Source organism: Adiantum capillus-veneris, chromosome 11 (assembly GCF_014529385.1).
Source record: "Adiantum capillus-veneris isolate H3 chromosome 11, ASM1452938v2, whole genome shotgun sequence".
Classification (NCBI taxonomy): domain Eukaryota; kingdom Viridiplantae; phylum Streptophyta; class Polypodiopsida; order Polypodiales; family Pteridaceae; genus Adiantum; species Adiantum capillus-veneris.
Window position 1 is genome coordinate 99,756,860 of NC_140941.1, and position 72,089 is coordinate 99,828,948.

General features: G+C 41.3%; 1 protein-coding gene across 1 annotated transcript; it reads right to left on the reverse strand.

Moving 5' to 3' along the window:
* Positions 1 to 33,897: 33,897 nt before the first annotated feature.
* On the reverse strand, positions 33,898 to 44,453 carry BIO2 (Radical SAM superfamily protein). The gene is made up of 6 exons (XM_086523444.1): positions 43,987 to 44,453; positions 43,567 to 43,746; positions 43,337 to 43,443; positions 34,675 to 34,880; positions 34,434 to 34,573; positions 33,898 to 34,328 (listed from the first exon to the last, which is right to left on the reverse strand). The coding sequence occupies exons 1-6, from the start codon at positions 44,383 to 44,385 to the stop codon at positions 34,020 to 34,022; spliced, it is 1,341 nt and encodes a 446-aa protein (XP_086379570.1). The 5' UTR covers positions 44,386 to 44,453; the 3' UTR covers positions 33,898 to 34,019.
* Between the last annotated feature and the right edge of the window lie 27,636 nt (positions 44,454 to 72,089).

Sequence of the window (72,089 nt, forward strand, 5' to 3'; positions counted from 1 at the left end):
ATCACGGAGCGGGTTGTAGCCCATGCACTAGATCTTTCCAATCAGGGAGACAGTGTGACAAAAAGAAGGGATGAAGTCAAGGTGTACAAAGAGAAAAAGGCCAATTACACCTTTGAAGACATCGCCAACCCAAAGGTGGCGATCATGAGCCAATTGTACAACCAGTACTTCCACATGTGCACGAAGAGGCCACAGAAGTACAGGATTCCGCCAGGTGCAATTGCCACAACGTTTACTTGGGCAATGACAAAAGGTACACCAAAGATAATCAACTATGCGGCATACATACATGACAGCTTGGTAAAATTGGGCAACAAAAAGACAACCTACATAGTGCCAGGAGAAATGATAACCAAGGTAATTTATGCAGCACTACACGCCAAGGCAAGGTGGCCTGACCCCCCATCTCATAATGACTGGCTAAGGATAAGGGAAGACAAAGAAGACGAGCCACAACGAGGACCAAGGGTGGCTACAAGGTTGAAGAGACAGCTAGAGCCAGTTGCAGAGGAGCAACCTAAGCAGAAGAAAGGAAAAAAGGAATCTTCTCAAGTGCCGGCCAAAGAGACAAGATCACAAAAAGCGGCTAGACTCGAGAGGCTGATGGAGAGTTTCTGAGCAGAAAGAGCCCTAAAGGGTGATTTAAACGAACTATGGAAGCCATCTCTTGAGTCTATGTCCGGATCATCCAGAAGAGTGCAGAGGGACCGCTTTAAAGACTATATTAAGAATTTTGAGATTCTTGATGCTGCAGCGGAAAACATTCCCCATGTCCCTTTCACTGAGGAAGAAGTGGAGCAGATAAGGCAGACATTGCTAGATGAACAAGAAAGCCAAGAAAGGGAAAGAAAAACGAAAGCAAACAGAGACTTAAAGGGAAAACCTGCAGCTTTACTAGATAGCCCTAAACCCAGCCCACGGCCATCACCGCCACCATCACCACCTCCTAGCAGCCCTTCACCAGAAGATAAGGAGGCTGGGGACAATCAAGAAGAACACCAGGCTGAGGAGCAAGAGCAAAGGCCAGAACCTGAGCCCAAAGAAGAGTCCAAGCCTGCGTCTGAGCAAAAAGAACTAGAGGAGGCATATTATGCATTTTTGGACCTGCTAGCTGCAGGCCATACAAGGGAAGAAGCCGCCACAGTCGCATTCGACTTGGCGAGGACAGGGCATAAAGAACAGATGCCAGGCATCCGGCTAGTTGAGCTAAAGGAAATTTCTACCGACACGGTAGACCTGCACCCGCCCTCGAATGATTGGGATGTGGTGATGACAATGCTAGATGGAATAAGAGCACAATCTGTGGCATCAGACGAAGAATTGATAACTCTAAAGGCCACTGAAGAAAAGACCAATGTGCAAAGGGATATTCTGCAGGCACAAAGCCAAGGGCTAAAAGAGAGAGAAGCTGGCCTCCAGGCCAGCTTGGCAATGGCTCTACAAAACTGCCAAGCAAAGGAAGAAGCAAATGAGGCAGCAGCAAAGAGATTACAAGCAGCTGAAGAAGAGTGTCTACAACTCAGCAAGTCATTGCGAGATGCCAAAAAAGAACAGGATAATCTGACACTCCAGCTAGCAAAAGAAACTAAAGAAGTAGGGGCCATGAGGAATGCAAAGGAAAAGGCAGAGATAGAACAAGAAGCAAGCCTGGATGAAGTCCTTGAGCTCAAGGACCAATTAAAAGTCAAAGATCAAACCATCTAGAGGCTGCAAGCATCACCTGCTAGAGTTAGAGCTACGAGCTCAACTCAAATCATTTCTGAGAGTCAAATATATGAAGAGCAGCTGCAAGAGCTGACTCTCGAGAAAAGGCAGAGGTTGATGATGGCTGAAGGTTCTATCGCAATGCAAACCAGAATGGAGGACAACCAAAAAGCCCTACAAGAAGAATTGGAGAGCATAAAGATAAAGCTCGAGGAGGTTGAAAAAGTAAACGCTGAACTCAATGACCTCCTCGTGACTATGGGCGGAGAAGCCGAAGCGGAAAAGCAGACACTCCTCAAGCAAATTGAGGAGTTGAAAGGCCAGCAACAAGCAGAAGCAGAAAGCTCAGGGCCAGCTGCCAATGAGGGCATCGACCTCGACAATGTGGCAGAACCTGTGGACACACCCATGCCAGAGGAAAGCATAGCAGGATCCTCTCAAGAGCCACAGGATCTAACACAAGAAGAGGAGGAAAAATTACGTAAAGCAATAGAGGCAGAGCTCAGAGAAAGCACAAAGGAAGCCTTGGAATGGGAACAGAGGGTTTTCAAATCTATGACAATTCAGAAAATCGATGCCAGCAATCTCAGGCATGAATGGCTTCAACCCTCTCTCCCATATCCATTGTTGAAATATGAGGCGGCAACAATAAACAGGCGAATCAGAGAAGAGCCAACGGTCCCTCTCTACAATGCAGACACCTCGAGGCCAGAAGGAGTAAAGCTCATAGAGGATTCTCAGCCAACGTGGAGGAAGGCTTGGCTTACCAAGTACCCGCAATACCTAATACACTTGGTAGAGGCACCTAAACACATAAGAGACAACCTCAGCTTTTGTCCTCTACCAAGGGTTAGGACGTGGAAAGCACAAGAAATCTTACAAAGAAGCCAACCCACTTGGCTGAACTACCCAAAGCTACCGAGTGTGAAGGCAGGTGAGAGAATAAGTGCACAATACATGGTGAAAACCCTAACGGGCTCCATAAAGTTTTTCACTGGCTCACCTGACCTTACATGCATTATGATGAGAAAGATCTGCAGAACCATCCTAGCAGTGTTCGAGACCTTCAAGCCAAGCCAGGTGACTGACAGCATATTCTTCTTCCAGGATACATACAAATGTGCTTATGATATGTCAGGTCAGCCTTCCAAGGAGGTGATACATGCGTTGTATCAAAGAATTATGTTACTCCCATCCTATCACCTCCAGGCGTTTGAAGAAGCATTCTACACTGGGTTCTTCACCATGCATACAGATATCTTTGGCCCAACAATGCTAAATCTACATGCAATATACGAATCACTGCTAAAGATGCGGGAGACCATAAGATGAAGCAAAGGATCAAGGCCATGTCAGGGACGACATGAACAAGGAGGGGGGGGGGGATGTTAAAAGCTGGACACACCCCACGGCATCTAACTACTCGGCGAACTATTATTTTTGTAATTATTCATTCATTAAGGAAAACCCGATTTTTCACATTGTACATATTGGGACTTACAGAAGTTTCCAGATTGTATCCCAGTTTTGATAGTTAGATTGAGTAGATGGTTGATTTTGGAACTTTAGGGTTTGAGAAGTTGTAAGGTATATATACCACTTTTTGACCTTAATGAAAAATCTTTTGTCATTTTAAACAAGTTTTAAGTTTGTGAGTGAGCATACTGTGTACGTGAGAGAGAGTGTGAGCTTCGTCTTGACGCTACGTGTGCTACGGTGGTCGGAATCGAGTACGGAGAAGTGCAGCGTGTTGCCCCCGCCTAGAGCTACGAGCCGATACCAACATTGCGCGCGTACGGTCCGGCTTTGTGAGCTCCTTCTACGAGCTTCATCGGTTGTTTGGGTGAGCATACGTTATCTGATTTCGCATTACAGCATATCCACGCATTCACATTGAGTAGAGCTACACATTAGGCACTTCAGATTTCGGAAACAAAGACCTGCATATTTCGGCCAGACATCCTACGTGTTTCTGCACCGGGTGTTTTGGGTCGTGATTTTGGTTCATAGACCTTGGAGAGAGCGGCCTATAGGTATTAGTAGGGTCTTCTTCAATTTCTATGGTGTTTCGAAAGTGTTTGATGGGTATTCGGCTCTAGCAAGCGTTGTAGGAAGTATCCTCTTTTGCACTCTTAAAGACTGTGACTGAGACAATTGGTAGGGACCTCTGTAGGAATTAGTTAGGAGTCGGTCGAGTGTAGGTTAACACCTTATGCTTGCTTCCACGCGCCTGTGGGTCGAGCTTCGTCCTTAGCTGACATTACTTGTTAGGTGAGTTCTCGCTGTGCTGACGTCCTTCGCGGTGTACCCGTCCAACAAATCCAAAAAATGAAATCCATGGATATGCGTTCCCATGGGGAATCTGGTATAGAAAATGGCTGAAGCAAGCTACTTCCCGCTCTCATACTTTGTCTTTTGATATGCAATGCAGTGCAATATGGTGAGATATGTCTGCCTTTATTGTTCACCAATAGAAGTAAATCTCTACTCCTTTGAGTGTAGCTTGAATCCCTCTATATCTCGCATAAGATGAACGTTAGATTTGTACATAACCTTTTCAAGTAGATTATCTATAACGCAAAGCCTATTGCCATAGAGAAGATAACCATCTTGTACATTGTATGGTTCCTCTTCCTTCCCTAGTGCAATAGATAGCATTACATCTTTGAAGTCTAGATCCATAGCGTACTCATCTACCATAGAGGATATATCATTGTGAGTAGCTATTGATACAGCATTGACTCTTGGCCTTCGTGAAAGTGCATCGGTCACTTAGTTGTGCTTACCAGCTATGTGAGCAATATGAAAATTAAATTGTGAGAGAGTGTTTGCCCACCTCATTTTCTTATCACTTAGTTTACTTTGTGTCAAAAAGTTTTTAAGACTTTGATGGTATATGCACAAAATAAACAGATTGCCTATGAGATAATACTTTCAGGCAACTAGGGCATGTAAGACATTTGAAAGCTCTTTTTCATTTATGCCTAGATTCTTTTCTTAGTCATCCACCCACTCTCCTACTTTTGTATGTTATGGCATGCCCTTCTTGAAGCAAAACAGCTCAAGGCATTGTCCACAAGCATCACACTATACTTCAAAAGGATTTGAAAGATCTAGTAATATTAGAACGGGTTGAGAAATAATTTGTCTTTAAATTTTCAAAAGCTTCATTCTCTTTTGTAGAACATACAAATTTAACATTCTTCTTAGTCAAATCATAGAGTGGGCTTGCTATAAATGAAAATTTTTCTATGAAGCATCTATAGTATGCACACATTCCTATAAAGCTTCTCAATTCATGTGGATTCATTGGTATATGCCATTGTTTTATTACCTTCAATTTTGCAAGGTTCATTTGGATCCCTGCCAAGATAATATGACCTAAATACTAAATCTCTTTTAAGAAAAACCCACTTTTCTTTTTAATAAATGTAAACCTTATTGTCATAAAAACCAAATATCTACTTTCCCAAATGATTTTCTCATATTAAACTGATCATTTAATATGGGGAGATACAAAGGGGAGAAAAGGCTAGATATTGGAAAGGCTGTCAGACCTATCTCACTAGGGGATCCAAAGGAGGGGAAATAGGGATCCAGTTGGGGATGGTCTGCTAAAGAGCAAAGTGCACCAATGGAGTTTAAAAGACCCTTAGGTTTTAACTCCATTGAAGACTTCCAAAGCCTAAAGTTCCAAATGTTTACTCTAAAAGTCCTATGCCATGGGAACTGCTCTTAATGACTAAAGTGTTGAATGCTAAAGTCAACAAAGTGGATACAGGGAAAGGACAGAAGACTGAGAAAGCTAGGAAAGAGATAGCACACTCTCTCTCACACACACAGACATCAGTTTACCTTTCCACAAAGCAAATAGGACACATATCAGGCATGCAGGAAAACCCCCACTTGTATGAATCCTATTGAATGGACATACAGGTGGACCAATGAGGGCTCAGCTAGTGTAAACTAAATTTCCTATTTTATAATTGCTTCAAAAAACAACCAATAAGAATTATTCTCCCTAAAATACTATTGGACAGTCAAAAGGTCCAATGACAATTAAGCAATCCATAAATTTGCTTAATTCATATTGGCCAAAAGACTAAAAGGTCCAATAGGAATTCAGATATTTAAATTGATTATCTGAGCTTTTACAAAAAGGGGAAAAGGATGGACACTTTTCACAAGGCTCTTGACTGGGCCTCTCAAATGCTATTGGCTAAGCTTTTCACATGCCAATAGGAAGCCAGCAAGAGTAAAAAGCTTGCTCAAATGCTATTGGCTAAGCTTTTCAAGGGCCAATAGGAAGCCAGCATGAGTAAATTGCAATAGGAGTCGACCAAGATGAGAGAGGGGGCTGATTTGTGAAGGCATTATTCCACACACACTCACACAAGCTCATGTGTAAAGTAAAAAAATTATATCTCCTTCTCAATCTTTAATGGAAAGCTCTTCATCTACTCCAAGCTTGTGAGAAGGGAGGCCTACACCAACAAACTCTCGCTTGTGATGCAAATCCAACCAAGAGACAAGCTCCAATGCATGCTCATATCCTCTATCATGCTAATTAATAAGCTATGCTAAGCTATTATGAGTGATTATGTGAGGAGAAATACTTCTTTCTTGTAAGAATACTCCTTCTTCCTCTAGATCTACTCTCATACCCCGCTAGCTTTCACCATCTTTGAAGGTGTGTGAGGTCTTGGGTCTGAGACCGTGAGGGAATTGATGTTATGTGCTATCATGTGTAAGCTTGGTGCATGAAGCTTCCATCTTCATTGCACCAATGAGTTTTTACCAAGGAACACAAAGAATTGTATTGTACAAAGTCTCTCTTAATGGGAAAAGCTATAATACAAATGTCTAATGGAGGGGGGACCGGTGTAAATTCGGTCCTCAATAGTTGTCAATTGTTCTATTTTTCTCCCTCTTTCAAGTATTTTTATGCCAAACTAATTAGGTGTTATGATAATGTTGTTATCTCCAACCAAGCACTCTTCTATGCTCATTAGGAACTTGCTCTTAATGAAATGCTCACTATGTTGAATTATTTTCTGCTATTTACAAGCTATTTAGACCGTTAAATATTACATTGGTATCAGAGCTATTGGTTTCTCTTTTCTTACTCAAGAAGAGAGGTCCTCAAGCTTGCTACAAATGGTTGGTATTATTAATTGCATGAGGGTAGGTAGAATAGGGATTTATTATCCTCATTAACCTCTTGTCCTTGTAGTTGTTGTCTAATTTTCTGAGTAAGTGGGTCTTTGGAAATTTTTGTCTTCACCTTAGAAAGAAAAGTAGAATCTTCAGGAGCTTGGCTCATGGTGGCGTTTAGCTTAAGCTACTCAGGTTTCAAAATCACTGACTCTTGTTGATCACATGCTACGCCGCCTTCTCTAGGTGCAAGGTAGGATCTTCTTGATAAGGCATCTGGATTAGCTTGTTGACGGCCAGGTCTATAAGAGATAAGGAAATCAAACCTTGATAGGATACCACTCCACCTAGCTTGGTCACAATTCAAGACGCGGGATGTCACGAAGTATTTCAAATTCTTGTGATCTATATAGACAGTGATCTTATGAGGAGCTCCTTCAAGTAGGTGACGCCAAGTGTCGAAGGAGTTGATGATTGCTAAGAGCTCTTTGTCATGGATTTCATAATTGATTTCTGCAGCTGAGAACTTGCGGGAATGAAAAGCCACTGGATGTACTCGACCGTCCTCTCCTACTTGGGATAGAATAGCGCCAAGGGCAAAATCTGAAGCGTCTGTTTCTAGGATGAAAGGCTTTGTAGGATCCACGTGAATTAGAATGGGTGCGGTCGTGAAAGCTTGCTTGAGAGTCTAAAAAGCTTTTGCGGCCTCTGAGTCCCCGAAAAACTTATTATGGCCTATCAACCTTGTGAGTGATGTAACCACCTTGGAGTATCCCTGTATAAAGATACGATAAAAAATTGCAAATCCGAGGAAACATTGAACATCTCTTACCGAGGTGGGTGTCTCCTAATCAAGGATGGTTTGAACCTTCTTTGGATCCATGGAGATTCCCTTTTCAGAAATTACATAACCAAGAAATCCCACCTTAGATTGATGAAATGAGCACTTCTCCAACTTTGCATATAACCTTGATGAACGAAGCTTTTCAAGCACTAATCGTACATGGTGCTCATGCTCTTCTTGATCCTTGGAAAATATCAAGATATCATCCAAATATATTACCACAAAATAATCCAAATACTCCCGAAAGATATCGTTCATTAAATGTTGAAAAACAGCTGGGGCATTTGTGAGACCAAATGGCATGACGGTATATTCAAAGTGGCCATACCTTGTCCGAAAGGTTGTTTTCCATTCATCACCTTATTTGATTCTGACGAGGTTGTAAGCACCACGAAGATCTATTTTTGTAAATATTCTTGCATTGTCAAGGCGCTCAAGAAGCTCTGGGATCAAGGGAAGGGGAAAGCGACTGTTGACGGTGATCTTGTTTAGGCCCCTATAATCCACGCACATCCGGAGAGTTCCGTCCTTCTTCTTTACAAAGAGTATTGGAGCTCCTACTGGGGACTTTGAATGCCGTATGAACCCCTTAGCAACATTATCATCAATATTTTTCCATAATTCTACCAATTCATCTTGAGATAGCTTGTATATTGGGCCAAAAGGGGGTTGGGTTCCCTCCTGAAGCTCTAAAGCACAATCATAGGGTCGATGCTCCGGTAAGAGGTCTGCATTCTTCTTCTCAAAAACATCTTTGTAATCTTGATATTGACGTGGAAATGCCTCCATGATTTTTGTTGTCGACGTGTCGGTTGGTGTTGCAAATATCAATAAAGTTGGATACTTTTTGGTTGCACGCGTTGTGAGCGGGATGAAAACACACACATCGCCTCTATAACGACCCGACACACACTCTTGGGAAGATACACACACACACTATGGGGCACCACTCGGCTTAGACAACACACCTGGCCGAGACAGGGAACACACCTCTAGAGTGAGAGGAGAGAGACTATCCACTTGCCCACTCCACATAGACACACACACACACACACACACACCCAAATAACTCAGCTCAAAAGAGGATAATTTCTGATGTTTAGATACAATTGAGCTTGGGCCAACACCAATGGGGCAAATAGCTCACACAATATGGGTAAAATAAGCCAGATACAATCACAAACTAGAGCAGAAACTTCGCTCATAGGAGAAACTTACACAGAAAAAAAGCAGGAAAAGAGTGAGGAATTTGGCAAAATGGACAGTGCCATCGCGTCCAGAATGGCCCAAAACCCCAGTCTGCAATGTCAAAGTGCTCAAATCCGACCTCGGATGAGCAGTTTACGGCCAAAACAGGCTCCAAAAACCCAAAAAACACACCTGCAGCTGTTCCTCCTCTCTTCTCCACGTTTTTTCTGGTCTTCTCTCATTTTTTTCAGTTCCCACACTTAGCTTTATTAGTTGGGCACCCTTGGCCTTTTAGATGACCTCAAACGGACCCCGAACAGGCCAAAAACTGACCTCGCAGTGCATAGTTGTCACCCTGCTGCATCCATCCGCACACCTGGCACTCAGCTTTTTTCAATAATGCATCCCGCCACCACGTGAAGTGGCCCCAAAATATGGTTCTCATGATGACCTTTCTGCATAATTATCAGAAGAAAACATCCACGTTGTGTCCATACTTCTCCACGTGCAAGTATTGACCCCATTCAGCCTCCTGACGCCACTAGATGCCATCCGACGCACCTGCTTACCTCATGTCGTCGGCGCGCGGATAGCTTCCTCGAGAAGTTTTACGTGCTACCAACTCCTCATTATTATAGCAAAACACACTGGTACCGGTAACAATGAAAATCGATGCACTATGTACATGCTGTCCTACCTGTACACATGTGGGCCCCACGTAACCACCTGGCTATGGAAAATGGGCAATCCTTTATTCGATGCACCATGCATGGATATGTACATATGCGCAATCCCTTGCTCCAAAAAACTTCTGACAGCGTGAAGACCTTGGCTCCAAGATATATAGGCCTATTATGCCTTCCCTTCTTCTTTTGGACTTTTTGTGGTTCAATTCTCCAAACCCTCCAATCGATGTCAGGATTATGTAATTCAAGCCACGGTAGCCCAATAACAATTGGACCGCTTGGGCTTTGTATAATATTGAACGCTATTCTTGAAACATGCTCCTGCAATGTTACTTCTATGGGGCGAGTTTCATACTTGACATCCCCTGAAGCGAGGGGACGACCATCAATGACTTCTACAGTTGCTGGATTAGACTTCTCCACAAGTAGTATGCCTTGTTCTTTTGTAAATTCTTTGTCCATGAAGCACGCCATTGCGCCTGAATCTAGTAATGCTTCACAATCCATGTGCCTACCCGGCATATGGATCTTGACTGGTAGCATAAAACTTGAAGTGGAATCAGTGGGAAGAAAGAGACCTTTTTTTGCTTGTCTTTTGTCCAACCGGTCGGTCTCTATTGGGGTTGGACGTCCATGTTTTCCGAACACGTTGAGGCCATTGCACCATGAACCTTCATCCTTCTCTTCCTTGGACACTGTTGAGCCATGTGCCCCTGCTCTCCACAATACATGCATAAGCCATTAATGCATCACCTTTGCTTCTCTTGGGCTGAGAGAGGTTGAAATCGTGTTGAATCAGTTTGCATGGGCTCAATGCTTGGTTCATGGCCCTGTTGAGATGTGTAGCCATTATGTGTCACTTCTGTTTGGGGTCGCAATGGTGCCCCAAGACGCCTCTCTTGTCTCCTCTCAAATAGTCGATTATCACATTCTATTTCTTGAGAGATGAACTCGCTTAGTGTGTGAACCTTTGGCATAGTCAATAATAGATCTTTTATGTCATCCTTTAATCCCCACCGAAATTGGTTAATGAAATATTCCTCATGCCAAGTCAAATCACAAGTGAGCTGTTGAAATTTGGATGCATAGACGGATGCAGGTCTTGATCCTTGACGGATATTTCTAAGTTTGGTTTCAGCAACCCTTGCTCTATCAGTATCCCCAAAGGTTGCAGATAACTCCCGCACAAAAGCTTCAAAGTCATGAAGAATAGGAGATTCTTTTTCAAGTAAGGGAGCAAACCAAGAGAGAGCCGTACCCGAGAGGAGGGTCCCAATAAGGCCTACTTGAGAGGCATCATCTGGATAACGCTCTCATTGCATTCGAATGAAGAGACGCACTTGTTGGAGAAAACCTCTAAACTTTGATCTAGTCCCATCAAATTTTTCAGGCATGCTGACTTTCGGCTCCTTCTTATGTTGTTGAGAATAGCTAGATCTTGCAGCTTGTGCTTGATGTGTGCTTGTCTCTTGAAGCTCTTGAATTTGACGTTGAAGATTTTGCAACGCCAGTCCCAAGATTAGGGGTTTCCCTGCTTGAAGTTGAGTGTTACTCTCGCGAAGTTCTTGTAATCGATCTTGGATGCTTTGCAATGCGTTGATGACACCTTCGATCGTCGGCTCCATGATGGCTTGAGAAGATTAAGAGATGGTAGACTTGCCAAACTGTTATGAGCGCATATAGAGCGAGAAGAGAGCAAGAGGAGGCGCTCAGAATGTACAAGAACTTGGACTTGATGATAAGCTTAATATTGATTATAAGACTCAATACTTTATTAAGAGAGCTTGATACAAGACTTGGATTACATGACTTGAGTACAAGACAAGGCTTGATTGCAAGGACAAGACTTGAACATAAGAACTAGAAGAGGGATTTCCTCATAGGAGGCTCACAACTGGTGTTGGCAAGACTGAGGGGCTTGTGGCCCAAGACCCCTATTTATACTAGTGCTTGAGTAGGTTACTTGAGGAGGTTAGGACTTTCTAGGTTCTTCTTGAGGAGGTTAGAATCTTCTAGAACCTTCTAGATTCTTCTAGAGCCTTCTAGCGATGATGTAGGCCATGACATAGGCAATGATGCAGGCAGCAACTGACTCTCAAGCATCCATGACATGCACTAGGAAAGAAAGAGGAACCATTTACCCTACAAGATGGTTATCTTCTCTATGGTAATATGCTATGTGTTACTAACTCACTATGTGAGAAATTAATGTATGAATCTCATGCCCCTCCATATGCGGGGCATAGAGGGATTCAAGCTACCCTAAGAGGGATAGAAATGTACTTCTATTGGCCTACCATGAAATCAAACATACAAGAGTATGTTTCAAAATGTGTGGTTTTCCAAAAGACGAAGTTTGATAGAGGGAAGCAACCTGGTTTGCTTCAACCTTTGCCAATCCCTAATTCACCCTGGGAGAGCATATTCATGGATTTTATCTTTGGATTGCCTAAGTCTATCCATGGGAATACGAGAATATGGACAATAGTAGACAGGTTTAGCAAACAAGCACATTTCATACCTGTCAAAAAGGCTATTAAGGCCCATCAAATGGTAACCCTCTTTATATCACAAATCTTTAAGTACCACGGCTTGCCAATGTCAATAGTGTCGGATAGAGATCCTAGAATGACTAGCAATTTCTACAAGGGTCTCTTTGAGAATTTAGGTACAAGGCTAAATTTCTCTTCGGCCTATCATCCGCAAACGGATGACCAAAGTGAGATAGCTAACCTAACAATTATTGATCTACTAAAAGCTTATGTCACTGAAGTAGATCAAAGGTCCCAATGGGAGAAGTACTTACCTTTAGTGGAGTATGCTTACAATAACACAGTACATAGATCCACAAGAAAATCACATTCTGAGGTAATTGAGGGAAGATCAAAAAGTCCCCTGCTACTTAAGGTACATGGGAAGATCTTCGCTGCAAATGAATATAGCCGCAACCTACAAGAATATTTCCAAATGACTAAAGATGCTATATCCATCTCACAGCAAAGGCAAAAGGCTGCTGCTAACAAGCACAGAATAACCCTGACCTTTAAAGAAATTTTTTGGGTCTTGCTTAAATTTCCCAAGGCTCGGTTAAGGCACACGACGGGCAAGAATCCTACTGGACACCAAAAGTACTATGCTAAACTAGCAAAAAGGTATCATGGCCCCTTTCAGATCCTTAAGCCAATCAATGAGACGGATTATTAGCTCAATTTTCCCAACCACTGGCTCATACACAATGTTTTCCATGTGAGCCTGTTAAAGCCTTACCAAGGAGAGCCACCCCAAGAAGCAACCATAGAAGACCCACTCGAGATTGAAGACCAAGAAGAGGTCCTGCAGCCTGAGTCCATTCTTTGACACGAAGACAAGGTATTGAGAGGCGGTAAGATTATCCAATGGTATCTTATTAAGTTTAAGAATTATCCTTTTGAAGATGCTAGATGGATGCAAGGCATACAATTAAAGGATAACCTAAACCTTGTCAATGCTTACAATGATTCCCCAGAGTAAGCAAATGTAAATATGTTTTAAATGATCAATGTTTTTGTCTTATAAGACTCTCTTTTTCTTTATTGTGCACAAATTAAGAAGTATGCATGCTTAGGATCATGTTTGTGGCGTCTCCCAAACACCAAGTAGAGCTTGTTACTCTACTATGGAAGATTGATACGGACTAATGAGCAGACATGCTTGCGGCAGCTAAGTCTCTCAAGCACCAAATGGATTAGTCATCCATTCTAGAACGATGTCGTAGGGTAAAATAGGGATCCTCTACCCGCTAGCAAACGGACTAATGATTAGGCTTTATCTTCTCTACCTCATAGTCAAGGACGACTATGATATCAAGAGAGAGGTAGTGTCATAAAAACCTAATATCTACTTTCCCAAATGATTTTCTCATATTAAAATGATCATTTAATATGGGGAGATACCAAGGGGAGCAAAGGCTAGATATTGGAAAGGTTGTCAGACCTGTCTCACAGGGGATCCAAAGGAAGGAAAATAGGGATACAAATGGGGATGGTCTGCTCAAGAGCAAAGTGTACCAGTGGAGTTTAAAAGACCCTTAGGTTTAACTCCATTAAAGACTTCCAAAGCCTAAAGTTCCAAATTTTTACTCTAAAAGTCATAAGCCATGGGAACTGCTCGTAGTGACTAAATTGTTGAATGCTAAAGTCAACAAAGTGGCTACATGGAAAGGATAGAAGAGTGAGCAAGCTGGGAAAGAGACATCACACTCACACACACACACATACACACCCACACATCAGTTTACCTTTCCACAAAGCAAATAGGACACATGTCAGGCATGCAGGAAAACCCCCAATTCTTGCATGAATCCTATTGGATGGACATAGAGGTGGACCAATGAGGGCTCAGTTAGTGTAAATTAAATTTCCTATTTTATAAATTCTTAAAAAAACAACCATTAAGAATTAGTCTCCCTAAAATACTATTGGACAGTCAAAAGGTCCAATGACAATTAAGCAGTCCATAAATTTGCTTAATTCATATTGGCCAAAAGACTAAAAGGTCCAATAGGAATTCAGATATTTAAATTGATTATCTGAGCTTTTACAAAAAGGGGAAAAGGATGGACACTTTTCACAAGGCTCTTGACCGGGCCTCTCAAATGCTATTGGCTAAGCTTTTCACAGGCCAATAGGAAGCCAGCAAGAGTAAAAAGCTTGCTCAAATGCTATTGGCTAAGCTTTTCAAGGGCCAATAGGAAGCCAGCATGAGTAAATTGCAATAGGGGTTGACCAAGATGAGAGAGGGGGCTGATTTGTGAAGGCATTATTCCATACACACTCACACAAGCTCATGTGTAAAGTAAAAAAATTATATCTCCTTCTCAAGCTTTAATGGAAATCTCTTCATCTACTCCAAGCTTGTGAGAAGGGAGGCCTACACCAACAAACTCTCGCTTGTGATGCAAATCCAACCAAGAGACAAGCTCCAATGCATGCTCATCTCCTCTATCACGCTAATTACTAAGCTATGCTAAGCTATTATGAGTGATTATGTGAGGAGAAATACTTCTTTCTTGTAAGAATACTCCTTCTTCCTCTAGATCTACTCTCATACCCTGCTAGCTCTCACCATCTTTGAAGGTGTGTGAGGTCTTGGGTCTGAGACCATGAGGGAATTGATGTTAGGTGTTATCAGTGTAAGTTTGGTGCATGAAGCTTCCATCTTCATTGCACCAACGAGTTTTTACCAAGGAACACAAAGAATCGTATTGTACAAAGTCTCTCTTAATGGGAGAAGCTATAATACAAATGCCTAATTGAGGGGGGAACGGTCCATGTAGATCCGGTCCTCAATAGTTCTCAATTGTTCTATTTCTCTCCCTCTTTCAAGTATTGTTATGCCAAACTAATTAGGTGTTATGATAATGTTGCTATTTCCAGGCAAGCACTCTTCTATGCTCATTAGGAACTTGCCCTAGTTGAAATTCTCACTATGTTAAGTTATTTTCCGCTATTTACAAGCTATTTAGACCATAAATGTTACACTTATTGTCTCTCAAAACTTGAAATATTACCTGAAGATGCTTCTTATGTTGCTCAATCATCTTCGAGTAGATGATAATGTCATTGAAGAACACTCTTGTGAAGCTTCGATGAGGTCTAAAAAGCCTTTCCATCATTCAATTAAAGGTAGCCAGTACATTGGTAATTCCAAAAGGGAGTACCAAGAATTCATATAGTCCAAAAGGTGTTCGAAGGGCTGTCTTATGAATTTCTTCAGGCACTATCCTTACCTAGTGATAGCCACTTTTGAGATATATTCTACTAAATTAGGTAGACCTTGTAGCTTATCAAATAGATCTTCTATCGTAGAAATAAGAAATCTATTCTTTATGGTTATCCAACTATGCGATCGATAGTCCACACACATTCTATAAGTACCATCTTTCTTTTGTACTAGTAGAATGGGTGAGCAAAATGGAGATGAAATAGGCCTGGACCATCCCTTTTTCCACAATCTTGTTTACCTGCCTCATAATCTCCTCTTGCTGAGCCAATGAGACTCGATAAGGAGGTGTATTAGGAAGTGAGCTACAAGATAGAAGTTATATGGAATGATTATCTTGTCCCCTTTTGGGAGGTAGCTCCCTTGGAATTTCATCCATAAACACATCTTGAAACTCATTTAGGAAACTAGAAAGGTCTAGTTCTTCTTTAGTTTCATTTTTAACTTCATAAGGAACACATGCATATTTCTTAGACTCCTTGATAAAAACCATGTAGCAAGAAAGAGCTCTTTTCATTACTTTATCTAAAGTTTGATTCTATACAAGAGGTATAGTGTTGCCTACACTATTAACATCAAGCACAACATCCTAATAACAACTTCATGCTTGAGTGGAGAGATGAAGAATCCTTTTTTATCAACATAACTTTGCACATGGAGCCTTATCTTCCTAATCAAGGGAGTGACTAAGACCTCTTTCCCTTTGAAAGCTCCATCTGCTTGTACCACATCTTCCATCTCAAAGTCCTGAATTCCTAGCTTGGTAGATAGCTCAACAGAAATAAATTTGTGGGTAGAGCCAAGGTCAAACAATATGAAAGCATTATGCTCTCTTACTTTTCAACAAGAATAATAGAGTGGTGCTCCTTTGCAATGGCCTTCCTCTTTTAGAGCTTCCACCATGGTAGCTCTAAGAGGGTCATTACGTTCATTTCTCTTAAGACATGCCTAGGAAACATAACCTTGCTCTCCACACTTGAAACACTTGTTATCTTTATGATAACATTCAATCTCTTTGGGAGAAAGTTTATTTTTACCTTTGTAGCCCTTGTCCTTTGTTTTTGTTGTTGTTGTTGTTGCTAGCCTTGGGAGAATTTTGCATCGCATTGTTCTTGCCCTTTGGCATAGTTGATTCCTTTGCTTCCATTGGCCCTTCTTAGTCCCTTGTTGGAAATCAATCCTCAAAGCGGCTATAGTATGATGTATGACCTTCATAATAGTTTTAGGTCTTTGTGAGTTGACATAATTACTCATCTCCTCAGATAGACCAGCACAAAATTGTGCTTTTGTTTTGTAAAGTCTATCTTTTTGTGGACGGTGTCTTTGAGATATAACTCCCAAAACTTATCCACATATTACAGACTTGTATGGGGCCATCTTCAAGCTTTGCCATTCCGTGAGGACTTTGTCTTTGGCATCACTTGAAAGGAATTTCTTTGTAATAGCAATCCTCAAATCTTTTCAAGTCTTTGGATCTTTACATTGAGTGCATAGGCTTGCTCACCATTGATAGGCTATTGACATTTAGAAATGCATAGAAACATTTTGGAGCTTTGAAGATTCCAAGAAATCTTCATCTCCAAAAGTCACGTCAAATTGTTGGATAAAGGCCAATACTTTATCAGCTGCTATGAAGGTTTCATCATAGGTAAGAAAGTTGGTGTTCTTTCCTCCCTCTTTGAATTTCTTCAGCTTATGTGACCTCTTCCATGCTGCATAACTCCTCTGTTTACCCCTTCTCTTATCTCTCCTGGATGGCAAGTCGCTTCCTTCATGTTAGAGGATGGTGATGATGATGAAGAGGAAGAAACGGAAGAAGATGAATATGGTGATCTCTTTCTTCACTTTCTCTTGCTTGGATTTCTTTCTCCCTTCTTTAAATTAGAATTGAAGGGAGTGCTTGATGACTTCCTCTTCTTTTTGGACAGAATAGGTGACCACCATGTCCATCTTCTTGGGGGAGCATCACTTTAAGAGGTAGATGGAATATCACTTTCATACCTCTTCCTTGAAAGTTTAGGGCATACTTCTTCTTCTTGAACAGTTTGCTTTGGAGGTCCTTCTGGTATCTCCTCTTCATTACCCAAAGAGATTCCTCTTTTGGATCTCTCACTTAGAGGTCTCGCATGAGTTCTCTCTTCTTGGGCACTTGGGGGAACTTGAACTTGAAAGGCTTGAATTTGTCTTTGAACCTCCGCTTGCAAAATAGGGTTTCCCATTGCTTCTTGCAACTTTTAAACAAGGTGGTTGATAACTCTACAACCATCATCAAATGTTACACCATGAGCCAAATCTAAGTTGCCAATATTAATTACAATATCTTGATTATGTTGGGAATGATTAAATTTTCTTATATGTGTATGCTAACTCGTTCCTTGGCACTTCCAAAGCTTTGGTTTCCACTCTCTTATCCCTTGAAAAATAGCACTCAAGTAACACACCCGTGTTTTAGAATATTGTTAATTGCAAAGAGTAGTGGAGTGGGTTCAAAAGATTAGCATCAGCTCCTATCATGCGACTAATAGCTCAATAATGGCTAATCCATAGGCAAGTCTCAAAAGATTCCATTATTAAGACCATAGATTCAGATGGTGTCCCCCATACCCTGTAAATATGCATACCAACCAAGTTAATAAATCTCAGTCCCACTTACCCTATTGCAATGAACAACTCAAACTTTTCATAGATTACTCAAGAACCTCTCTTCTTAGGCAAGAAAAGAGAAACATACCAATGTCAGAGAATCTAGAACTTACTTTTAGATTTAGCGGAATTTGGCTATGAAAGAAGAGAGTTTTCCTTAAGAGAAGATAGCAAGGACAATATACATTATCTCGGGCTGATTTCTTTACAAAAATACAGATTAAAAATACTATAATCATGCACATAATTCAAAGAGGATTGACAAATCGATGAGGATCTTATTTGCTTGGAGCCGGTTCCCCCTCCAAAAGAACTTGTATTATAATTCTCTCAAATGAGAGCTTTGTTACAATTCAATTTTGTGCTCTTGTGGATCCTTTCTTGAATAACGAATATGGTTTTCTCCATGATTCCATTGTATAACCCTCCTTCCCAAACCCTAAATACCCCAACGGGGAGAAAGGAATTGCGGGAAAAGAGGAAGATGAGGCTCAAAAGAAGTATTTTTCAAGCAAGAGAATGGATTATTCGTATGCTCTTTCTCATGGGCAATCTCTTAGCATAGCTTAGTAATAAATTAATAGAGATGGAGAAGAAGAAATTTTCATTGGCTTGGAATTGCATCCATAGCCAAGAGCCTAGAGTCCGTTTCTAGAGCTCCCATATGAGAGAGAGAGAGAGAGAGAGAGAGAGAGAGAGAGAGAGAGAGCTTTCTTTGCCAACTTGGGCACTTGAGAGAGTGTGTGAGACGAGCAAGAAGAGCCAAAAATCCTCACGAGCCTCTCCTTATATGGAGTTTATATGCTTGCGTACAACTATGCAGCTAAAATGCTTGACCAATGAGATGGGAACACCTCATAATGCAACTCAAGCATGCCACACACTTGTCCACTCTTGCCTTGCATGTTAGAAACCCCCCCCCCCCCTCCCCCCCTCCTTTTCTTCTTGAGACTCATCTTGGCAATTGGAGACACCACACACACTCACATACACTTGTTAAATTCACTCAAAGCAAGTGTGTGCTACTTTGGATATGTGACCTACTCAAGCTTAGTAAACAAAGACTAGATTTCACTTACTAAATGAGGGAGTGATCTAACCATAGTCTTTAGATGTTTTCTTTCATTCAATAAAAATCATAAACTTATTGATTTCTCAATTAGCACGGGTGCAAGACCTTTGCACAAATGTTGGAGGTTTATCAAGCTGACACGGAGCTATAGACTACCTGCTAATTTAGGACTTGCTAAATTAGGATAAACTTTGCTAAAAATAAAATTTATACTTTGGGCTCTAAAACTTTCACATCCTGTGTAAACCCTTAGTATAGTGCTTTGGAGGTGCCGCCAAGATGCTCCCAAAACCTACTAAATTTAAATCTGCTAATTTAAACAATTTGTGGCAAGTTCAAGTTTCACTTCGAGGCTTTTATGAATTCATACTTGATATCTAAAAAGTTATCCAAATGGCTTGAGTTTAGCACAGTCACTTTCTATTTTTAGACTCCTATAATTACCCTCAGTCATTTCCTTTGTCATGTACCTTTAATTAAGGCTGCTCGGGATACATTTATCCTTCTTTCACGTGTACCTATGACTGAGATTATCAATTAGCAATTACCCTTGCTCTTGTATGGAGTCTTTCCATTTTAGTCCCAAGCCTTGATCGGTCAGGTCCATTAGCACTTAATCAATTTCACTTGTTCTTTTTTTTTTTGGATACAAGTGGCCAATCTAAATTGGAAAATATTTTTAGAACGCTAAAAATTAATATTCATGATAATATAGAAATATATTATAAGACTTTTTATTTACAAGCTTTTACAAACTTTATCTTTTATTTTCACATGAGGGTCCTTATTTACAATAGGCTGACACCAACGCATATATACATCACAAGACTTTTTATTTACAAGCTTTTGCAAGTCAAGAGAACATACCAAGGACTGTTCTATGCATCTTGCTCACCTCGTATATTAATTTTTTTACCTTCATTTTCAAATTGTAGTAATTTTTACTAGTAATCGTGTTTTAAAGAAGGTCCTATTCCCCATAACCATTCCCTTTCCAAAACCAAGACCGCATGATCCATGTTCATAATTTGGAAGTTAAGAATTTCTTTATATCCTTGTATCTCAACTTCCAAATTGGATACCATTATAGATCCCATATCTTCTTATCTTCACCATGCATCATGGAGATGGCATATTGCTGAGCACATGGTTGTTGAGAAAGTTTTAGTTTCTTTACAAGATTTTATTTCACAAAATTATGTATGGTGGAGTCATCTATCATGACTCTAAGGTCCCTTTTTCCATTTACAAAACCATGCATTTTCACAAGTTCATGTGGACCAAACCTTGTTTTTTACATGTTGGTTGACAAACAACAATGATACTCTTTATCCTTTGTTGGAGTTAGGGTTGCAGAGAAACTCACACATCTTGGAGAAGACGAAGGAAGCTCAAGGCACACAATAGAGAGCGTGTTACTTAGTGTGAAATGGAAAGATAGATAGCCCTAGAGTGATGGGCATATATGCAAAGCTCGGGGGGAAAAACCTCCTAAAGAGGGAAAAAATGCCCCGGCGGTCATAGTGTGTTCACACACATCACTACCAGATGCATATGGTAACAAATCCCCCCTAGAGTGATGCGGTGAATGAGAGCCGGCACATGAGTAAAGGGAAGTGCCATGCCTTGAGGACATGATCAATCCACAAAGGGGAGTAAGCCCAAATCTTTGCGAAAAGCTTCAAGCTTCTCACGAGACAATGCCTTTGTGAAAAGATGCAGTTGTCCTGTGTTGGCACATAAGCCAAATTGATCTCTCCTGCTGAGAGCCTCTCCCTGACATAGTGGTAATGCACCTCAATGTGCTTCGTGCGACCATGAAAAATTGCATTCCTCGCAACTGCCAATGCGCTCTGACTGTCAGTGTAGATAGTGTTGGAAGTGTCCTGTCCAACACCCAAATCAGCCATAAGGCGTCTGAGCCATACACACTCAACCATAGTTGTGAAGACTGCCTTGTACTCAACCTTACAACTCAAAGTGGCTACAGTAGTTTGCTTCTTGCTCAACCATGATATACATGAAGTGCCAAGCATGAAACAAAAACCACTTGTGGACAGTTGCGTGTCAAAACAACTAGCCCAATCTGAGTCCGAAAAAGCATGTAAGTCTAGCGGCAATGATCCCCCCTTGGGATAAAACAAGCCAAGATGTAAAGTGCCACTACGGAAGTGGAAAATCATCTTGACAGCCTGCCAATGCTTAGACCCTGGGCTATGCATAAATCTGCTGACCTGTGAGACTGCAAACCAAATATCCGGCCTCGTGTTGCATACATAAATGAGGCAGCCAACAGCAATTTGATAAAGAGTGACATTAGCAGGATCGCCAGCATCATGTAGACTCAACTTCAAACCTATTTCCATGGGAGTGGCAATAGGTTTGCAATCCTCAAGTCCAAACTTACATAGCAATGTCTCTATGTAACTTTACCGTGCAATACCGCCATCACACTGCTTAAAATGTATACCCAAGTAATGATGCAACATCCCCAAATATTTCATCTTGAAAGTAGCATTCAAATCACCCTTAAATTCAGCAATATGTCTCTCATTTGGTCCAGTGATCAGCAAATCATCGACATAAAGAACCACAATGAGAAGTACATCACCCTCACGCTTTACATACAATGTCCTTTCTGTTGGACTGTTACGAAAGCCTCGTTTGACCAAATGAGTGTCAGTTTTCTCATACCAAGCACGAGGAGATTGTTTCAACCCATAAAAATCCTTCTTACATCTGCACACTTTGTCCTCTTGTCCTTTTATGACAAAACCGCGAGGCTGCGTTACATAAACTTCCTCAAATATGTGACCATTCAAGAAAGCAGTAACAATGTCTGATTGATGTACATCCCAACCAAGATGAGCTGCCAATGCACATAAAAAACGCACAGTAGTCATACAACAAGTGGGAGCAAAAGTCTCTTCATAATCTATGCCTTTTTGTTGTGCATAACCCTTTGCAACAAGTCGAGCCTTATGGCGATCGATCTCATCATCCGGCTTGCGTTTCAACTTGTAAACCCACTTCGTACCAATGGCCTTTTTGCCAGGGGGCAAATCATATAAAGTCCATGTGTCATTTTGTATAAGTGCATCATATTCTGATTGCATGGCAGCCATCCAATTCTTTGAATTCTGTGCTTCATCAAAAGACAGAAGCTCCTCAACATCATGTAAGCTAGACACAGCCAAAGCATAACAATCTGATGCATAAGATGCATGGCGAGAGCTTGAACGAGTACGACTAGACAAAGGTGCATCCAATTTACTGTCGTGCAAAGTGTGCACCAGCCATTTTGGCATACCTCTAGCCTGCTCATTTTCAGCCCTTTCCTCATCAAGTACATCATGTACATTTGCATCAGTAATAGGCTGATCTGTAACATTTTCAGAAACCCCCATAGGCTGTACATTTGCCTCATTGGAACTTACATTCATATTTTCACCACTAAAAAGAGACAACAAAGTGTCATAAATGTCCTGTGAGCTTACATTACTGTCTCTAGTACATGACAGCAAGGGCTGAACAGAATCTTCCACAAACACTACATCTCGTGAAACCAGAATATGTTTTGTTTGCTTTCAACACTATAACCAACAAAAATACATTCGACAGTCTTATCATCCAATTTTCTGCGCTGTGTTTGTGGCACCAAAGCATATGCCAAACAGCCAAAAACACCCATGTGCTCAATAGAAGGCTTTCTATCATGCCATGCTTCATATGGAGTAAAAGACTACAAAGCTTTCGTAGGACACCTGTTTAGTACATAAGTGGCACACATGATGGCCTCAAGCCAAAAAGAATACGGCAAAGCTTGACTTTTGACCATACATCATGCCATTTCTGTAAGTGACCTGTTTTTCCTCTCAGTAACACCATTTTGTTGAGGTGTATAAGGTACATTGGTGTTTTATCCCATGACTAGCCAGAAATGCATTGAATTCATGAGACATATACTCCCCCCCTCGATCGGAATGGAGGGTGCCCATAGTACATTTCTAGACATTTTTAGCCATAGCCAAAAAGAATTTGAAGCACATAAAACTTCGGACTACGCTTTAAGCGGAAATACCCATGCATGCTTGGAGTAATCATCAATGAAAGTCACAAAGTAAAGGTAATTGCCCAAGGACGGAGTTTGCATGGGCCCACAAATATCACTATGCACAAGCTACAACCTGCATGTGGCCCAAATTGAACCATCCTTTGGAAACTTAGAACACTGCATCTTACCCAAAATACAGCCTTCACAAACATGTTTGGCAGGTGCTTCAAGAGGCGGCAAAGAAGCAACCATATCAGATTTCTGCAAACGCAGCAAACTGGCAAAATTCAGATGACCAAAACGTCCATACCAAAGTTTTGCATTTGAAATAGCCCTTGAATCTGCAACAGCATTTGCAAAATTTTGTCCACACTTGTCATACAAAGTGAGCTTATACAGCCCACGGTACAAAAGACCAGATGCAAGAATTTCATCACCAAAACTGAGATCATGAATTGTACATCTGTCATCCACAAATTTGACTACAAGTCCAAGTCTAGCAAGTGCGGATACAGACAAGAGATTCTTCTTGATCCCAGGTACATAAAGTGCATCAACAAGTGTGAAGGAACTGTTGTTTGCAGTAGTAAGCACAATCTTTCCAACTCCCTGAACCGGATAAGAGGCATTGTTGGCACAAGTGACTGAATTCCCATGAGGGACAGACTCGAGAGAGGTGAACAATTCATGATGTGAGGTAATGTGCTTTGTAGCACCACTGTCGAAATACCGCACATGTGAGTCTGCAGCAACTGAGAAGCATGCATCATGGACAGCAGGATTGTAAGTGCACTCTGCAATAAAAGCCCATTCTGCATCAACACATTCTCCTTTCACAGAAGACTCAACAATGGCTGCATTTGTAGTGGAACCAGCATTTGCAGTGGAACCACCCTCTTTCTTCTTAGCATCTTTGGTCTTCAACTTAGGACACGACTTGATCAAATGACCATTAGCTTTACAATAATGGCAACGCATTTTCTTTTTGCCCTTATCACCAGAATTTCCAGAGGAATTGCTGTCAGCAAAAGCATTAGGAACAGAATTTTTTCCAGTCGCAGCAGAACCATAAGAAGTGGATGTATTGCTTTACTACCCTTTCTCTAAGAAGCAATAAAATCATGTTCAACTGCACGCTGCCTAGTCCTGTTTTTTCTAGAAAGTGACTCTTGCAACAGCAATGTGGATAATGCATCAAACTTGACAACTTCAGGATTTCCTTGGGTCATAAGTCTCCAAGTACTAGCAAAAGTCTGGTAAGAATCTGGTAAGACATCAAGGATAATCTGCACAAGGGAACTGTCTAAAATGACTTCAGCTGCAAAAATAAGTTGCTCATTGATATCCTTGACACTAGCAAGGAAAGTGTCCATATCATCTTTCTCATGCATAACCTTCGACTCTAGCTCATTACGCAGCAAAGCAATTTTAGCCTCGTTGCGACTTGCATAAAGACCAGCCAAAATATCCCATGCCTGTTTTGAAAATTTTGCTGAACGGATGTGAGGAACAATGGTGTGCTTCAGAGATAACGCAATCAATGCATGAGCCTGTGCATCCTTTACATCCCAATGAGCTTGTTCTGCCGTAGGCAAAACAACTCTAATAGCAGTAATCCTTGCAGGAAGACCTGCAACATCCTCAACATCGCCTACATCCTCAGAACCAGGATGTACATCAATGCCCTGCACAATATTCCAGACGCCCTTAACACAAGAACGTGCTGCATGATATAAGCCCACATAGGGTAATTGTCCCCATCCAACTTGTCCTCAGCAACAAACATCTTGAAGACATCTATGTTGTTGTCAGCCATGGTAAATGCTGCACCTAATGTGAAAACTGCCCAAAAATAAGAGAAACAGAGCAGGAACAACACGTGCTATATAGCACAAACCGTAGAAGATTGTAAGGCACCTGTTATGCAAAAATTGGCACTGACAAAAATTTTGCACAAAATGACGAAATTGCCTGTGCAGACCTGCCTACAGTGGAAACGAGGCCGAAATGAGCCCGGGAGGACGTAACCTACAAACGCTCGCCAAACCTCACGCTAATCGGGGAAAGTGAGCAGGCGTGTGCTGGAGCAGCTGGCGACTAAGCCCGGGAGGACGTAACCTGCTTTGATACCAATTGTTGGAATTAGGGTTGTAGAGAAATGCACACAGCTTGGAGAAGACAAAGGAAGCTCAAGGCACACAATAGAGAGTGTGTTACTTAGTGTGCAATTGAAAGATAGATAGCCCTAGAGTGATGGACGTATATGCAATGCTCGGGGGGAAAACCTCCTAAAGAGGGAAAAAATGCCCAAGCGGTCCTAGTGTGTTCACACACATCACTACCACATGTATATGGTAACATCCTTGTGCAACACTTTTATGAATTTATACTTTTCATTATATTTATTACAAGTATATGGACGACATGTATTTACCTATCTTTATGATTCTTGTCAGGACCTTTACCTTGTTCATCAACCTCTTTTCTTTTGTTCTTTGGACAATTCTATTGAGAATGGTCAAGTGACAAACAAATGAAACATAAGTTTTCTTTTTTATCCTTAAACGCAAAGTCCTCTTGACTGTATTACAACCCTCTTTTTAAACACTGGCTTACCCTCCTTATTATATGGAAATTTCCTTTACCTTGCTATCAAAATAGGCAAGCTTATAGCACTTCCCCACCTTCTGTAATAAAACAGCTCCAATGGCAATGCCATAATACCCTTGTATCCATGGACTTGGCCTCAGTCTGAGTGGGATTGGAATCCATCAAGCGAGTGTTATCTTAATAAATTTATGCAAATTTAATTTCTTTTTTCAAAGTTTTAGGTGCACTCTTTTCACCTCTCCCTCGAAGTGTCTATCCAACCCCGTATAAACCCTCTTGTTTTGTGAAATAAATCTATTCCTTGAAGCTTGAGGATTACTTCTCTATACTTTGCAATGTAAGTAAACAAAGGACTACCCCATTGTAAAGCTTTATCCCAATCCCCTCGGTCTCTTTGTGGTTCATTTTCAGGGAGAAATTCTTTCACAAAAGTGTTATCAAATCGAGCCCAATCTCCTAGAATTTTTCCTAATTGCTTGAGACTCATTCACTGTTTATAGGCTTTTGGCCCCAATGATAGATTATCCTCGAGTGGTTGATATTCAAGTGGGGTACTTTTGAACCTAAGGTCTTGCCATTTTTGCATAAAGTATAGATTGCATCTTTGTCTCTATCCCTTTCTTCACCATTAAATTGAGAAGGTTTTATATCTTTGACAACAAAGTTTTCTTTAGGTCTGGATTGGGTTTCAAGAGAAGGTATAGCAGTCTCTCTATACACGTTTCTACCATCCCTAGAGGTGGAAGACATGTCTAAATCATGTGGCACAAAAGACTGTGCCACATCCTATTTTCCCTTCTGCACGTACTCGGTCAATTTAGTAAATTGATCTTTGAGACCATCTAGAGTATTAAGGAAGATCACTAGTTGTATTCAATGTTTTATATCCTATGTACTAATAGTTCATGTTGCTCACAACAAGGTACATCACCCATGTCCTCCATCCCATATATGGTTTGGTCTTGCTTAGGGTGGTTGGTCTCAGGTTGCTTTTGACTTTGGTCTTTTTCCATTTACATTTATATTTTGTAAAGTTTGAAAGAAAAAATCACTTAAAATCTTTTAAAAATATGGAAAAAGTATGCTAAGAAATCTATGCACAAATATACAACGATAACTAGCATAAACTAGTGTTAAACAGCATATGCATCATGCTGGTGAGCATACTACGTATGTTAACTAGCATAAATGGTGTTAGTTAGCATGCAAATTGTGTTAACTAGCATACTTTGTATGCTAGGTAGATTACTAGACATGCTAACTAGCATAAAGGGTGTTAATTAGCATATATATTGTGTTAAACATCACACTCATCATATTAGGTATGCTAACTATCATAAAGGGTGTTAATTGGCATACATATTGTGTTAACTAGCATACTTTGTAAGATTACTAGGGTAGCTATGTTACTAGGGTCTTAATTAGTATATATATTGTGTAAGCTAGCATACTCTGTATGCTAGAACGTTACTAGGCATGCTAACTAGCATACTCATTATGTTAAACAGCATACCCAGATAACTGGGAATGCTAACTAGCATAAACCTTGTGTTAAATAGCATACTCAGAATGCTAGTGAGCATACTAAGTATGTTAACTAACATAAAGGGTATTGATTAGCATACATATTGTGTTAACCAGCATACTCTATAAGATTACTAGGCATGCTAGCTAGCATACTCATTATGCTAAATGGCACAGCATACTAGGAATGCTAACTAGCATAGACCTTGTATTAAACAGCATACTCAGAATGTCAAGCCTAGGGTAAGATCGGGCAGGCCAAGGGCTAGGACGATGGAGTCATGTGGTCAAGGGGGCCCTATTATTAGCAAGGCAGGGCCTATATAGGGCATGGTTGAGTGGAAAGTTGCAGGCTCTAGTCCTCTCAGTCTTACACTGGTAACAAAGCAAGGTAGAAGGGAGAGCTATGGAGAAGGGGGGGGAAACCTTGCAAGAGAATTTTCATGGAGCATGCATGCTCTCTCTCTCTCTCTCTCTCTCTCTCTCTCTCTCTCTCTCTCTCTCTCTCTCTCTCTCTCTCTCTCTCTCTCTCTCTCTCTCTCTCTCTCTCTCTCTCTTCTCGGGTTGTCAAGCCGTCATGGCGTGTGCATGGCCCCTTGGATCGAGCAAGAAGGGCTCAGCATCAGAGAAAATAGTAGAGGAGCATGCGGGCACAGTCACTTGAAGACAGGACGAAGAGTAGATTGACCTACACCAAATCGTGCATGGTCGGGCTCATTGGGAGCACACAAGAAAGAAGAGCATTGTTAGTTTCTTCATGCTTGGCTCTCACGCCCTCCAATGAGCACCGCGAGCTTGTCCTTTCTCAAGCACTCTTGCCATCACTCATGAAGCAGTTTCACATTTTATTTGCTTTTGAATACAATTTGGGTGCCCAAGGGAGCCCTAAGGTCACCCTAAGGGGCCAACCCCATGTGCAACGTTGCAAGGCCTCAAGCAAAGCCGCATGCACTCACATGTAAGGCCTGCTGCCAGTCGGGTATCACTTCAGAGTTTGCAGGCAGAAAGGGACTTGGAATTTAGGTCTCATAGGTGAGGTAAATTGTTCTGAAGGTAGAGCTTTCAAGGAAACCAAGGTACAGCTCTTACAAACTCGACAAATGCCATCAATCTATCCTCCAAATCTTGAGGTTTTTCAACTACAGTGCTTCTAGTTCATGGATTCAAATATCCATTAAGTACGGCTATGAGTCTTGACCATTTTACGCCATTCAAGCCACTTAGACGAACACGGTTATTTACTACGATCAATCTATCCCAGCAAGGGTTATATGAAAAGCAAGGCTTAACAATTACGAGTGACCAAAGTAATCAATGACTGATGCTTCGTTTGAAACTTGAAGCTAAGAGTCTCAAGCATTAAAAAGAAAGTATACAACAAAGCGGACAGGACTCCAACTAGTATGGCAGATAACATCACCAAACAAGAATTAATCATGAACAATCTCAACATCAACGCTGTGATCCAAGGATTTACACAAAATGGCCTCAAGAAGAGTTGAACATATGACAAGGGCCATTCCAATGACCTCATCAGCGATTGAAAGCAATCGTCAAGAAGTAGAAGCTCCAAATCCTAATGACAATGAGGTATGCGTATTTTTTGCATTTTCCTTGTCTGGTTAGCTCGAATTAGGCAATTGTCATTTGTTATGCTAGAGCACAATTTACTTGGTCACCAAGATGATGTTTTGATCATTGAACAAGGCTCACTAATTGAGTATAAATAGCTACATTTAGTACAACACTCAGGAATTGACCCTTGAGACTTTTCATCATGCATGGCATGTGCGTATCTATAAGGGCAATGTCAAAGCAAGGCTTCCTTTGTCATGTTTATGGTATAATAACTACCCAAAGCTTAGAGTATGTTAGGAGCATATCGATTTGGGAAAGCTTTACCATTGTATGGCATGACCATTCAATGGGTGCTGCTATTATATCTAACATAAAATCTAGGCAAATGTACTTAGCATGGCCGACCACTTTTTACAACCTGAGAAGTCGACAGGGTTTCTCTATTTTGTGTGTTGTAGATTTGAATTTTTGCTAAGATATGATTCCTAGGCAAAAAAAATCAGAGTTTTTGTCGATCAAGACAGACCTATATGGTCAATGACATCAGTAATCAAGCCAGGCACGTACGAGGTACCTTCCTAGTAGTTTTTTGCTTTTCAATATATTGTACAATTTGACAAGGTCGGTTATCTGTTGTGAATGCTCGCAAGGTCCACTTTTGATATGACGTCTGGCTGTGAGCAAAAGTATTCATATCTATGAGCAATGGTAGAATCCAAAGTGGGGACCACTACAATGTATCATGCAAAGACAAGACGTTCCACATTTGGAATATGCTATGAGCCTACGAATTTCGGGGGGGGGAGGGGGGGGGGGGGGGGCTTGGCAAGTGTCTACAGGTTATTTCATTATGTGCCAAGACAGCGTATATGGTGCATACGACAGATTCAATCAAGTTTCTATTTCGAAAACTCAAGACAACTGGCCAGAGCAGAGCAACCAGGTTAGACAATCTTATTTTTCTACATTTTGACATTTAAGGATTGCCTATTTAACAAAGCAAAGTGCTTTGACATCATTCATGAGAAGCAAGGCTTCTAACCCATGCCAAAATCCTACCATTGATTTGATTCAATGACATTGGAACACACTTGAGGCAATTTGGCAATGTGAGGATATAAACGCACAAATTACGTATGAAAACGGAAAATTGTGATGTATCCAGGTCTGCTAATGCAAGGCACTTCTGGTATCGGCTCAATCTGTAAAGGGCCGTCATTGTCGCGAAGGGTTTACATCTCTATGTGCACGGAATGCTAGTGAGGTTAACATAATTCCATCTCATTACTCTTTATGATTTTGCTATAACACTAGCTACTATGTCAAGGACCAAGAAAGTTATTGGTGTCTTAAAACATTTTTTTTATTCATGTTTTCTCACAAGCAAAGTGTCATATTTTAGTCACCGTGGTACAGTCACGTACAAGGTAGGTGGGTCAAGATGTGATTTATGTAACATTTCTCTACGAGAACGATGTACAAGTATCCTCTTGTACGTTTATAAGATAAGGTACGACACAACCATTGTCTACACAGAGACATACGCAAGGGACATACAACACAGTAGAATAAAAGATTTTCTTCAACCCAACATTCTCTCTCTCTCTCTCTCTCTCTCTCTCTCTCTCTCTCTCCCCCTAATTCTCTGAAAAAAAATGAAATTATGTATGATTTTGTAAAATTTGAAAGAAAAACTCACTTAAAATGTTTGAAAAAGATGGAAAAAGTATGCTAAGAAAGCTATGTACAAATATACAATACACTTCCTGAAGTGTGCCAAGATAGCTCTGATGGAGAGTGGTGATGGCGTGTATGCAATCCGTGCCCACTCTTGATGCGCCACTGAGTGCATAGTGAACACAGCTGTTGTACATAGTGCTTTGGCCATGGCGAGTGCTGCCCTACTACTTCATGAGACAAGAAGCGTAGGCAGGTTATTGGTTGCAGCTTCAATTGCCCGCCTCAAATCTTCGGCAACACATTGGGAAGGCCAGCCCTCCTTGCGAGAGTCACACGAGTACAATGTTATTATGGCTTGAGCAGACATTACAGGGGATGTTCAATTATTTCGAGCTGTATTACATGTTGTCCAATTGCACGAGCTGCAAGCTATGGTCCCCTCCCCCAAAAAAAAGGGACTCTTTGTCATCATGAGCTTCTGCTCGAGAGGCACCGCATACCTAGCTAGGTATGGAGTGCCTCCCTCGCAGAAGCTCATGATGTTGAGGTAAGTCACAATGTGGGAATTATTGTGAGAATTTGTCCAAAACTTCTTGTGTACCATCACCAAGAAATTGCAGGAGGATGGCACAAGGCCGGTAGCAAAATGTTGCACCGGAACTATCTAGAAGCTTTCGGCCACAATAGAAAATATCCACTTGCTAAAGGTGGCTCTTGAAGACCATAGCTGGAGAGGGAACATTTGGAAGATAGTCCACGAGGCATTGGAACTAGCATCCAAGTGAAAGCCGGTTGAAGAATCCTGGTAGAGCGAGGCGAGAGAAAAGCACCTTGCCAACCACGTCACAAAAAGTTTTGGACAAATTCTCACAATAATTCCCACATTGTGACTTACCTCAACATCATGAGCTTCTGCGAGGGAGGCGTTTACATACCTAGCTAGGTACGATTGGGAGCAAAGGACCGCCAGCCCGAGGTATGCGGTGCCTCTCGATCAGAAGCTCATGATGTTATGCATTGTATGGAAAACACTGACAAAGACTTCGTTTTCCTACATGAGAATTTCTAAATCTTCTTGTGCACTAAACCAACCAGCAACCAACAAGCCACGAGAGCAACCCAACCCAAGCCAAAACAATAAAACTCAAAAGACGTCAGTGAAAAGAAAAGGAAAGTGAATGAAAGCAACAGAAGCGAAGAAGAAAAACAGAAACGAGACAAACTCGAAGGACTAGCTTTCACGCAGACTTGCATCCACATTAAACTTATAAGGGCAGTGAAACTTGTTAGAGCCAAATCCTCCTATGACTAATTGTTCTATTGGTATTAAGCAATAAAAAGAGCATTCATATGGTCTCACATAAACCGTGGAAAGAGAAGTCCTTTTTTTCCCCCCTTTGAAAGAACTTCTCTAATATATTCAAAAAGTGAGCATACACGATGAACTAAAAGAAGGGAAAGAATTGTCATTGCCTAGTACTTTGTGATGGCTCTTAATACATAAGGATTTCATTCTTTAATTAGAAGTTGTTCTCCTCGTGTCACTCATTTCATTTCATAGCCACGACACCAAATATCGATCAATAGCATATCAACCCGCCAATGATCACACAAAAAGGTTACTACCTAGAATCCCCTCAATACACTAATGGCGCCGTAGAAGTGTTTTAAGGCGTATTCCTAGTGATCACTAACATCCAATGTCGTTCTCAATCCTACCTTTATTGCCCATAACATTACCAATGTCTTTATCCTCTCAAATTTTGGGGTCTCAAATCAACCCTTTTAAGGAAATCCATGTCATCACCTCCCTTCAAAAGTAGATGTCCATACATTTTTTGCAAATGGCTTCCAAACTTTGCAAAAATTGTTATTCTGGCCTTTTGAGGAAATCTATGGCATCACCTCCCCTCAAAAGTAGACGTCCATACATTTTTTTGCAAATGACCTCCAAACTTTGCAAAAGTTGAACAATAACAGTACTAAGCTTGATGAACGAAGACTTTTAATTGGGATACTTTTGTCCAAGAAATGAAATACTGCATCTCCATTCGACATAGCACATTTGAGCTCCTGTTATATACCTTGACTGTGGTCTTTTTAGAAATCTTTAGTCTTTAGAAGTAACGAGCCACTATAACCAGCTGAGATATTAGTGTGGAAAGGAAAGGGGAAGGGCTTTACAAGCAAAAGAAAATGGAAGACATGACCTCCCTTCCTGTTTTCATCTCTCCTCTCTCTCACTCTCTCATTCGGCCTGCAGCCACAGAGGTTGTTCACCTCTCTCTCTCTCTCTCTCTCTCTCTCTCTCTCTCTCTCTCTCTGCTTGCTGTCGCGAAGGCTTCTCGGCCCTCTCATGCGCGACTTCTGCAAGAGGGAATTCTCTCTCAAGTGTGGTAGATTGGTTATGCCATTTCCCTCTTGGATAACAGGTGTTGAGTTCAACTCTCCACGTTCTTTAAGGTCTCTTGGGATAGTTTCCTACGACGTTAAAATTCTCTCTCTCTCTCTCTCTCTCTCTCTCTCTCTCTCTCTCTCTCTCTCTCCCCGTCCGCCCATGTCTCTCTCTATCTAGCAACTCTGTCCTGATAGAGTTATGGATCAAATGCAGGTTCGGAGTTAACGCAGGCCAAGGGAGACAAGCTGCTGTAGGGTGGGGTCGTGTCCAAATCTTTCCCATCGACAATGTCAACAAGGCCAGGGCTCTAGATCTCTCTCTCCCCACACGATTCAGTTCGACACTCTCTCTCTCTCAATGTATCTCAGGTTGGGTATGACAAGGTCTCTCTCTGTGCGATCTGTGTCACTCCTGCAGAGGGGTAAGGGTAGACAGGATGGCGATGGGGAGAGCGAGCGGAGCACACAATAGCGAGCTACATGGAGTTGAAGGTTTCGCCAGGAGAGGGGGGATCTCGTTCTTGTTAGGCCTATTGAGAAGAATTCCAAAAAAAGTGAAATTAGTAAAGGCAAACGAAATTGTAGCTGCTGATGATGAGCAGTGTGCCGGATCGCAAGTGGTGAGTGAGTAGAGAGAGGAAGGTGGTGCGATGGTAGCGCGTGTAGGAGCTAGGCTTCTGAAATTTGTTAAATTCACAGTATTTAAATGTGCATCTATAAGAACAAACAAACACATTAAGAGTCCCTCAAGCCCCCCATTAAGGCACCATTTGAACAGAAGTGCACTTCAACAAGCCAGATTTCCCAGCAGCTATTCATCAAGAGGACCACACACTACAACGTGAGATTCACCAAGAAGAGAAAGAGAGAAATTTTAACGTCGAAGAATAATCCCCAGAGACCTCACAGACCTATTAAGATCATAGACAGTACCAAACTCAACTACACAAACCAAACCCATGCCATGAGTAAAGAGCAGAAATGCCTCTTGAAAATCCACATGTAGCCTATCGAAAAACCCAGACTCCATTAAATGACACATTCGTGTTGCTTGCATAAGAACATTTTTCAACAGGTATGAGCAGTCCTAGTAGTCAACTGCAGCAGGTTGCCTTCAGATCCTAGTCATTGTGCTGCCGCAACAGCAGGCTCTGCTTGCTCCACATCACATGACACTTGACGCCCTTGAGCAAAATTAGGCGCCTTAGGCACCAGGCCAAGAATTCTAAACATCTCTTGATCAGCATCAAAGTCATTGTTTGGAGTGGTCAGGAGTTTCTCCCCGGTGAAAATTGAATTGGCACCAGCCATGAAGCACAACGCCTGTTCCGGCACCGAGAATCTTACTCTGCCTGCTGATAGTCTAACCATAGCTTTGGGCATCACAATGCGTGCCGTTGCAATCATCCTTATCATCTCCCAAATCTCGACCGGCTGTCAAAAGTCCATACAAGGCTCAAAACAGGAGATCTTCACTCTGCCTGGGCACGCAGAACAGTCATGGCATACAAATTTTTGCAGTAAAAGAACATGGCTTACCTTCTGATCTTCCAGAGGAGTTCCTTCTACAGCAATTAATGCATTGATAGGCACACTTTCAGGGTGCTCTGGAAGCGTTGCCAGAGTATGAAGTAACCCAACGCGGTCTTCTGCAGCTTCACCAAGCCCTATGATGCCCCCTGTTTTGAACAATATAACAAGCTTTCATGAAATGACACAAGATATGATATTATGCATTGTCAATTGGCCAACGGGGTACAAAGCAAGGAATTGACCCTACCTGAACAGACACTAATCCCTGCTTCCCGCACAAACTGAAGTGTCTGAAGCCGTTCATCATATGTTCGAGTTGTAATAATTTTTGGATAAAACTCCCGGGAGGTGTCAAGATTGTGATTGTATGCAGTCAAACCAGCCTGCTTTAAAGCCTCTGCCTGCTGCTTTTCTAGCATACCTAATGTGCAGCACACCTCCATACCCATGCCCCTGGCATAAAAGCAAACAACCAAGTTAAATTAGTCAATATAGGCAACTCAAACACCAAACTTCTGTACTTGGACTTCACAAGTAACATACCGTGACAACTGGATTGTATAATTTGCAACATGAACCCCTAACCGTGAACTTTACATAAAGGACTAGCATACAACAAAATTGTGAGTGCACCACAACATCTAGTCAGATATTTGCACAATGGGGTAAAACCTGGTGACGAGCATGAGACCATCAAGGATACTTGGGATTTTCACAAAATCAAAAGAACACTTTTTTCACCAATTGTAGAGCTAAAACTGGTAGGCGGTACTAGGACAGGCAGCCTTTGTAAGAGAGGAGGCAGGGACAGGTTGGGGCCTAAGGTGGCCGTCCAGTATTTCTTCTTGCAAGATACGTACAAATGCTCTCTCAAGATAGTTACAACTGCTCTCTGCTCGGAGAGAGCACACATTGTGCCTGTGTTCCAACTGGCACACAGGCCACATTTTTATAGCTCCTATTTGCTAAATGCAACTAGGAAACTTAAAAGAAGCGAAGTTTTCAGATTTAACCAATCTCTTAAACCTGTTTTTAAAATCACCAATGACTTTCAAGACCCAACTTCCAAGTGCCTATCAAGTTGAGGGCAATGTGCCATTGTAAATGAGTACAAATTGTATTCGATCGCACAAACAAGCCCTTTTTCTTGTCCTTCCAAGAGGAACCATCACTTGAGATGGATGCTAACCCTAACCCAAATCTGACTTCGGCAGAGGCAACCAATTGGAGCATCACAAAACCCTCATGCTTCAGAGGCTTCCGCAACAACTCCATTTGATCATGAATATTTGGTGGATCTTGTTCAAGAATTGCAAACGACAATGACTTGGAAGCAATATGCACCTTTTTTGGAAGGTGAAGATATTCAAAATCTTTAAGAAATGCTTGACCCATAACTTCTAATCAACCCCAAGAGCCAAATGTCATAAAGTGATGGCGTGGCATGACCTAAAAGGTAGAGCCTTGACAGAAGGGCCTAGAGATTCTCGGAAAGAAACTCAAGACTTTTACTAAATTATAAAATTTATCTCAGTGGCCCAAATAAAGGGAAACTAACCTAATAAGTTGTATCAACTTATGGTACCCCGGCCAAGGGGCCTAAACCCTATAAATAAAAGCAAGGACCATTAAGCGTAAACTCATGATGATGTGGCAAGCTGTACGGACCACCGCAAATCGCGCAATGATTTGCGCTGACACATGCCGAAGTGGCGCACCGTATAGACAGCCCATGGGGCGCTAGCTTTTAGACTACTCGCTTTTCATGTACTGCTTTTGCCGAAGGGCTTTTATAAGTATTGCCAAGGCCTCTCTTCTTGCAGATGTGCTCGGGAGCACTGGGAAGAGAGTGGACCCCGGACATTGTATACCGAGAAGGGGCGCCAATCTTCGGGGTCAATACCTCTAGGCGCAGACTCCGTTGTGCCATGCCGTGTCATCTCCCTCTCTCAATTTTGTTCAATTCTTTCAGTTTTCTCTCGAGTGTGTTGTACAAGATCTTTGGATTGGAGTGTCCAAGTCTATTACACCAAACTTCTACCACGGCATTGTCTAGTACACTTCACAGTGAGGAAGCGTACTGAGAGAGAGAGAGAGAGAGAGAGAGAGAGAGAGAGAGAGAGGAGGTGAAGTTGAAAACTTTGGACCCTCTGCAATCCAAGTCCATGAAGAATCACATTGAGAAGATACAAGAGATACACACGTGATTCTTCTGAAAGGGAAACTAATCTCTTCGAACGATATGGTTATAATGTTCATGACACATTTAACTCCTAGTACAGTGCTTTCTTTTCAGCCTTGGTTACTTCTCAGAGGACAAGCGATTTGAAAAGGAATGCCACGTGACACATCCCAACCCTATGTGTCCGTGGACAAGCTACACCATAGCAGGGTTCCCGTCAGTCAGTCAGTTTAGATTAGCAGTGATCTGGCACTTTGTGAGTCTATTCGTAGACCGTGCATGCCCAGTCACTTAGCATAGATGCATATCCTCCGGTTGCACACAGCATGATCATCCGAATTCCCATCAGAATCCATTAGCATCAGTTAGGGGAATTTTCCAGTGCATTTAGCCTATTTTCCTATTTTTGGCTATTTTCACTTATTATTTTTAAGTGACTTTCCAACAAAAGTAGGTAGGGCAATTTTGCTAAGAAATTATATAAGCAAACCCAAGTTAGTACTTTCTGGCAGAAGAGGCAACAGGAGCTTCCCGCTCAACAGGCAACTTCTCAGCAGTACCCCCCTCAGCATCAAGATCCATCGCCATCCATCTCCCATACCTGGCGTTTTCTTCACAGAAGCCTTGTCTACAAGTTCCCACCCTTGGCGTTTTTACCTCTCTGCAGCAGCCCAAGCATTAGCGTTTTGGTCGCTAGCATCATCAGTAAGATCCAGCGTTTAGACTCAGACAATTCAGCCCCAAAGCCTTAGCGTTTTGGAATTTCAGACCCTCAGCATATTCAGCGATTTGCCTTCAGTTTCAGGCCCTTGGAAACGCAGCCTATGGTGTGTTTGTGCAGCAGGTTTGCAGCCATAAACGCAGCCATAGCCAGCAGTCTTTCAGCGTTTTCAGCAGGTACCAATCTACCCAAAAACGCAGCCTAAAGAGCAGCAGCATCAGCGTTTCCATTCTCAGCAAGACCCCCGACATAGCCGATCATTTTCAGCCATAAACACCGCAAGAAAACAGTCATTTCCAGCCCCGAAAACAGTCCACAAATTCAGCCATAGAAGATCCCAGTTTTCAGCCACGAAGTCGTCGTCGTCGTCACCATCGTCGTCATCGGCATAGTCCCATTGCATTCGCATTGTACACCTTTGTGCAATCAAAGTAGACCACTCTCGCCGACGAGAGTGGGGCCTTCGGAGGAGGGTTTTACAACCTCTCGGTGTCGTATCTCTTCTCTCTCCTTCTCTCAGTCTCATTCACTTGCACGCACAATATCCACTCACTTTGTTCGTGACCACAACACTCTACAGACGGAAAGCTCTCTCTTTCCTAAGGACTAAAAGGAACCTTGAGCAATAAAGATCACTAATCTTGAGAAAATACAACATTCATTCCGTTGCACCCAACAAGGAAGGAGCTTGTTCCCAATGCCCATGGTGTTGGATTAGGAGGACGAGTTACAAAGGTCCGGATTTAGAGGGCCCAGGGGTCTCACACAACCTGGCTCAATCGTCGTCCAAGAAATCATGGCAAAGGGGAAGGGCAAAAGGATGATACTTCTAGAACTATGGAAGACCCAAAAAGGAGGTGACATGTCATAAGTGGGGGAACAAGGGCATACTTTATACACTAGGTTCACCAATCTTTGTCTTCATCAGGGTCTCATAAAAGACCTGCAAATGGATACCATTGTCACAAACTGATGACGTGGCAAAACTATATGGACAGACCCAGAAATGACGTTGGCATGCTGGCGGTGTGTCAACAGTACGAATTTTCGCGTTTTGCTTTGTGCCACGTGACAGGCTGTACAGATTCTACGGTTCGTGGTGGTTGCTTTTTGGGGCCCAATGCTTTTGAGTTTGAAACTTTTCATGTAACTCCTTTTCAATGGCCGAGGGCCTTCAAATAAGAACTCAAGGCTACTCTTTCCCTTAATTAGCTGACAAGCTTCTGAGCAGAGAGCGCCCGCGGGAGTTGTAACTTTGCTCAAGCATTGATATAAAAATAAATACCGAATGGGGCGCCAGATTTTGGGGCCAATACCTTTGGGCACGGAACTATGCCGGGCCGAGTCGACTCCATTTTTAAAGTGTGATAAAGTTGTGAAGTATTTTAAGTGATTCTCCCGTGTGTCGTGCCAGATTTCAGACTTGGGGTGTCCGAGTCCGTTACAATGGTATCAAAGCTTCACCAATAAGTATGCTTTTCTCAAAGCATACCGGTCCTACCAAAGATCAGACAAAGCACTTTGGAGATTGTTATTAAAGAATCTTCGAGCCCCGACCCCGGACTTATTAGTGACTCCCACCCTTCGTACATTGCGCATTGGGCGCGCTCCCGTCTTCATCGCTCTATCTTACAAGGCATAAGCCATAAAGAACCCCAAATTACACATGGATCCAAGTAACGAATCCCGAAAGAATCAAACGAACCCACTCGACAACTCCGGATCGAGTGAAAGCACGGAAAATTCAAATGGATGACAACCACCTTCTGACGATTCAGAAAAAGAGTACGGGCCACCGCGGCCTACGGAGTATGAATGAATGGAGATGCAACGTAACACCAGGTTGATGCTTGTGCTAAGCACATACTCTCGATACTTATTGCGAGAGATTTTAGGATGCTTTCCTACCTGCCTCTTCTTTTAAAAGGATCTCCTTTAAGGAGCAAATCAAGCGATTCTGCGGCGGACTTCCTAAAGAGATACAAGGTTACTGCTTATTACAAAAATCCGAGTCCATACAGCAACTAATGGGACATGCTAAGCAAGGGTTTGCTATGCATTCGGGTAATCTGACTTATCCAACTAATCAACCTAACACCAAGGACCGAACAAGATTCGACGAGGAAAGAAAGATACACGACCCAGACTGACAGAAGAATAGAAGGCCGAATACATCAAAACGGGAAAGTGCTTTGATTGTGGGGAACAAGGACATATATATGCGCGGTGCCCCAAAAAGGCACAAGAATGAGGACGATCGACAGACTATAGAACTAAGCAAGGAGGTACTCGCTCCATAACAGATACTGGAAAGGAAACTGAAAAGGATACTGATGTGCTCACAGTCGACATTGATGGCGGTGGTGGGCCCTACTTATTGCTACTGGTGACAAGGTTGTCTATCTTGGGCCTTGCCAAAGGTATGCTTCATGCAATGTTGGACTTGACTTCCAGATTCCTTCTTCAATGTTCAAGCCCTGTAATAAACTTGGATACCAAGGTAAAGATGTATAGCAACACTCTGAGAAAACTGCAAAACAACGAGAATAAACTTGTATCAAGCATACCTCTGGTATGCTTGATGCAATGGTTGTCACGTGCAGATCTAACCCTATGTGCATATGGACAAGCTATCCCAATTCTAGGGTTCGGGTTAGCCTAGGAAGTGTTCTGGCACTCTTGTGAGCCTGTGCGCAGGCCATGCATGTCCAGGCACTTAGGATTGCACACAGCATGATCATTAGCACGACATTCAGTACCCATCATGAGCATTTTCCAAAGCATAGAACCCTTTTTTCCAAAATACACATTTTTCACTTATTTATTAATAAGTGAGTTTTGTTGGAAAAGTAGGTAGGGCAAATTGCTAAAGATCTATAAAAGAAACCCATTGGGCACTCGGTAGAAGCAGAAGAAGCAGGGACACAAGGAGCCATGAACCCAGTAGTCCTAGCGTTTTCTCAAGAAGAAGAAGATCAGCGTTTTCAGCCACTACCACCAGAGTTTTCAATTTCCAGCCTTAGCCTCGCGGGAACCCGCATCCTTTGGTTGCAGATCCTCGCCGGATTCCCCATCTAGTACCAGATCAACCTAGCGTTTTCAGAATTCAATAGATTGGCCTCGCCTTTTCAAATTTCAGCTAGATCAGCCAGCTTTTTAGCATTTCAGCCCTAGTCTGGCGAAGCACTTGCAAATCCAAGCCGCAGTACCGTCTCAGCAACAGATGCCCAGCAAAGCCTATAGCGTTTTCACTTTTCAGCCTTGACATCGTCGTCGTTGACACCATCGTCGTCGTCGACATCGTCATCATCATCAAAGTCCTTATCCGATAACTTGAACTCCAACGCAAGGATCCCAATTATTTATAGGGAGCATTACTTGCCCCTCTCTGCCACTCACAACCTCCCTCTGGCTGAAGCTAGTGGTGGCAACTGCTTGATGACTAGAAATCTGGTGTCGTGGCCACTGTGGTCGCCACCACGTGTGCCATGCCAATCTCCTCTGTCAAATCTTTATCACTGTTATCTCTGTTTAGCTTGCCTTTGCCTTTGCCTTTGCCTTTGTCTCTTTGTGAGTTCCTACTTTTGTCTTTCGCTTCAAACTCTCGAGCCAAACAAAGCATTGTCACATTTATAACAGCGGAAAATGTGACAGCGGTTGTCGGACCTCGTGGGTACCAAGGCAGCTAACTGAGTACCGGTATTGTCGTCCTTGTCAAGCTTGCCTTTGCCTTTGTCCTCTGGCGAACTAGTCCATCTGCTTTTGATGTCAAAATGTCGAGCCAAACAAGTCTATCGTTTCCTTGAGAACTTCGCCCGTACATAGGCCGCTAACTGGGCGTTGGTTGATCCGCTTTCCATAGCGGATGGTTGGTGTTGGTCATTCGAGTCATTGGTTGTTGAGCAAGGGGGAGTCATCTTGAGGTACAAGATCTAGAAATGAATAGGTGTTTCCTTCTTGCATGCCAAAAGGCTCCAAAGTTTCCCCAAGCCACTCCAAAAAGTCCTCTAGCATTTCAAAATGTTGCCCCTTGTGGGTAGCAAAAACAAGCAGAGACTTCGATGACAGTTGGGTATTCCCTTTGCAGTGATGGCTTCTCAAAACGCTGAACCTTGCAGGCCGTTGGACCCTAGCCTTGTAGTGACAGCTTCTCAAAACACTGCCAAAAAACTGCCGGCTATTGGCTTGCCCTGCATTTCAAAACCCTCTGACGAGCTAAGTTGCCCTTGCTGCCAGCTTCTCAGAATGCTGTAGTTATCGCTGCCCCCATCGAGCGCCACTAGCGGGTGCATATTAAAACACAACGCGTAGAGCAGCAGATGCCATCGATAAGGACGTCGCTCCTAGCGTTTCAAAACGCCGCCGATGGAGGCTCCTCTAGGCATCGTGGTCAAAAACGCTGCAAGGGAGGAAAAAACACCAATCTTCAACCAATTCTCTTCTCTATGACGCGCTCTCCTTCGTGCCGATTCTCTCCCGTGATCAAGGAATCCAAGGCTCTAATACCATGTCAAAGTCGACAATGAGGAAGCGTAGAGCAATGGGGAGAATAGAGAGAGAGAGAGAGAGAGAGAGAGAGAGAGAGAGAGCGAGAGAGAGAGAGATTGTTGCACCAACAAACCTTGGCAACAAATTGATGATTATACATTGGGAGCAAGGTGTACTTACATAGTCACCTTAGCAAATTGCCCTACCCAAGCTTCGACAAATAAGTAAAATAAATACCTAAAGCCAAAAAAAAAAATTGGGATCACATTGGGCAGTTCACTTGAGATGCCATAACTTTTAACACAAGTGACTAGACAAAATGCTCGAGTCATGAAGTATACTCCAGCTTCAACTTTGGAAGCGAAACGAAAGACAACTCTTTTCTCATGAAGTATACTCTTTATTTCATGAGAAATACCCTCTTAATAGAATAAAGAAGATACTTATGAAAATAACGCTATTAACAAGTTCTTCAATGTTGTTACAAAGCTTAAACTAGCACACATCGTGCACTCTATAAAAAACTACTTCCTTCATGGAATCCATGAACAAAAAAGCATTTTCAGCAGACATATGATTCAATTGTCAATTGTCGATGCGGAGGTCCAAGATAATGCTACCACCCTTAGGTCTGTACAAGGGTCCAAGATAATACTACCACCCTTAGGTCTATACAAGGGTCTTTGCTTATGAAGTACAATCCCTATTAATTTTGCTCGTAACAGAAGCCGATTGCTTAGAATTTTATAGAATGACTAGCTATTGAAGCTTATCACTTACTCTCCACTTTTATCCTGATCTCGGCCAGAATTTTATAGAATGACTAGCTGTCGAAGCTTATCACTTACTCTCCACTTTTATCCTAATCTTGGCCACCAAACCTCATTCATTTTCACAAATATCCAAATTCTGAATTCGTTTCATGCTTTTACCAAAGCGTAATAGTAACTAGGTTACAAAACAATCTACTCAGTGATCCTTTGCATATAATCTTCTTATATAAGATACACTTGAAATAACTTTGAAAGATCTTAATTTCCTGCTCATTTGCAAGTTAATTAAACATTCTCTCCCCCTCGTGCGACAGCTTCATCGTGCACAATTCTAAGTTGTGCATTACATGAGAACACGGTACAAAGAACCACATTAATGCTTGTATCAACTCAATGCCATGAATGAGAAAACAAATTCTCCACTCAAACTGGTGCTCTTCCTAGCAACCACCTCCCTACAGCGAAGGATTCATGCAGATTCAGGCATGCAGAAGCCCAAGTCTCTCTAATGACATCATCTCTTGCTGCTACTCCAGCTTCAACTCTGGAAGCGAATCAAAAATTTCGACATCACAGTCATGTGTTTACATGAAGCCTGACTATGTTATGGGAAACTTCTAATGAATGAAACATGACTTTGCAATGGTGAAACCACACTTATTCCGGAAAAAACTGGTAACTGCATTTGCAGAAAATGTCCCATAACGATAATAGAAGCAATATCCTATGTTTGAAAGTCTCTTACCTTATTTCTTTTACGTAGTCCAAAATCTGATTGAAATTTGTCTTCCTGCCAAGGGTATCTCGCCACGCAGTACCCATGCAAAATCGTGTGCTTCCAGCCTCTTTTGCCTGAGTAGCCAAAGAATGTGCAGTAAGAAAAGAAAAAACGCCATCTCTGATATTCCAAAAAAAAGGGGTTTGGGGGAGAGAGAGAGAGAGAGAGAGAGAGAGAGAGAGAGAGAGAGAGATCACCTTTCTTGCAGCCTCTAATACGACTTCTGGAGATAAAAGTTTGCCTGCTTTGACTCCTGTCTTGTGGCGAGATGATTGAGGGCAGTAAGCACAATCTTCCGAGCATCCACCAGTTTTGATTGAGAGTAGAGTGCACTGCTGGACTTCTCGGAACTTATGTGCATGTCTGTGCACTTGTGCCTACAATGAAAATTTAGCTCAATTAACTAAGCATAGGCAGTAAAATTATCTGCATTTACAAGCAGTGAAATGTTGTGAATGCAGAAAGCATCCAGTACCCCTGCGTGTAGGCCAATACAGAAGCGATTAGCAAAAATCACCTTGTATTGCGAGATCTATCCCATAAAGCAGACACTTAACGGCTGTTCATAACTTAGCTCCCCCATGAACCCAAATAACTTAACAAAAACCTCACCTTACCCCATGATAGAGAAGATCCAGAAGCGGAGAATTGTAGATGGCTTGAATATCCTCTCGCACCCAGTCATACCTCGGCCCTTCTTTGACAGCTTGATCAGCAGCAATAGCTGCAGGAGATGGCCAGCCAAGGCCAGAATCAGGGGCACAGCTCGGGTTGAGGCTGAGGCCAGGACTCAAACTGAAGCTAGACGTTGCAGGAAAAGGAATATTCTGTGAAGAAAAGGGCGAGGGTTCCACTGCCGCAGAGCAGCATGAGGAGGAAGATGAGCAGCAAGCCATTCCGGAACAGGGTGATGGCGACGCCGCGCAAGGTGACGACGAAGAAGCAGAGGTCCGACATGGATTCCGAAGTGGAGACTTCAACGAGGTGCCCTTTCTGATGGCTTGTCGCAGAGCCATGGTGGGCAGCAAAATGAGGCTAGGCTATGCCGTTACCGAGCTCCAAAAGCCCACATGGACAAGCAGAAACGCAGATAGATGGGGCTTTCCTTTTTCCTCGAGGGCGGCTATAGCAAATCCCATTTTGCCATGTGGCAGGCACCTTTTTGTCTCTGCATGTATAGAAGGGACTCTTGTGGTTGTTTGAGAGTTGGTGAAAGTTGCCTTTCACGGTTTGACCATTCTCTTTTGGAGGCCTCCACATTAGAATTTCATTGTTGAAGTCGAGCGCAGGGCTCATCACTAAAACTTTTTTCCTGATCTAAGGGCTAGGTCCCATGCACACTGCCCTCCTGCTATCCGGCTGAGGCAGCCAGTCACTAGTCAGTAAAAGTCCGTTATGATGATGGTAAAACGTCAGTCAACAGCTCTAAAAACTGCCTTGGCAACGGCTGCCGCGCGAAAGACAAGGCGATGTAGTGCATGAGCAGAAAACGACAAAAGTTGCACACGTTATCACGTTGAATTGACACTTAGAGAAAGAAGAACCGATAAACTCTTTACCGAGCAATTCGCAAGAAAGCTTGCCATGCGACCTAGCCCAAAGCGTGTGCACATGAGAATTTGTGCAAGGGGAAACAACTCCAGCCTAAGTAACGGAAACTGCTGCCATGGCATCTTCACGCATATGATCAGTGTAACCTCCCTCAAAATCGGTCTCGCCCCCACTTGCTCCAAGCTCGATTTTCGAGCTGCAGTGACAAAGTGCGTGCAAAGTCCTACTTCTAATTGTTTTGACGTTGTGGGGAATATGTACTACCACGTCCTTAATTCTTGGCGCTGCTGTGAGTTGCGCTCCATGTTTGCACGCTTTTAGGAGAAAAAGGATGTACGTAAAACTCTTTCGATTTTTAGGTCAAAATTTGAAGGATTTACCGGTTTTACACTAAAACTTGTAAAAGTTTATCGGTTTTCGTCAAGGCAAACTCAAAGCCTAACATGGATTTTTGTCATTTTAATCGGTTAAAATGTTAGCAGCAAGGTAACGCAGACACCATTTTTCGGAGTTCTCCTTGTAAAATAATTATTATTTTGATCAATCGGGAATATTGTAACTCCTATTTTCTTGGTAAACTTTGTAATTAATGAACTAGAGCTACAAGCTTCCAGATTGTATCAGTCAGTCAATTCTCAGCTTTGGTAGAACTCCAGATTATTAGTTTTGACCACCCAAAAAACCTTGGTTAAGGTATAAAAGCCAATTTTTGTAAGTTTTTTATAAGTTTTTGGATAAGAAATACACAGCGTGAGCTAACAGCGCTCACTTCTCTCTTTTTCGCGCTTTCTACTCCCTCTCCGGTTGTCACATTGCGAATGCGTTTGTTGCATTGTAACCGCAAGTAAGAGCTCTATGCATTGATGTAAGCCATTCACAGTATTTCATAGCTTTTGGCGTCGCTGAAGATCCGCGGCCTAATTTCATCATAACTAGGAAGTTACACTTTTAAATCGAAAACTAAGCATAGGCGGGGTATTGCGATATCATTGCTAAGCATTTAGATGCATACTGGGATGAAAACGACTAGGTCAAAAATCCACTGTTGTTAATAATCGCAATTTTGGAACTTGACCTAAAGTGGGGTTTGAGGTCATAAGCATGTATACTTAGCTCTTATAAACTTGTCCTAAAAGTTTCGTTACGTTTGGATATCATTTGATGCTGTAACGGATGTGATTTGCTTGCCAATGAGCGAATGGCTTTTGGTGATTTCAGTCACTTGAGTATAGCTTGAGTTAGATGCGAGTTGTTAGTTGTTTTCAAAGAGATTGACAACCTCTTGTAGCCTCTATGCACTAGTCGAGTCAGCTTCGTCCCATGGTTTGACAAATTAATTGTGGTTCTCGCTAATACTGCAATAAGATAGGATGGTGAGGTTAAACATGCGTCTCACATTTGGCGCCACTGCCAAGGATCGAAGAGACCTAAACTAGGGAAAAACACGAGTGTCTTGTGTAGTTGTCCTTTAACTTCCTTTATGTTCGTTTACTTTCTTTTAGAAATCGCATAGCTTAAGATTGTCGTCTTTTGCTGTGTAGAGATAGCTTGGAAGTAATCGTACTTGTTGAGTACCTTTAGGACTGTAGGATTGTAGATTTAGATTAGGATTTGGAGAATGATTGGTAGACGAGACAAGTCTTAAGATCAAGACTCTGAAAAACATAAAAAACACAAAAAAACGAGTGTTTGTGGACACTTTCCACAATCCCATTGCATGAAAATCTAAGAGTAGAGTAAGTAGGATCCGAGGTGGATTTCAGAACATTGCTCTCTCTGAAAGAATCAAGTGTGAGTTGTTATTGGAAGTTGCAGAATTTCAAGTCTACGACTAGAAATAGCTTGAAAAGACTCGAATCCACTCAATCCGATTGGAGAGTACACCTAAGAGTTGTCCGAACCAGTGGGTAAGCTCAAAGACACTTCAAGGTAAAAATTACAAGAAGTTGACCAAAACTCAGATTATTTACTTTTTCTTGACATTTTAAACCAAATTAAGTTTTGACTTGATTTATAGGTTTACAAAACATCATAAAAAGACTGTCTTTGAGAAATTGCAAAAAAGTACTCATTTCAAGCCTAAAGTTAATAATCGCGATTATTAACTTCTACTCTAAATTGACCAAGGTTCATACCATTGACTCATTACATGTGTACAAACAACTTTTGTAAAGGCCCAAAAGATTTGGATCACTAAACTGGCAAAAAACAAAGTAAAAACTAAAGTTTGTACTGACTTTTTGAATCTTGAGTATAAATTTGGAAAAAATTTATCCAAACTTGTTGAAATTTGATTCATAGGCTTATGTTGATGTGATAAACATGTGTATATGCTCAATTGACCAAAAACATTATAAAAATTTGACAAAAGTAAATAATTACGATTATTTACATCTGTCCTATTTTTCAACTTTTTTTACCAAGTCTGCATACCACTAGCTGAATTCACCATGTTGTAATAAGCCCACAAAACAAATTTGGTAAGATTTGGACCACTGGAGTGAAATTGGTGACTAAAACTGCAAAGTTAGTCTGCGAACAAATAATTGACAACCATTTGACCAAAAATTGTCCAAACTGGATGGAAATTGGCTAGTGACCTTAAGTTAAGGCGCTTAACAGATCTGTGTCAAAGTTGGGGTAAAAATTTGTAAAAAATTGTTAGAAGTAAATAATCACGATTATTTGCATCTGCTTCAAAACTTGATGATTTTGCAAATTTGAGTATACCACAAGGTCAAGCACATCAAGTAGACCTCACAAATCAATTTGGATAAAATTTGGGTCCCAAAAGTGAGACTTAAGCCAGATTCTCGAAATCAGAGTAGGAGGACACCAAACAGTTGATAAACTTGATCAGAATTGGTCCAAACTTGTTGAAATTTTCCCAGAGACTCTAACAAGTTGTATACTTGCCAAACCTATAAAAAAAGTGCAAAAATTTGACAAAAGTAAATATTCGCGATTATTTACTTCTGCTATCCAGAGACATCATTTTAAACTTTTGAACTCATACAGTGATAGACCAACATAATACAAGGCCACAATGCAATTTTGGGTTCAATCGGATCAAAATTGGTACAAATACACTCAGTTTATAGGTTGCAGATTAGACCTTTGATTTTTCTAAGTCGAATCTGAAAGTCAAATTTTGACTCCCATAGCACGATTTGAAGTGATACACAGAGACCAATCACGAGAGTTCTCAAGAGCTCTACTGTCTTTATAGAAGAATAGCTAACTTGATTAATTTTGTATAGGAAGCAGATTGTAGACGAGAAATCAGTGGCTTGACAGAAAGTTACAATTGAATCGAGTGAAAATTGATGACAAGTCAATCCAAAGGTGAGTACTCTATCTAGCGCTTCATAAGTCTATATGAACCTTAGATCTGGTCGTGTACTAGGAAATCAGGTCATACTCGAAGAAACCTCCAGTAGAGAAGAATCAAGGCAATTCCTTGCACACAATTCATGAAGAAGTCTCAGACACTTTTTCAGATTTAACATCCGAAATGTCTTCTTACTCGATTGACTCGAAAACCGAAACGACAGTGCGCTATAAGCATATACTATCTTTTTACAAGACTAACCGTCATGGAGCCCAGGTTTACTTGGACCCTAATGAGGAGTATGTTATTCGCATTGATGACCATGGTATTGAGTTCAAGAAGAGGTTAGGGCAAACAAACAAGGAAAAATGTACATGGATCGAAACGGAACTTGGTTTACAATTGAAAACCCTGACGTGATAGACAAATGGGGGTTAGAAGTAAACACTATAATCCCAGATATGTCAGCAAAAGAAGGACCACCAACTTTGGAATTCGAGGGATACGATCGAGTAGACTTGAAGCCTTTGAAACGGCTTAGTACGGATAATCCTAGGATCGGAGTCTATTGTTGGGAAGATAGAAACATAAAAGATCTTTTGTGGACTTTTCATGCCGAACCAAGACAATTAACGGCCATGAAGATCATCTATATCTTCAAGATCAAAGATAAGGGATCGACAAACCTACCAACCTACCTGTTTAGGGATTGTTATAACAACAACTTTGTTATGATGACTCATGAGGAGGTAGAACAAACCAAATACCAAGGGTATTCCATACGGGATTGGATATTAGGGCAAGGACCAGAAACAATTCCAAGGGATGAACACCGTGAGAGATCATCTGAGAGTAATGTGAAGAAACATAAACCACCTCATCACGTAGAAAACCGGGTGACACTAAGGCCAATCCAGAGCTACATGAGTCACTATTTCCAACATAGTGGTTTGAAGAACTCGAAACAGGACCAACTCCCAGAAGACCGAGAGTTGAACCAAATAGACGTGTCAAACCACCTAATTTTCAAAAACGGGTCAAAAAATACAATGGATCAGGGGATCCATATGATCACTTAGCAAGCTTTAAGCAAGTGCTAAGAGCAGAGCGTATATTCGATTTCCATACTCAATTCGAGGGGTTTGGAATGACATTAGAAGGAAAAGCTTTGACATGGTTCCAAAACATTCCACCAAGGTCAATCATGGACTTGAACACATTAACTCAAGAATTTGTAGCTGCTTGTTTCAAAACGGGGATTAAACATAATATGGTAGCTCAAATCTACAGCTTTAAACAGAAACATGGTGAGTCTGTTAGAGATTGTGTAACTCAAATGAAACAAAACATTGCCAGATGCCCAGAGATGGAGATACCTGCAGAAGAACGACTTGTATCTTTGTTTCTGGAGGGAGTGTTAAACAAAGAACTTCATGCTATACTCTATAGTAAAAGCATACAACCCTAGAAGCGTGTGTGTCTGATGCGATTGACCTACGAGACAATTGCGAGATCTTCAATGAAGAAGATGTCCCTAAGGATAACCAAAGTGAGAAGACAACATCCATTAAACCAACACAAGTGGGAACGGTTGCTGCAACACCACTCTCAGCCATAGAAGATATGCTAAAAAGGATGAACAACATGATGAACAATATGCAAAAAACACCTATGAGAGGACCAGGACAAGGGATACCTCCTTAGGGACAACCAATTAGGCCACAAAAATGGTGTGCAATCAAGGGTAAATGGACCAACCATGAGACCCACAAGTGATACTTCAGACCAAAGTATGATGGGAATGTTCAGTACGTGCCCATGAGGCCCCAAGGACAACCCATGTAGAGATATCAACTTAATATGACCCAAGCTCAAAGACCACCAATGGGCATGGAAAGACCTCAACCTGTGTTGGGACAACAACCTCCGTATCCAGGACATAATGCAGTGCATGTAAATTACATGCACTCGGAAGGAGTCATAGATAAACAAGCATTAGTGCCTGTTACACCCTATGCAAAGCCTAGTCCATCTACAGTAATGGTAGAAGGAGATTGGTATAGTCCACATCCCCCATCAATGGAAGAAACCATGACTTATGCTCCACTAGAGCTCGCACCAATGTATTATGTAGCTAATTAAGGTGTCAGACCTCCCATGGGAAGACCCATGATGAAGCCTAGAACAGGAAACTGTCATAACTGTTGTGCTAATGACCATTGGAAGAACGAATGTCCAGAGCCTGACAAAAACCTCAAACCGATTGAAGTCTATTGCATACAATGTTGCAAAAAGGGAGGACACTTTCCAGAAGATTGTCCTAAGAATCCTTTGAACAAGGAAAAAACTGTCGTAAACGTAGTCCAAGTGATGCCTAGTAGCTCCTCAAAGAGTGAACATTGTTCCAATCAAGGTAATCACTAGAGCCCAAGCAAAGAAAAAGAAACACAACTCCTTTGATGATTTGGAGAACACGAAAGTTTCTTCTCAAAGAATCAAAAGAAGAAGAAGCAAAAGATATGAGATGAGAAAACAGAAACAATTAGTTGAAAACGAAGAGAAAGCAAAAATACTAGCCCAGGACAAGTTGAAAGAAAGTGGCAGTGAATTCAAGGAAACAACCGTGAAATCTAGAGGATCCATTCTGGTTGATAAAATTTTTGAGCCTATTAATGCTGCCTTGGAAGCCTACCAAGTACGACTTAAAGCAGGGCAAAACATGAAAAACAAATAGAAAAACTATCCATCTCCAGACATGGAAGCAGCAAAGCTGGAGGGTTATCAAAATTTGGTAAGGATCACGCAAGAAATGCTGGATAAACAAAAACCCAAGCTTGAAAGTACTGCAAAACCTGAAGAGCTTGCGGCGATAGAAGAAACGAAAGCAAAATCCGATGTGGTGGTAGAACCCCACCTTGAAACAAATGAACCAGAGCTTATAGTGCCGGACAACGAAGATGCCTTAGATGGAATTCCGTTCGTAGAAGAAGACTGGCCAAGACACTTATGGGAAAAGGTGAGAGAGATCAATGATGGGAGCCTAACTTTAAAGTCAACGCCTATAAAGGAAGTCTGGTTGGATAACCTACCATCTGATATGAACATGGATTTACAATCCTTGTACGGGGATTGCGGATTGGAAGCTTCATGAATATCTAAACCATTGACATTAAAAACATTACCTTCTTCCTTGGGAGATAACGAAGATGAATCCATCGTGTGCAAGACCACTCAAGTAAAAAGAGCCAAACAAACCCTAGAAGTAGACAACATTCATTCAATCATGTTTACACCCATCCAATGTACTCTTACTTTGGGAGAAACGTTGAAACTCAGACCATACTTGTGGAATGATTTACGAAAAACCCTAGAGAAGGTGGGGATAACGAGGTTAATCTCTAAGAATTTAGGAAAATTGAAAAATGAAATGGAAAACAAAGAGATTCGATCAGTACCTATGAACAAGGTCGAAGAATATTATGAAGGGGAAGAAGGAAACACCACCCTCTCAGTGAAATATAATGACATTGAAACCATGGCAATACTGGATAGTGGAGCTGGCATAGCCATAGCCACTAAAGCAGTATGGGAATCCTGGGGACAGCTAGCCATAAGACAAACGCGAATGAAATTGCAGTTGGCTGACGGACACATTGAGAGACCTCTAGAGCTACTTGAAAAAGTGATAGTCAATTCCTGTGGAATTGAATATCAACACACTTTTGCCATAGTAGACTTTGGGAAAAAACTCAACTATGAAATCATATTGGGAAGACCTTCCATGCAACATGTACAACTTATCCAAGATTGGGAAAACAACTATATGTACTTGAAGTAGGTGGGATCTATAGCAAGAGTCAATCTAAAAGATCACACTTATAGAGATGTTTTGAAAACACCCATCGAGTTTGATTCAGTCTCTTCGACTGAAACTAAACTCCCATCCTGGTTAAACAAAGACACTCCTATTTGGATGTGCGGAGCTTCAAAAAATAGAAGATTAAGACGAGAGGAATGTATCCTAGAAAGGGACTGTACAGACGAAGCCTACATACTTGAACCCTTTCCAGAGCATTTATTTGAACCATTCGAGTGGACTCAAATTTTAGCGACAATGGATGTATGTGTTAATACGTCTATGCCTACTCAATTTTGCAATGAGGATGGCTATGATATAATTCCCATCCAAATGATGTCAGTCCTCAACATTGAAAACAAATATAAGGAAACCAAGGACTTGATGAAAGCTCAACAAGTCTTTTTTTACCTCTATTACGATGCAACTGATGAGTTAGATGAACACTCAGCTACCTCAAAAGATTCTGGGTCAGAAAAAGAGCATACAAGAGCTCAGTTATTCTTAAAGGGAGGGGAGGAAAAGTTTTTTGACTTTCCAAACCAGAAATCAAGAAGAAAAAAATGGTATAGACGAAAGAGAGACACCAATATCGTGAAAACACGACCTATGCCATCAATCTCCAGTAAAATACAATTCCTGATGAAGATAGATGCTAATGATTGTGTAAAGGACAAAATAACTGGCAGATATCCTTCAAAAAAAATTTCAGAAATGTCTCAGACATCGAGAAAAACAAAGAAGGGTACTCAAGAAAAATCACAGAATAAGAAACTACTCATGACCAGAGTCGAGCAGAAAAAGAAATATCAAGAGTCGAAAAAAAGCTCTAAAGGAGATATACACAATCGAAATGGAAACCACGGAAGAGGATGGCAAGGATGTAATGCATGTTCCATCCCATTACAAAAAGTATACTCTCCAAGATTGGAAAATCATAATTGAACAACCTGTTAGGGAACTACGGAAACAAGGTGAATCTTACGAAGGGCCTAAAAACGCTAAAAGGGTAGACTTGGCTGAACCAGGAGAAGAGCCTAGACCTGCTTACATTGCGAATGACCTAAAAGAAGAAGAAGAAAAGCTTTTGCTGAGCTTGTTAAAGGAATACCGCGATATCTTCGCTTGGTCATACAAGGATCTCAAGGCTATTGATTCAGAAATCTGTCAACATACTATACCCATGAGAGATGAGGCGAAACTAAGTAGAAAGAGACCATACACTTATAACAAAACATTTTCCAGGAAGATTAAAGAAGAGATTGAAAAACTAAAGGAAGCTAAATTCATTTACGAAATTGAACACACAGATTGGGTGTCTCCGATTGTGGTAGTACCTAAGAAGAATGGGAAATTACGAGTGTGTGTGAATCTCAAAAAGGTAAATGCAGCTACTATTAGAGATAACTTTCCTCTTCCGATAACTGAGCATGTTTTAGAACGAGTGGCAGAAAAAGTAGCTTACAGCTTCTTAGACGGATTTTCGAGATACAATCAACTTTTGGTTGACCCAAAAGATCAGCATAAAACTGCTTTTGCAATAGAATGGGGTATATTTGCCTATCGGGTTATGCCGTTTGGGTTAACTAATGCTCCAGCCACATTTCAGAGGTTGATGAGCCATGCCTTCAAAGAGTATCTTCGAAAATTCTTAGAAGTATACATGGATGATCTATGCGTACATTCGTCAATCCGGGCGGATCATTTTGAACACCTCAAAAAGGTATTCGAGAAATGTAGACTTTATAGGATTTGCTTAAATCTTGAAAAGTGCACATTCATGAGAAGACAAGGGAAAATTCTTGGACATATAGTGTCTAAAAATGGCATAGCTACTGATATTGAGAAGATTCATGTCATTGCTGATTTGCCTAGACCAACAACAGTCAAGGGGGTACAAGCCTTCATGGGACATTGTGGATTTTACCGACGGTTCATCTACATGTATGCTATAATTGCAAAACCCATGTATAGCTTGATTACGCATTTTGAATGGACCGAGACATGTGAAGAATCCTTCATGAAGCTTAAGCAAGCTCTCACCTCAACTCCAATATTAAAAGCACCAGATTGGGATAAGGCATTCTACGTACATGTAGATGCTTCAAACTTTGCTGTTGGTCGTATACTAGCCCAACCAGGAGATGGAAAAATTGACTTTCCTATTTCTTATGCTAGCCGAAAATTGAACATGGCAGAAAAGAATTACACCACCACCGAAAGAGAAGGACTAGGAATGATCTATGCCGTTAAAAAGCATAGACATTACCTATTAGCCAACAAGTTTGTGTTCTTTGTGGACCACCAAGCTTTGTTATATTTGGTCAACAAGCCATGCAACACAGGGAGAATAATGAGATGATTCATCATTCTTCTCGAATTTGATTTCACTGTGGTTGTAAAAAAAGGCACTACACATCAACGAGCAGATCATTTGTCAAGGTTGTTTCAGGGGAATCACCTAAAGGGGTAGACGATGATCTACCCGATGCCTATTTGTTCTCCGTGGAAATGATACCTAGATGGTCAGAAAACATTGTGTCATTGATGACAATAGCTCACGTGGATTCACAAATACCACTTCCTATCACAATTGATTTAATCGAGCAATCGGCTATGTATCAATTACTAGCTGGAAGGCTATATAAAAGAAATCAGGACGTGATATTGCTTTTATGCATTAACCATGAAGAAAAGGAACAATACCAAAGTCAAGCACATGTTACCATAGTAGGACTTCACTTTGCAGAAGACCAAACTATGGGACGAATCTTGAGACTTGGAGTATTTTGGCCGACTATGAGGAGAGTTATTAGATCTTTTGCAAAAAGATTGCCCTCAATGTCAAAAACAACCACCCATTCCTCATGTAACATTGTTTCAAATGTCACTTGTTTCTAAGTGGAGTAATTATTTGGTTACTTACTTATCGAGCCGAACATTTCTTGAGGATATGAGTAAACGTCGTCAAAAAGCAATTGAAACTGAAGCAAGAGACTATGCTCTTATTGGGAACCAATTGTATCGGAGAGGTAAAGATCAACATTTGCGTCTTTGTGCAAATAAAAACGAGTACATTCCAATTATAGAACAAGCACATGCTGGATTAGCTGGAGGTCACTTTTCTAGTGAGACCACCGCAAGAGCAATCTTGATGGTAGGCATATGGGGACCAACACTTTTTGCAGATGCCAAAGAATATGTTCGAAGGTGTGATGCTTGTCAATGAGCAAAAATGCCAACACGAGTAGACAGCATGCCCTTAAGACCAATGATGGGGGCTAGAGCCTTCGCAAAATGGGGTATAGATTTTGTCCTTCGCAAAATGGGGTATAGATTTTGTCCTTCGCAAAATGGAGTATAGATTTTTTTGGATCGATACAGCCACTTGCTTATAGAACCCAAGCTCAATATATCATTGTAGCTACGGACTATTTGACCAAGTGGGCCGAGGCTAGGCCGAGGCTAAAGCGACTCAAAAGAATGATGTCAAAACCACTGCTGCATTCTTATATGAGTATGTATTCACAAGATATGGACTGCCAATAGAGATTGTCAGTGATCGGGGAACTCATTTCCTCAATGAGGTAATAGAGTATTTGCTTAATGAGTTTATGGTCATCCATAACAAATCAGCTCCCTATCACACACAAGAAAACGGACAAGCTGAGCATACGAATAAAATTCTTAGCTTGGTACCGACCAAAGTGGTTAGTTCAGGAAGGACAAACTGGGAAATGAATCTCCATGCTGCTCTATGGGTTTATCGAGTTTCATTCAAAATAGCTCTAAATGCTACACCCTTTAACCTTGTTTATGGTCTTGATGCCATACTGCCAATAGAATTTCTATTGCTGACATTAAGGGTAGCACATAATCTTGAGTGGACTGGACATGAATTGTCAGAAAGACTTGAAGACTTGGAAAACTAGACGAGCAAAGGCTAACTTCTGTAGCTCATATCTATGCACAAAAGCGAAAACAAAAATAGTTTTTTGATTCCCACTTAATCACAAAAATCTTCAAAAAAGGGGACTTAGTTCTAGTCTATTCCCTTAAGCAACACATTCCCAAGTTTAAGAAAAAGGAAAATGGACCATTTATCATTGAAGATGTATCTCCAAGTGGAGTAGTAAAATTGTCCACCCTAGATGGTGAACCAATGGCTAATTGGATTAGTGGATGTCGTTTAAAGAAATACAATTTGCCACTAACCAATGAATTGCTAGAGAGAATGCATGCAGCCAAACAAAGGAAGATCAAGCGACAACAGGTTATTGATGACGCCCAAGAGGAAGCTAGGCTTCGGGTACTCAAGCGGAAAGCTTCTCTCAAGAATCAACAAAACCGATTCCCATCAACACTTTGGAAATAGATGATCGACAATGGGAATTACCTAAAGACGCAGTTTCAACAGATGACGAATGGTTAGATGGAATGGATATGCGCATCAAAGTACAAATCAACAATCATAGCACCAATGCTTTGGCAAACACAGGAGTTAGAGTGAATGCAGTCAATTATTCCACATACAAGAAGGCAACAAGTCAAGAATTGACAACAGGAATAGCGACAATCAAAGGATGCAACAAGAATCCAACTTCAACATTGGGGGTAGTCAACTTGAACGTGGTAGCACATGGATGTTCATGTCCTCATCAATTTGTATGCTTGCCAGATGAACACATGAATGAGACCATGATTCTTGGAATTCCCTGGATGCGTACATACAAAGCAATACCATATTGGGATATGAATCAACTAAAGCTATCACCTAAAGGAGGGCAACTCATTGTTCCCATTGCACCAAGCAAGGAGGAATGGAAAAGAAGCAATCAACATACCAATCCACGAAGCCAATCTTCTCCATCTCCTTGACAATCAAATACTACATGTAGCATGCAAGGAGTCAGGCAGATTTGGGTACCAAAAGCACAGCTTAAGGATAAACCGATTCATCTCTGGGTGCCTAAAACTTCACCGAAGAAACAAAAGAAGGTTCCATGGATTCGAACATAGAATTGAGTATCTCCGAGCAAGGAACCAAAAATGAAAAGGGTTTGGAAGAAAAAAGAGCACTTATCTTCTCCAAAAACCGCGAAACCCATCAAGCAGTGGCGAGTTAAGTCTCAACAGACTCCACCACACCATGTAGCACCAAGCCGACCGAATTACCAATGGAGAGAAAAAGCTCGACAACAATTGAAAGTGCTACCAACAGCTCAAGCAATCAGCATGCTAAAACAGCTTGATGGTACAATCAAACAGAGAGCACACAAGCTACAAGATTTTCTCTTTGGAAGACATCAGTAGCAAACCTCGACATCGGGAACCCTTGAGTCAATTACTCAAGACCCAGCTCTTGCACAACATATGGGTTTGAATTGCATTGATCTTCATATCATGGTAGAGACAATCACTGCTATGCATAGACACAATTGTTCAACCCATGCACGCAGTCGTTCCGGAGTACGCCACCTAGGAGGGGTGGAAGGGCACTAAGTACTAAGTAATTAAGGGCAATGTTTGAAGAGGGAGGAAAAATTTCCATGTTAATGTGTGATTTTTTGCAAAATTACCTAATAATGTTCTTATAATTCATCATCAAGGAAAAATTCAATGATAATATCTTCCCGACGAGTGTAAATAGTGTATATACTATCAAAAAATCATAAAAAATAGTCCTTTTTTGGGTATTTTTTTTCATTTTTGTTGATAAGGAGGCTTAAAAATGGAGAAATACAACAAAAAACAATAAAGCTGTGTTTTTCAAGGGATTTTCTTAATTATTGGATTTTTACTTTACTTTTTTAGAGCATTTTGCTATTTTCTTTGATTTTCTCAAATAAACAGGTCAAAATTAATAGTAAATAACAGGGAAGCTCAGATGGAAAAATGGAAGACACAATGGTGATCAGAAGGACAAGCACAAAAATTTTCAATGAAATCAGAAAACGGAAGCAGGAAGCTTAAATTAGGCAGCCAGGCCTACTTTTGCAAAATTCTTGCAGAATGAGCTACAGGAATCTGATCAGAGAAATTTTTGATCTAACATAGATTTCACGGCCTAGTAGGACTAATGGGGAAATCTAGGGAAATTTGGTTCGGGAAGTCCAGGTATAGATATCCATGGTAGGCTAAAACCACCTCATTTCCACTTGGAGCCTTTGCAGAGAGAGATTTCGGCCTCTTTCGTGCGACATTTTCGGAGCCCACAGTTGACCATTTTCAGCGCCATCTCACACGAAACATGAGGGGTAAGTTCTTTACTCGATAATGATCCATTTTGTACGGCCGGTAGCTAGTCCAAAGCCTTAGAAAAAAACCTAGAAATTGAGCAGTGCACGAAGACCTACGACCTAAAACTGACCATAGCGGCCTGCCAGCTTGACCAAATCGGATGGGATTTGAACCATAGCACGCCCTAACATAATAGAACCTTTCTATACCATCAGATGACCATTCGACTGGGGTCAAGGGGGTCTCCAGTAGAAAAATTAGGTTTTTGGCAAATGCCAAAATTCCGACCTGACTCCACAGATGGCTTGCTAATGAGGTCCATATACAATGTATATGATTGGTTTGGTGGAATCCATCAAGCAACGCCCTCGAAAAGCAAAAAACGGCTCGAAGGTTACAAAGCATCAAATTCGACATACGAAGCCAAGCTGACTCCAAATGAGCCAGAATTGGACAGGTAGCTTCACGACTATGTTATGGACAAGTCCAAAACCTCAAAGTTGACCGACCAACCCAACAAACAGAGTAATCACAACAAACGGTGATTTCAGAGTCGACATAGCACAAAGTGATGCCGGCATGACCAAACTTGACCAAATTCAATTTAGGACTTGTATTAGGTGTATGAAACATGTCTAGGTCAAAATTTGGGGGTTTTGCAAAGTTTTTGTCACTGAAGTTAATAATTGCGATTATTTACTTTTGCATCAGTTTTGCTTGGAAATTGTCAAATCATCTCACCTATCATGTGTACACACCTATTACATGCCAAAAATCAAGTATGAGCCAAAATGACGACCCATTATTTGTAAAATTGCCAAAAAAACGCAAAGAAGTCTTTGCAAGCCAAAATTTGGGTTATGAACAAATTTTCTTGATCCAAATCACCTCATATCTCATACCCAAGGTCTATACCATGCATAGAACCAATTTGTACCAAAAAATATCAATTTTGGAAGAAAAGTTAATAATCACGATTGTTTACTTTTTAGTCAAAATTGGGGAATTTTGATATTTGGCCAACATACATCCAAAGTATATGTTGTGATAAGCCCACTAGCCAACTTTGAATCAATTTGGAGTTCAAAATCTCAAATTTCCTTTATATCTACTGTTTCATAGACCTAAAGCCAAAATCTGGTACCATTTTCAACCTGTGCATCTAAATGAGCCCATATTTCACTCAGAGCATGTATTTGGTATATACTTCAAACTTATAAAGCCAAGTTTGCAAAAAGTTGGAAATTCTCCTCAGTTGTAAATAATCGCGATTATTTACTTTGATTGCAAATTTTTGTTTTGACCATACAGTTTTGTTCCTTGCATGATTTTATGCATCTTTGCTTGTCCAAAAATTGATTTGAAGCAATTTAGACGAGATTATCATCATTTCAGTCTAAAAGGACATTCCAGAGAAAAATCCAACAAATTTGCTAACTTTGCACTCTATTCACTGAACAGGAGCAATGCAAGTAGTGGAGAGTGCCAAGAAGAAGTTAAACCAAAAAGAGAAACTACAAGAACTGCCTGTGTATCAACTGGACCCCAAGTCAGTCAAAGCGGAAAAGGCATCCTACCTTTCTAAAGAACAACTGGAAGAGCACCACACTACGGTCTTCAGTGGCAGGTTCAAGAGTGAAGAAGGGCATCAGGTGGAGTTGCAACTCCTGCCTAAAGAGGTCTATGATGTAGCTGCCAAGCCGGAAACCAAAGAGGCTAACCGCAGGTTAGGGCTCAGGCATTTCTACGAACAAGAGCCATGCGGAGTGGACTTTCAGAAAGCTTACGAGCTTCTATCCACCATCAAAGAGGACGAAACCGCACAAATATCCGACACCCAAGGGAACAAGGTCGAGGTAGTAATCATCGATAGTGGCAGAGGCACTCAGATTGCCCATTGAAGGAATGACCATGCGGGCAAGAGACAGGAAAACCGCAGGCACATTTACCAAGGAGATAGCCACGGCTACATTCGCCGATCTTATCCACAAACAGGTGGAAGAGCCAGCCCGTTTGTACCATCAACACTTCCATTTTCTGGCAAAAAGGCACCAAGGTACACTACACCAAATCACGTCGTGGCCACCACCTTCACTCAGGTTCTTAAGTCAACAACACAACAGCCTGTGGACCACACGCAGTATGTCTTGACAACCTTGATGGGCACCAAGAAGGAGGGCAAAATCACATACTTGGGCGCGCCAGAAGTGTTGACTAGAATAGCCTATCATGCCATCGGCATGGCTGACAATCTACTGCCTGCACCTGATCAGAATACATGGATCTTGGCAGCACAACCCTCTCCACGAGCTACAAGGTCAGGTAAAAGGTCACAAAAATCAGATGATGAGTCAGCTGACAGCTCACCAGAGCGGCACAGCAGAGCGAGAGCTCTGACAACGAAGAAAAGAGAGCGCGGAGGGAAGAGATGAAGAGGAAATCTGTGGCTGCCCACCAAGAAGAGCCAGCTCAGATACAAGTCCGTTTTGAAAGAGAAAAACAGGCTTACAAGTGCAGTAGGCAAGCACAAGGAAAGGACCTAGAAAAGTGGGTACCCACAACACTGAAAGGACCTCGAACAAAGCATCATATGAGAAAAGAGGCAGATGCTCCAACATATTATTTAGAAAGAATGTACCAAGAGGCCGAAGCCCTAAAAGCTGAAAGAGGCAGAAGAAGCGGCAAAGAAAGCTGAGGAAACGGCTACACAAGAGCAAAGCCAGGGATCTCCCCGACCCCCCTCACCGCCTCCGGAACAACAGGACCATCCCATGCCTAGCCCACCACCATCACCACCAGGCAAAGGTACCAATGAAGAAGTAGAGACTGAAAAAGAGAAAGATTCTGAGTCCACCCAATGAACAGAATCTACACAAAAAGCTGACCACACCGACGGACATAAGGAAAAATTAGCCGAGCCAGAACCAGAGCGGGCAACAAAAGAGACTCAAAAGTAGGAGGAAGAAACTGATAAGGAAGTAGATACTACCACTACACATGAGACGAAGCCTGAGCCAGAGAAGGCAGAAAGGCTAGCACCTTAAGAGACAGTAAGGGTTGAGACCACACCATCTACTTCTACTCAGCCAGAAACTGTCGAGGCATCAAAGCCTTAGGATGGCCAAGAAGAAGACCGACCATCTACCTCCACACAAGAACCACTAGCAATTACGACGCAGCAAGAAGCAACACATGAGGCTGCAGGCACATCCCAGCTGGCAAAACAGGAGGAGTGGTAGTCAAATGATGAAGTTATAATACGGGTCAATGAATATGTACGCCAAATGCAGGAAATGACGGAGACTCCGTTCAGCAGCTTTGAACTGCAGCACAAAGGCGAAGAAATTAGAAATGGTGATCGACGCTCTTCAAGGAGAGCTCGAAGACAGAATGATTATCATCACCGATCTCCAAAGGCAAGTGCAACAGCTGAAGGCAGAAGCGAAACAGCATCCGATAGCCAGGGATAAACAACAAAAAGAAATGGAGGAGTTAGGTGACCTCCTCACCAAAGTATCTGATGCCTGCAAGGTAAAAGACGAGCAGTTGACAGAAGTCACGAATGAACTTCTTACAACCTCTCTGTCAGCTCAGAAAATTCAAGTGCAGTTAGATGTTGCCAATGCTTCCCTGCAATATTTTGAACAGAGAATCAATGATCAGGCCATTTTCTTACGACAAATCAGAAAAAACCCAGCCGTGGCCTCGATCAAGGGAACTGATGAAGTGTACAAGGCACTTGAAAAGAAAAACAAGGACTTAGAACTGGAATTAAAGCTTGAACAGTCATAGCGCAGAGACTTGGCATTGATGCGGGTTCAAAGAGAGGAGGAGCTCCTAAAGGAGATAGCAGAACTCAAGCGGATAAAGCAGCTCCTCTGAGATGGAAAGCCAGACACGCAAGAAGAGGCAGGCACTTCAGAGCCGCCACAAATAGACATACCCTCGGTCTCGTTTGCTGAGTTTGAGACACAATCCACAATAGAGCCGAGTGGTGATGAACATTTTCAGATTCACATCACAGATGCAGATACAATGCCAATGGTCTAGCTGTCAAAATATGAAGAAGACGCACTGAAGGAGAAGATCACCTTAGAGGTGGATAAGCAGTGGAAGGTCGATATGGATTGGGAGTTGAGAGTTTTACACTCTGTCAACGTCACTCAATTCACTCCCAATCAAATCAACGCTCAATGGCACCAACTATCCTTGCCGTACCCTCTCATCAAAGTAGAACTTTTATAGGTAAAAGAAAGACTGTTCAAGGATATGCAAGAAGATGGCGCAGAAAAGACCACCCAAAGTGGTGGTTAAGCTGGCTGAACAAGAATCCGAGATACTTGATTTTGTTCACAAGAGCACCTGCAACCTTACAAAGCAATCCAATATTCTGTAATGTACCCAGAGTAAAGACATGGCAAGCGCATGAAGCACTACAGAAGAAGAGGCCAACTTGGCTCAACTTCCCCAGGCTGCCAGCTCCAGAGAGAGGCCAAGCGATAGAGGAATACATGGTGAGAACCCTAACAGGCGCCATGTCATTCTTCAAGAGTCTGCCAGATCTCTCCTGTGCAATGTTATATAAGATCTGCAGGATGCTACTCACATGCATACAAGTTTTCAATGAGTGTGAGCAGACAGGAGCCCCATGGCTCTCATTCTTGGGAGGAAACAAAGGCTTATGTTACGATCTGAGTGGGCAACCTTCAGAAGAAATCCTTTACGGATTCTATGCCAGATGCATGTTCCTGCCCTTGCATAATATGCTAGCCTTTGAAAAAGCATTCTACACTGGATTCTTCACCTAGCGAACGAAGATATTTGCACCAGTGATAAGCAACCTCACATCCAGGTTTGTAGGCTACTCAGTGGTGGAAATGAAGAATCAAGTCACCATGCAATTTCTGCAAGTGCCTAACAAAGAACGAAGAATCAAATACCAAAAGGCACTGGAAGCACTTAAAGATCGCTTCGCCCGCCGTCAACCCGAAGACTACTTCAGCCCATAAAGCTCTGTCAAGGGACGACACAGGCGAGGAGGGGGGGAATGTTAGCAGCAAGCTAACGCGGACACCATTTTTTGGAGTTCTCCTTGTAAAACAATTATTATTTTGATAAATCAGGAATATTGTAACTCCTATTTTCTTGGTAAACTTTGTAATTAATGAGCTGGGGCTACAAGCTTCCAGATTGTATCAGTCAGTCAATTCCTAGCTTTGGTAGAACTCCAGATTATTAGTTTTGACCACCCGAAAAACCTTGGCTAAGGTATAAAAGCTAATTTTTGTAAGTTTTTGGGATAAGAAATACACAGCTTGAGCTAACGGCGCTTACTTCTCTCCTTCTTGTGCTTCCTACTCCCTCTCTGGTTGTCACATTGCGAATGCGTTTGTTGCATTGCAACCGTAAGTAAGAGCTCTACGCATTGACATAAGCCATTCACAGTATTTCGTAGCTTTTGGCGTCGTCGACCCGCGGCCTAATTTCATCATAACTAGAAATTTACACTTTTAAATCGAAAACTAAACATAGGCGGGGTATTGGGGCATCATTGCTAAGCATTTAGATGCATTCTAGGACGAAAACGACTAGGTAAAAAATCCACTGCTGTTAATAATCACGATTTTGGAACTTGACCTAAAGTTTTTTTTGCGTACAACTGAGCAATCTTGTTGGGATGTAAGACATGCATAGGCTCATGCATTGATTGCATTATCTATGAAACATGCTATTTTTCCTCACATTCACTAATCAAAATCAACAAAATAGGCTTGGAAAGTTTCGGCTGGTCGTTATGCAAGTTGCAATGAGGCTAAAGTTGCATTATTATGTAAAGAGTTGGAGTCAAGGATTATACAAGAGAAAGATGACATGGGTACTTTCCTTTCTCATATCAAGGATATCAATGAGAAACTCAATTCTATAGGTGAAGTTATTTCTGACAATTCACGTGTGCAGATTGTTCTTGATGAGTTGCTAGACTCTTACTAGATTTTTGCTAGTACTTGAAGACTTATGACCTAAGGAAACCCTCAAGCTATCAAGTTTGATGCATTGTGCAAATTGCTATTATAAGAGTCACTTTCAAGAAATAACAGGACTAAACACCATGCATTTGAACAAGCTTTCATTTTTGCTCGAAGAAAAGGTGGTAATAATAGTGCAACCACTTTTCACGGTTCCTCAATGAGTAGTAGAGGACCTGTATCTAATGCTTTTGCTCGCAACAAATCATCTAGAAATTTTGGTGAAAAAGGCAAGAAGAAGATATGTTGCCATTATTGCAAGGCTAATGATCACTTGATAAAGCAATGTCCTAAGTTGAGGACAAAAGATGCCAAGAAGAAAGAGGTTGGATCTACTACCATTGTAGCTATTGTAGAATCTTCTAGAAATAGAGATTGTGATATTTATGTAGATGTAGAGTGGGCATTTTGTGCAAAGTGTAGTTATGATCCTTATGTCCATGATGCATGTATGTAAATTGTTGTAGAGTCACATGTTTGGTACTTTGATAATGGTGCTACATAGCACATTGCTTGCATCATGACTTGTTTGCATCTCTCCAAGTTGTCCCTCATGGGAACACAGTCATTTGTGTCAATAATGCCTCTTATTCAATGAAGGGACTTGAAAAGATTGCACTAATGTCTATGAATGGGAGTTATTTCACACTTGTTAATGCACTTTCTGTACTATGGATTAAAAAAAAACCTTTTTCTATATCTCCACGTACAAGACTTGGTCTTGTTGTCAAATTTATGGATGACATATGTACAATTCATGATCTTAGTTTTGGTGATGAAATTGTTGTTTTGTGTCTATGAGAAGTGTGGGCAAAATTTTGTAACTGCAATTGTGGATTCAAAGGCTATTCTTAGATGCAAAACTTTGGCATGCATGTTTTGGGCATCTAAAGTTTGCCAATTTGCTACGTTTGTAAAAAAATGATATGGTCACTTATTTATTGCCACTTGAAGTACCTCTAAGCATGTTCTATATTTTAGGTAAGATGCAGCATAACTATATTAGTGATTTTGGGATTTTTCCAATTTCCACTTTCAAAATGAGCTAAAGATTTGACCACATGGCCAAAAAATCTTAAATAAAGTTTTGAGAGGATGGTTCAAAAGAGCTTTTCAAGTAATACACAGTGGAAGAAGTTAAGCTTAGAAAATAGTTTGAGATTTGTCCATTTGGCCAAATATTTTAAGGCATTGGTGATTCCCAAATTGGCTCTAAAGTCTCAAACTCTCTAATATGGTGTTGCATTCAGCATTTCTAAAGGATGGTTCAATAAGGGCTACATGTAGGTTGTAACTTGTGAACAATGATGTTTATGAGCCTATGCAAACTAATTACCTATACTTTGTGACTTTCATTCATGATAACTCCAAGTATGCATGGGTGTATCCACTTAAATTTAAGTCTAAAGTATTTATGTGTTTCAAGAAATTTTTGTTTATGGATGAAATTCTCTTTAAATGTACTATGGACACCCTCTATTCAGATAGAGGAGGGGAGTATATGTCTTACAAATCTAATGCATTTCTAGCTAGTCGTGGAATTCCCATGAAGAACTTTCTAGGCTTTCATACAAGCTTGACGTTTATCCCATAACTCATCCAAGCATTGCATCTAAGCACAAATACTTCAAACAACGTACTCCAAGAGAGAAGGTCCTCAAGAAGCTTAAGTGATCAGATTTGGATTAAATATCAACCAAAAAAATTCACCATACACAATCTGTAGACAATTTCAATGCCAAAAATTAGCTAAAATTCTTTTTTCAAATTGGCATTACCTTCAAACATACATTTTCAAATGACAGTTCTTTACCAAAAAAAACTAACAAAACCCTTATTATTTTTTGTTTCTTCCAGTAGATGTGGAGAGTCACGTCATCCACCCCCTCTGAACCTGCATATCCATTGGTATGTGCCAACCATCTCAACCTCTCAATCTTAATAATTAAAGGAATCACCAAAAATATCTTCTAGCGCATACGTGTCATTGTCCTCTAGCCATTCTTGTGAGCCTTGATTATCAACAGCCACGTGTTCGTCATGCATCTTAAACAGTTCAATCCTTTTCCCTGCAATAGGCACCCTAATCTTGGCGCCATCAAGTTCACTAAGCTTGTAAGTCCCATTATCGTAAACATGAATCACAACATAAGGTCCAAACCATCTCTTAACCATTTTACACATAGCAGAATATTGATTTTTCAAGATGTCATAATAGACAAGCACCCAATCACCATCTTTTATAACATGAGGCCTCAACCTATGCTTCTCATCAAATGCTGCTTTGTTCTTTAAATGTGCTTCCTTAGCTTTTCTGTTGCCTGATTAATATCTTTGTGACATCTTCACAGTTGGCAAATATGTAAAGCAAGCAAATCCTTATTAAACATACTTGTTTCCCATGGCAAAAGTTCCTTTTTAACAATAGAGGAAGAGGAAGACAATGTGGCAAAGGTCATGGACGAGGCCAAGGAAGAGGAAACCACCAAGAACAATAGCAGAATAACAATTAGGGTCGGAACACATGTGGTTGAGGATACTTTCAAGGAAAGGGAAGTCAAAGAGGTTGTCAAAATGCACAGTGCAATAATGCAAGTCAACACGGAAATGTAGTATACTAGGGTTGTGGAAGACACGGTCACTTTGAATGTAACTGTCTAGGTAGGAGGCAACAAAACAATTATGCAATTATTAGTAGGAATGGAGATGATTCTGAGAGGCTATTTTTGGTGCAACACATGCTGAATATTATGTTTGAAAATGTGTCAAAATCCGGTGATAATGTCTGGCATGTGGATTTTGGTGCATTAAATCACATGACCAGTCATGGTGAATGGTTTAAGGAAATGTAGACTTTGTAAAAATTGGGGATGATACTACACATCCCATTATGCATACAAGAAATGTGCCGTTATCTATGATAGATGGAAAGGTGAAGTACATATATGATGTACTGCATGTATCCAACATTACAAAGAACCTTGTTCCTACTGGTCAAATGGTTGAGTGCTAAAGGTTTGCAGAGCTCAAACCGATGGTCTCTTTGTTTAAGAGTATAAGAAGAATGTAAGGCTATTTGCACAAGAAAATAAAGTTGGTAGAATGATTACTTTGGATGTAAATGTGCCCGAGGTGAATGCTTCCATGTTTGCACGAGGTATGGGTGTTGGTCCAGATATTGAGTTTAACACAAACATATTGGTCATGTAAATTTGCAGAGGCTGAAGATGATGCAGACTAAAGAGATGGTTATAGGTTTGCGAGCATTTAAAGTTACTGAAATGCAAAAATTTTGTGAAGCTTGTCAATTTGGAAAGCAGGTAAAAGCATCCTTTCTTCATGATAAGCATGCAAGCAGGAATGCATAAGATTTAGTGCATACAGATGTATGTGGTCTGACAAAAATTGCATCCATGGTGGATGTAGATAGTTTTTGAGTTTCATTGATGACCATACAAGGAAGGTATGGGTCTATTTCATGAAGCAAAAAAGTGAGGTGTTTATGCACTTTCAAAATTTCAAAGTTATAGTTGAAAAACAGACTAAAAAATTTCAAAGTGAGGTGTTTATGCACTTTCAAAATTTCAAAGTTATAGTTGAAAAACAGACTAAAAAAGATGTAAAGGTATTGAGGTGACATAAGGGGGAGAATACTTCTCTCGATAAATTCAATGGTTTTCTATAAAATCATGGAATTCAAAGGCAATTTTCATGTAGGTATACTCTGTAGAAAAATGGTGTTGCTGAGCGGAAAAACAGGGACATTGCAGAGGTTGCAGAGCGTTGATGAATGAGAAGAACATGCTTCATTGTTATTGGGTTGAGGCTGTTGCTATAGGTGTGTACATTATGAACAAGACCCCTACTATTGTAGTACATGATATGTCACCTGAAGAGAAGTTCAGGTGAAAAACTAGATGTGTCAAATTTTAAAGTATTCGGATGTATTACTTATGTGCATGTTATGGATAAACTAAGAAGAAAGCTTGATCCGAGACAAAAAAAATTGCGTGCTCATTGGAAATTTACTTGAGCAAAAATGGTACAAGTGTTACAATCCTATCATGGGTAAAGTGACGGTGAGCAAGGATGTTGTTTTTTATGAAATGGCAAGTTGCTATGCTGATGTAAAAGGTGACTTGGGGGCTGATGTAAAACAAAATGTGGCTGCAAAAAATACATGTGCGTAGTCACAAGTCTTGAGTGGGCCGCAAGTGTCATCCAGTGCAAGTCATGGTGAGAATCCATGGAGCGGAAGGTTCTGTGAAAGAGTGAGTCCTGCTAACTCTTAAAATGTATCAAGGAAAGGGAAGGAAAAAGTTGATGATTCCCCTAAGTTGCCAAATTTGAGGGCTAGTTATGATGATGGCAACAGCAGTGGTTCTGAGAAGAGTTTAGATGAGGAGTTTGGCATACCCTCTATGAAGACTCCGGGTGCAAGAAGAATGCAAGCCAGGAACAAGGCACTTTGAAGTGGTCCTAGACCACTCAGGCCAGAAAGAGTAAGAAATCTTATGCACCGATTGACTTATGACAGTTATGTGGATCATAATTGTGTATATATGGAGAAGATTACAAATGAGGTAGAATCCACATGTTTTGAGGATTCTTTCAAAGATGAAAAATGATGGCAAGCTATGGATGAAGAGATGGCTACACTTGATGTAAATGGAACATGGGAATTGGTGCCATTACCAAAAGGTAAAAAGGATATTGGATGTAAATGGGTTTACAAAGTAAAGCATAATGCCGATGGTGGCAGTGTGAGAAGGTACAAGGCTAGGCTTGTAGCCTGTAACATTTAATGGTCTAGTAACTTGTATATAGCGGAACATAACATAGACATAGTGAGCATTTCATTAAGAATAGATTCCTAATGAACAAACCAAGAGTGCTTGGATGGAGAGAGAAACAAAAGCATAACACCTACTTAGATAGGCATGAAAAATACTTCAAAAAGAGAGAGAAATTAAGCTATTGACAATAGTTGAGGACCGGATTTACATGGAGCCGGTCCCCCCTCCAAAAGGCTTTGTATTATAGGTTTCCCCCATCAAGGGAGAGATTCTACAATACAATACTTTGTGTTCCTTCAATAACTTGCTGGTGCAATGAAGATAGAAGCTTCAAGCACCAAGCTTACACTTGAAAACACAACATCAATTCCCTCATGGTCTCAGACCCAAGACCTCACACACCTTCAAAGATGGTGGGAGCTAGTGGGGTATGAGAGTAGATCGAGAGGAAGAAGGAGTATTCTTATGAGAAAGAAGTATGTCTCCTCACATAATCAGTCTTAATACCTTAGCATAGATTAGTAATTAGCATGGTAGAGGAGATGAGCATGCATTGGAGCTTGGCTCTTGGTTGGATTTTCATTACAAAGCCAAGAGTTGTTGGTGTAGGCCTCTCTTCTCACAAGCTTGGAGTAGATGATGAGCTTTCCATTAAAGCTTGAGAAGGAGATAGTCTTCTGTACTTCACACACATGAGATTGTGTGAGTGTGTGTGTGACAATGCCTTGCAAAAATCAGCCCCCTATCTCTCTTGGTCGACCCCTCTTGCTAAATGCTCATGTTGGCATCCTATTGGCCCCTGCAAAGCTTAGCCAATGATAATTAAAAAGCATAAGTGATAGCCTTGTGACATGTGTCCCCCTTTCCCCTTTTGTGAGAGCTTTACTTATTTAAATAATGCAATTAAACTTTCATTGGACCTCTTAGTCTTGTGACCAATAGGAATGAGGCAAGCCATTGGGCTGTTGAATGCTCATTAGATCCCTTGGGAGGGGGACTGTCCAATAGTCTTCTAGAGAGCTAAATTTCTATTGGTTCTTTTTTCAAGTGCTTTTAAATGAATTAAACTTAATTTACTCTAGCCTAATTCTCATTGGTCCACCTCTATGGCCATCCAATAAGATTTGAATGCACCTTGGGGGCAATTGGGCTAGGAAGCTAAAATGTGTCCAATATGCCCTTTGTGTAAAGGGATCTTGGAAGAGTGTGTGTGTGTGTTTATCTCTCATCCCCTACCTAAAATCTTGCCCCCTCCTAGATAGGGATGTGGGAGGACTTTTGAGTCGTCCCACATGCATCCAATTTACCCTAAGGCTTGACCATTGGACGCTACCTTTGAATTTTGGAACCTTAGCATTTTGGAAGTCTTAATGGGCTGAAACTTAGTTTCTTTGAGACCCCTTGATGCACATTTCTCTTTTGCAGATGTCCCCCCTTTAGATCCCTACTGTGACCGGTCTGCCAGCCTAAGCAATATTCTACCTTTTTCTCCCTTGGTACTTCCCCATATTAAATGATCAGTTTAACATGAGAAAATAATTTAGGAGAATTAGATATTAGTTATTATGACATTACCTCTCTCTTGAAATCATAGTGGTCCTTGACTATGAGGTAGAGAAGATAAAGCCTAGTCACTAGTCCTTTTCTAGCGGGTAGAGGATCCCTATTTCACACTACGCCATCGTTCCATAATGGATGACTAATCCATTTGGTGCTTGAGACCCTTAGTTTCTAATGGCATGTCTGCACATTAGTTGTATCAATCTTCCATAGTAGAGTGACAAGCTCTACTTGGTGTTTAGAAGACGTTGTCTCCGCAAACTTGATTCTAAGCATGCATACTTCTTAACATTTGTGCACATAAAGAAAAATAGAGTCTTATAAGACAAAAACGTCGTGCATTTTAAACATTTTTACATTTTCTTACTCTAGGGAAGCATTGTAAGCATTGACAAGGTTTAAGTTATCCTTTAATTGTATGCCTTGCATCCATCTAGCATCTTCGAAAGGATAGTTCTTAAACTTAACAAGATACCATCGGATAATCTTACTGCCTCTCAATACCTTGTCTTCATGTCGGAGAATGGACTCGGGTTGCAGCACCTTTTCTTAGTCCTCGATCTCCGGTGGGTCTTGAATAGTTGGTTCTTGAGGTGGCTCTCCTTTGTAAGGTTTTAGTAGGCTCACATGGTAAGCATTGTGTATGAGCCAATGACTGGGCAACTGTTAGGTAAAGGCAATGTGCCTCTGTGCTTTGCCCATGTCCGTCGGCTAGTGTCCGGCCACCCACATTTATCTCCTTATTCTTTATACATACAAAGAATAAGGAGCTCTCACTCACATTCTCACATGGTGCTCACACAGTGAGATTTGGGAGCTCCACCCACATCCTGTTTCGTGCTCTCTCTCTCTCTCTCTCTCTCTCTCTCTCTCCCCTTCTCACTCTCCGCACACGCACATCATTCACTCTCCGCACCTTGAGTGGATTACACACGCAACAAACCAATGTCATGCTAACCAACAAGTCATACAGTTGAGTCACTACTGGGCAAATAGGAAGCTTGAGGACTTCCCAACACTCCCCTAGTGTTGACCTCGATGTTAAAGCCACTGTACAGGCAATGGCAAAGACCTTGGGGCACGACAATCGACAACGGTAAGACAAAAATAAATGGAGTCAAGATTGAGCAAATAGAAAGTTCGGGGACTGTCGAATGCTGTTAAAGTCCTTACATACGCCAACAAAGACCTTGGGGCACGACAATAGACAACGGTAAGACAAAATTCAATGGAGTCAATATTGGGTGCATAGGACGCTTGGGGATTGCCCAGCACTCCCTATCGCTTGGTGTTGACCTTGGTGTACTCAACGATGAAGACCATGGTGATGTGATCACAAAAATACAATTGAGTCACTACT

Excerpts from the sequence above, each read along its gene's own strand:
- BIO2 (XM_086523444.1), bottom strand. The coding sequence starts at position 44,385 with ATGGCTCTGCGACAAGCCATCAGAAAGGGCACCTCGTTGAAGTCTCCA. Across the intron at positions 43,747-43,986 it reads TGGATCTTCTCTATCATGGG|GCACAAGTGCACAGACATGC; the intron begins GTAAGGTGAGGT and ends TTTTCATTGTAG. Across the intron at positions 34,574-34,674 it reads AGGGATTAGTGTCTGTTCAG|GGGGCATCATAGGGCTTGGT; the intron begins GTAGGGTCAATT and ends TGTTCAAAACAG.